Source organism: Rattus norvegicus, chromosome 4 (assembly GCF_036323735.1).
Source record: "Rattus norvegicus strain BN/NHsdMcwi chromosome 4, GRCr8, whole genome shotgun sequence".
Lineage (NCBI taxonomy): Eukaryota > Metazoa > Chordata > Mammalia > Rodentia > Muridae > Rattus > Rattus norvegicus.
This window is the reverse complement of record NC_086022.1, coordinates 2,518,055-2,590,143: the sequence shown is the minus strand read 5'-3', so window position 1 is coordinate 2,590,143 and position 72,089 is coordinate 2,518,055.

Sequence of the window (72,089 nt, the reverse complement as noted above, 5' to 3'; positions counted from 1 at the left end):
CCCTCTTGATCACTAGTTGAGATCACTGCCTTGCAGATCGGTCTCATGGAGACATTTCCTCAACTGAGTCTTCTTTCTCTGTGATAATTTCAGCTTGTGTCAAGTTGACACACAAACCAGCCAGTATAGTCACTTACCCCAGAATCCCCTAATGTACCTTAAAACAGGCCTGCAAGCTCATTGGTTGTCTCTCTGACTTGCTAATGAGGGACTTCAGCATGCTGGACTTCTGCAGAATAAAACACTCAATGTCTTTTCATACTATTTGAGTCCGAGTATCATTCTTTGGCGAGCCATGGGCCCTCATACTTGTGACTATTATGTAAAATGTTTGAGATGTTCTAACTTAGATCACAACAACCCTAAAGGTGCAAAGGTCATCTGACAGCATCTGAAACCTGTACCAGAGATTTCCCTTCTGTGGTATTAGCTAATTTAACCTAATTTCCTTATTAATTCACTTAGTAAATTAATTCAGGACTATTTTTTCTTTTATTATTATAAAAGATCATGGGACTACTCCTCTAGTGTCAGGTCCAAAAGAAACTCCAGTTCCCCGAATCCCAAGAGGCAGTCCAATGAGCTCAGCCTGTGGCAGTCAGGTAAGAGTCAGCATTCCTCTGGAACATGTGAAACTAGCTTCTGTTCCCCTTACCCAGCAGAAGGGACACATGGGTACCTGTGGTTCCCATTACCATGTGAGAGCTCCAGGCTTCTTCAATGTTATAGGTAATCAGGTACTAGTGCACATTTCAGAGTCCAAGCCAGCATCCCAGCCTCCTCAGTTCACAGGCTCCCTGACCCCAGCCAGTCAAATTCCTTACAACCCTGCGAGTCTCCCTGTTTTCTCTGTTCTCTATGCTCCTGCAGAGAGTCTGGCCCTGTCCAGAATGTTGACCATGTTCAGTTTACAGCTTTCTTTTTCTGCTCTGGACTCTTCTAAATGCCTCTGGCTGGTCTCTCTCTCTCTCTCTCTCTCTCTCTCTCTCTCTCTCTCATCATATATCCAGCAAATTGAATCCACATTTCTGGTCACAGTTATTTGACTCTTAGCCTGTTGGAAGCAAGTGCTTTGTTTTGTGCCAATAGCTGTATGTGTAAAATGCACATCAGAATACAGAGCTTAATATGAAATACATCAGTGTTAATGACATCATTAGTAAATGTCTTTATACTGATTATATGTTAAATGATAATGCATTGACTAGAACCATGATATATGACTCAAATTTCACTCATTTCTTTTGACCTATTATTTTTAAAATATAGGACTATTAGAAAATTTGAAATCACAAATGTGATTTGTATTTTATTTCCATTATGCGGGGCTGGTCTAATTTTTTTCTTTTGCCTAACCTTTAAAAAAATGCCTTTTCATACAAGAAAGTTATGTTTCTCCCCAGTGTCTTTCCATTGTGGAGGAAAGGGATCCATGAACCACTGGTGACATGGTTCCTTCCTCCAGTAGGCTTCTCTGCTTTACTAAGTGGCTCCCAAGCTTGTCCTGTTGCAGAGCCCTACTCATAAGGCTTTTTTGACTGGAGACTTAATCTAGGGCCACCAGATAGCTAGCACACTGAATTCCTGTCTCCATCTCCTGGCTCAGTGTTGCTGATGCATGCCATTTCTGGTGACTCTGGAGAGCAGAGCCTCCTGCTGGGCTCCCTGAAGGGACAATGAAGAGAGCCTTCCGAACCCTCCCTCAACTCCAACTGAAGAATGAAAAGAAAAAAATGTTCTAAGGAGCCCCTGGGAAGTGTGGGGGAGCCCTGCTGTTCTGTAAAAGGCAGTTTAAGGAAAAAACTTCACAGAAAACCAGTTATTACCTCTTAAGATCTTTCCTTTAACCTATATCACACTGTTCTGTTCTTTCTTTTTTCTTAGAGAGGAACAAAGCAGTGTGTGATAAATTGTATATTCTTCCTGTGTTGCCCTTGGAAGCAGCCCAATGAGTCCATGCAGTCTCAGACAGAATGATTGGCACGGAAATCCTTCCAGGGCAGAGTGGTGTGGGTTCAGGAAAATTGAAAGGAATGTGAAGGAAGGGCAGCTGAACCTACACACAAGAATCCTGTCAGTTTACAATGCTCCTGAAAGAGTTTCCTAGGCCATTTCTGATTCCTCCTGGCTTCAGACTTCTTTCTGTTTACCAGGGGAATCAAGACTGAGGTTTCCTGTGGACAGTGCACGTCTGCTAGTTCCTGGTTTTAGCCATTTTGTGCTGTCTGCCTCCTCCCATATTCCGTATCTTTGAGTGGAAAGTTTTATACACAGTGGTTAATTTTATCCCAGTATTCTGTATGGTTAAGAACATGGATTCTGGAAGCACACAAAGTCGGAGGTAACAACAAAGGCTGTACTGACCTAAACTGTTTTATTCAGGGTTACCACTGCCTTGCTGAAACCACAAGGAGAGCAATCTGCGGAGGAAAGGGATTTCACCTCATAGTGCATCAATGAAGGAAGCCAGGACAGGAACTCAACAGGGCAGGAACCTGGAAGAAGGAGCTGCTGCAGAGGCCATGGAGGGGTGCTGCTTACTGACTTACTCTTCATGACTTGCTCAGTGTGCTTCCTTTTGGCTCCCAGGCCCACCAGCTCTGGGATGGCCCCACCCACAATGGGCTGGGTCATCCCATATCAGTCATTGAGAAAATAACTTACAGTCAGATGTTATGGAGGTATTTTCTCAAATGAGTTTCCCTCCTTTCAGATAATACTAGCTTGTATTAAGTTGACACAGAACTAGCTAGCCAAGTCTCCCTTCCTCTGTAAGTGGGAGGACTGACCCTCTGCAGAGACTTTTGTTGTGAATGAGACTGTTAGTTTCAGTAATAGAAGTGGGCAAGGAATGGCTCAGAATTCAAGACGCTAAAGCTAGCTTAGGGTAAGGGAATTAGCTTCCTGGTTGGCAGCACCCCAAAGTCTCCACATGGCTGCAGTTTTACTCAGTCAATTATTCTCTGCAGAAATAGCTTCTTCTCTGGAGAAGGAAACACCCACGAACCACCAAACTTGACCATATGGCTAACGCTCACACAATCAGTTGCTCCTCTCCCTTGGGGAGACTGTTCCCACACCTAGGTACATTTTGCTCTCTTTTAGAAACCCACATTTGTACTCTCCTGTGTACTTTCTTCTGAGAGTGTCTCTTTCTGTTAAGTCTTATGATTAAGCCCATAATGAAATATGTTTAATAAAAGTCTCCAACCCTTCTTTATAAACTGTTTAAACCCAAAATTATTTTTATTATTGAAGCTGTGAATCCTGGTTTGTCCTTAGTCAAGGTTCCTAAAGTTCCCAGGGAACTCATCAAGTTACCAAGGTCAGCAGCATGGAGTTGTGTCTCTGTCCCCTCACTGCTGAGGTGTGCTGGCATTTGAGAAGCAGCTATCATTGAGAAGTTAGTTCATTTAGTATACCTGGGGAAAAGGACCAACCTCATCCTGGCAAACACAGGGACACAGAGGAGAAAACTACTTACTAAATTTGATGCAAGCCTTCTTAAATTCCCCAATTGGATCCCACTTATTCCTTTATCATCTGATCTAAGCTGACCTCATGCCTGTCCACTCTTTATCACAACCATGTCAACAAAACAAAACAAACAAAACAACAGCAGCAGCAGCAACAACAACAACAACACATTTGCTGCTCCATTGTGTCTTCATTTCTTTATGATCATTACTGGGAAATTCAGGCTGCCTTTCTGAGAGCTCCTCATCTCATAGATAAAAGAACTTAACAAACTCAAGAGGAAGCTGAAGGCCCATTTTATGGGGTTTGAGAGGACAGTATCAACAAGGCAGGCACCATAGAACTTCCTCAACTAGCAGGAGAGAAATGGGCAAAAGAAGAAAGAAACCCATGCTTTCAGGGTTAGATATAAAGAAAGCAAGCAGGCTCAACATGGAGACCTGCAGAATAATATTCAGGGGCATGGAAGACAAGGGGATGGGTGGGTAATGGGTAGGTAGTGGTAGGTGGTGGGTGGTGACTGGGGGAGGGGGACATGTCTTCCAAGTTAGAGACCAAGAAAGCAGGCAGGTTCAATATGGAAGCTTGCAAAATCAGATGCATTGTCTTGTGTGGGTGGGGGTGTCTTCAGAGAGAGTAGGAATGCTCCCAATATTATGGCCAACAGATTAGGAATGTTTTCAGTAGTTATAAGGGGTGATGTAGAGGGGTCAGGATGATAAAAATTACAGTTTTTTAGTTAGAACTTGCGAAGATGTCAGACTTAGTGAAGGTGAATTTTTGTCAGGATTTCTGTTGCTATGATAAACACAAGGACCAAAGCGAGGTGGAAGGGAGAGGTTTATTTCATTTTAAAGCTTGTCCTTCATCATTCATGGAAGACGGACAGAGCAGTAACTCAAGGCAGGAACCTGGAGGCAGGAACAGAAACAGAGGCTGGGGAGAAAAAGAAAGCTTATTGGCTTCTTGCTCATGGCTTGCTTCCTTATACTACACAATAACCCCTATCTAGGTGGCCTCACCCACAGTAGGTTGGGCTCTCCTGCATTAGTCCTTAATCAAGAAAATTCCTCCACAGACTTCTGTATAGGCCCGTTTAAGGGGAGAATTTTTCAAGAGAAGTTCCTTCTTTCCTGTTGATCCTGATTTTTGCCAAGGTGAACAAAAAGAAAAAATAAATCTAACCAGGACAATCTGTAAGCAGCTGCATCAAGGGAGGGGCTCCCTTGGTCATTGAAGGGATAGTTATCTCTTGTATCCTTTTAAGGTCTTTAGATGACTTATGTTTCAAGGTTATAGTTTTTGAAGTTTGTTTTCTGTCCATGTGATTGACAAGCCCATCTGAATTAATTTTATGAGAGGAGCCGAAGGTATGCATCTATATTACAAGTCTTGAATAATTCAGATTGTCATGTTTCCACTCAGAGAGAAATATATAATTCATATCTTATTCTTTGACCAAAAATCATGTAAGGGGCTGGAGCGATAGCTTAGTGGTTAAGAGGACCAGCTGCTCATCCACAGCACCCAAGTTCAAGTCTCAGCACCCAGTTCATGACTCATAATCTTTTGCAGGATATAAAAACACCTAAATGAAATGTAAAAAACAATGATATTGATCCTGGTAACACACATACCTAAATCACAGCATTTGGAAGGCAGAAGCCCAGAGATCTCTGTGAGTTCTAGGTCAGCCTAGTCTACATAGTGAGTTCTTGGATAGCCAGAGATGCACACTAAATTGTTCCAAATATATGCCTTTAAGAAGAAATGATATTGAAGCTGTAGCAAACAAAAGTGTCCAAATTCTCCAACAAGGAAAAGATGGGACAGATGCCCTGTTGAATTATATCAGATATTTTAAGACTTTGTGTGTGTGTGTGTGTGTGTGTGTGTGTGTGTGTGTGTGTGTGTGTGTGTGATGTACTTATTATGGAGAGAGTCCATTTATACCTTCGGGAGAGTGAGCTCATGTGTGTGCATGTGTGTAGAGCAGCATTTTGCAATTTGTGGATTGCAGCCCCTTTGTAATGTCATAGTTAGGGGTCACCACAACACAAGGACTCTATTAAAGGGCTACAGCTTTAGGAAGGGTGAGAAGCACTGATATACAGGCTAGACATCTATATTGAATGTCTTTCTTTTATTGTTAAGACTCTATTGAATAGCCAGAAGAATCCTGATCAAAACCACAAATGCTCCCTGTACCACATTACTTAATGTCAAAATTAGACAGAGTTGGGATAACAAAAGACAGGATTTTGTAGAAACACATACATTATGTGTCAATGGAATAGAACAGAGGACTGAGAAATAAGCCATGTAGTCACAGCCATCTGATTCCTACTTAATAAATGTGTGTTGGAGAAAAGGTATTCTTAAACAGGTGATGTCAGGCAAATTGAGTAGCTACACATTGAAGAGTAACACTAGATCCCCATCCCTCCTGCTCTATGAAAATCAACTCAAAATGGATCAAAGACTGTAACTTAAGCCCCCAAAGTATTCTTGAGAGGATATCTTTGCTCAATCATTCATCTAACCTAGAATAAATCTACATCCTATAAAGAAGTAAAGTAGAGAAGGACAGTGTGGCACATTCTAATCCTAACTCAAGTCACCATAAACAGGTAAAACTCTGTTAGGTCAGGCCATCCTCTTTACATAGCTTGTTTTAGACCATCTAGGGCTTTACAGTAAGATCTTATCTAAAAACAAAACTAAAATAAAACAATGATAGCTAATAAGCAATATAATTAGTAGATGAGCAAATGATCTGAATAGAAATTTCTGTCTGTCTATAAGTCTGTCAGTTTCTGTCTCTCTGTGTCTTTGTGACTATGTGTCTCATGCGTGAACATGTGTGTGTGTGTGTGTGTGTGTGTGTGTGTGTGTGTGTGTGTGTGTGTGTGTGTATTACTTGGGCCTGCACCCAGAACTGGATGCTGGGTAAATATTCTACCACTAAGCCACACTTCCAGCCCTCAACTGCTAAACAGATGTACAGAAAACCAATAAATGTGATTTTAGCAACCAAGGAAATACAATTAGAAACTCCACTGAAATTCCATGTCACCCCAGGGAAAATGATTATTCTGTATGTAAAGCAACTTAGATCCTGGCCTGATGACCCAGGTTCAATACTTAGAACCAATGTAAATGTGGGAGAAGGAACCAATTCATACAGACTCTCTCTGACCCTCAGCTCTGCCCTGTGGTACACATATTCCCTGATATAAATATCACTCACACATCCAAATACTATTTCTGTTTTTGGTTTTTAATACAGAAATAAATAGATATAGGTTTATATTGCTGATAGGAATGTAATGGCTGTAGAGAATAATATGGAGGTTACTGAAGGAACTAAAAACAGAACCACTATCATAATCCACATGTACTATTCCTGGTGGATACTCAAGGGAAAATATGAAGTCGGCCTCAGAGTTTATCAGTACATGGACAGGTGAAAAATTATTTTTTCCAGAAATGCCTGATGTCTAGAGTGTGCCTGTGACTGAGCCTCCAGCTTATGTGGGGCTCAGTTCTGGATCCAAACTCCCCATTCCTGCAGGACCAGAAAGTACATTTCAACCACATTTCCAGCCCAGTGGCCTTAGAGGTCAGTTCAGGGCCTGAGGATTGGTTCCAGTTTGCTCAGGGTTCCCTTGAAATACTGCAATTTTGCTTCCAGTGGTATCTGACATCCATGTGGGTATGAAATCCTGAAGTCTGAGGTGCCAAAGGTTACTGCCAGGCCTCAAGTGTTTCTTTCTATGGTTCTAGAGGTTACTTTGTGCCTGTAGCACTGTGTTCAGTCCCATGATTGTAGACAGACTATCTGGTCTGAAATTGAGTATCCAGACTCCAACAGGATTTTAGAAATCTGTGAGTCTAGTCTTTTTGAGTTCAAGGCCATACTGGTCAACAGATCGAGTTCCCAGAGAACAAGAGCTACACAGTGAAACCCTATATTAAAAAAGAAAGGAAGGAAGGAAGGGAGGAAGGAAGGAAGGAAAGGAGAAAAGAAAAGGAAAGAAAACTAAAAGAAATAATCCTAAAAGCAGCATGAAAGAAAACAATAGCTAACAAAGAACTGAATCTTGAAGCTGTGCTATACTCTGGGAGCTAGAGATCTGAGATTAATGTCTTACCTTCCATCTCATCTCCAGCAAGGAGTGGTTGGGAGCATAGTCCTTCATTTCAAAGCTCAGGCTTTCTCCTCTGGTCAGGCGGCTGCCTTGTTCCTGAGATTCATGCTAGGGGCTTCTGTATTTAATATTCCTGTAGCTCTTCCTCCTTGGTATTTCTGCAACTGGGTTTGAATAGGCAAAGGCCACCAAACCTTGTATTCCTCTTGAAGTATTCCTGGATTAGAAGTTAACTCAGAGCAAACCAGCAATTCGTAGTAATCAGCTCAGCTATTTACAGGTATGCATGTAGAGTCTCTCCTGAATTATGAAGTGCATGTGCGCTCTCAAATAGAGAATAGAGAAGTGGCCATCTGTCTTTCCACCCTGTCTTCCCCAATGGTTATCAGGATCCTGTGCAATCTGAGTATCCTGGCTTCTTAGATGTTCTCCTGACTCTAAAGTCTCCATTGTCTGGTGTTATTCCCATATTCTGGGAAGAACTCAACTGTGTTCTGAAGGATACACAGGGTTATTGAAAGGAGATGAACATGAATGAGCCTTCTAGACATAGAACAAGCTGGCACCTGGGAAGAAGCAGATTGGGCTGAAGAACAGTGTTTTTCAGGCATCCATCATGCCAGTGACATAAGGTGGTGGAAATTAGGAAGGTAACCTGAGCAAGGTTTCCATGTAGAGCCAGTGGGTTATCTAGGAGGCAGCTAGAAATTTTAACCCAGAGCTCAGGGAGTTGTTCTCAGTACATCCTCTCCGAACTCACTTTGTCATGCCTGCATTAGGTTTAAAATGGACCTAACTCATCCACTAGACAGCAACAATGATGCATAAAAAGGCATAGTCTACTTGAGTTCTCAAACTCAAAAGCACCCAACACAATTCCAGATCCAACCCAGATCACTTAAAAAGCAATTTTAAAAGGGAATGAATGCTGCCATTTATCAAGAACTTAAATGCAGGACAATTCCATTTATTACCCCTAGAAATTCATTTATTGTGTTTGGGTTCTCAAGATGGTGACTCCCTATGTAACTGACGAGACCGGCGGCAACTACATTGCCTCAACACAGAGACCCGATGGGACATAGCACAAGCAGCTGAGGGTCAAAGAAGGATACGTGCTCCAAGAATCCCAGTCTATGAAAACAAGTATGTGAAGTTTTTCAAGAGTAAACCAGAACTTCCCCCAGGGCAGAGCCTTGATGATACCACCCAGGTCACCCCATCCAGACCTGACAGTGGTGAAGCAGGCCTCTCCAAGACAGCCAAACACAACCTGAAGCAGAAGGAGAAGAGGAGGCAGCAGCAGGAGAAAGATGTAGAGGCCTTGAACAGGACTCTTTTTTTTCCTTTTCTTTTTTTCGGAGCTGGGGACCGAACCCAGAACAGGACTCTTGATAAGGTGTCTCTGAGAGACTCAGCCCAGACACCCAGTGCTCACCATGGCCCCCAAGCCACATCTCTAGCTACCTTCCATGCACCCGACTCTGTTGGCACCACAGAGAAAGCCAAGAAGATCGAGAACCTAAGGAAGAAACTGATAGGTGGAGGAGCTTCAGTAACACCTCCAGGCCGGGCAGTTCAGCAGAGAACAGCTGAAGAAGCTGACATGGCACAAGGTTCTGGAGGAGGAGCTGGAGAACTTGGAGTTGGGCTTGTGAGGCTTCAGGAATAGGGGAGTGGACTGAAGAACGAACCATGGGGTTCTCTGGGGTCCAGGGAGCATGGGCCACAGCAGTCGGGGGGCACCCCCATACTGGCTCACTTTCCCCTCCTATGGCCCGTCTCTGTCCTCTAGATCCTAGGATCTCTCTTCCTCATCCCTTCTCCTTCTCAGCTCCAATTTTTGAACTTTTCCCTTCCATCCCATTGTTCACAATCTGAGTGTTGACCCCAGGTACCTCTGCTGCTGATCTGGGTGTCTTGTTGAAAAGGAACCCCCGGAGGGTGGGAGTCTGTCAGGGATCTGTGGCTGAGTGTACGAGGAGTACCCAAGTTATGGAGTCTTGGTTCCTGTTCAGTGTTTATGAATAACTTCCCTGACCACCCGAACCACCATCACCTCCTCCTCATCTTCCTCATCTTCCTCCTCCTCCTCTCCTTCCTTCTCCCCCTCCTTTTCATCTTTTATTTAAGAAAGTATGAATAAATTCTTGTAGACACCAAAAAAATGTTCATTTATTGTTTGTAGCAAACCTATGCTCTGTTGAGATATAGTGGTTTCCATAGATTTATTTATTCGCTTGTATTTGTTTGTTTGTTTTTATGTCCACAGGTGTTTTGCTTGCATGTATATCTGTGCACTAGTGTGTGACTGGTGCTTAGAAAGATCAGAAGAGGGCATGAGATCCCTGGCACTAGAGTTAAGGAGTGTTGAGGGCTGCCACGTGGGTACTAGGGCTCCAACCCAGGTCCTCTGGAAGAGCAGCCACTGTACTTAACTGCTGATTCATTTTTCCAGCTCATTTCCATATTTCAAATACAGAAAAGTGAAAATCTTGGGATTAACCATCCAGGTAGACAAGGCCAAACAATGACCACACCCAGCTGTATAGGCTATGAACTTTCATTTTCTTTTGTTTGTCTCCCATGATCTGCAAAGGGACAACCTGTGTCTCATAAGATGAGAAGGGCCTGAATACATAGCCCTATTTTTATTGAAGCGGGGAATGTTGGGAGTTCCTCCCCTAGAAATCTATCAATGTGAACTTTTTCAAGATCTGATCAACTTGTGAGGAATTAACCCAGCACCATTGGTCACAAATTCATTTTTTTCAGTATTTTTTTCAATATTGAATTTTTTTTTTTATATTTCAAGTGTTATTTCCTTTACTTGTTTCCTGGACATAAGCCTTCTATGCCATCCCCCTTCCCTGCTTCTATATTGGTGTTCCCCATCCAATTTGTCACCCCCCATATACACCTACACTGGCGGATCCAGCCTTGGCAGAACCAAGTGCTTCTCCTTCCTTTGGTGCCCAACAAGGCCATCCTTTGCTACATATGCAGCTGGAGCCATGGATCAGTCTATGTATAGTCCTTGGGTAATGGTTTAGTCCCTGGGAGCTCTGGTTGGTTGGCATTGTTGTTCTTATGGGGTTGCAAACCCTTTCAGCTCTTCCAATACTTTCACTATTTCCTCCAATGGGAAGCCCAGTCTCAGTTCAATGTTTGCTGCTAGCATTCACCTCTCAAGAGGCAGGACCACTGAAATGCAGATGCTTCATTCCTTGTTAAAAGGGAGAACAAATATATTCATAGGTGGGGATATGGAGGCAAAAGTTTGGAGCAGAGACTGAATGAATGCCGATTCAGAGACTGCCCCACATATGTATATAGGCTCTATATATCTATATATCTCTATCTCTATCTCTATTTATCTATATCTATCTATATATGTGTGTATATGTGTGTGTGTGTGTGTGTGTGTGTGTGTGTGTGTATAACCAAAAGTAGATAAGATTGATGAAGCTAAGGAGTACATGAGGACAGGAGCCTGCTGTAGCGATCTACTGGAAGGCACAGACAAATCATGTCAATTACAGAGGCGAATGCTAGTAATAAATCATTGAGCTGAGAACTGAACCCAAGATGGACGAATTAAAGAAAGGGTTAAAAGAGCTAAAGGGACTTGCAACCCCATAAGAACAACAATGCCAACCAACCAGACCTCCCAGGGACTAAACCACTACCCAAGGACTATACATGGACTGACCCATGATCCAAATGCATATGTAGTAGAGCATGGTCTCATTGGGCACAAATAGAAGAAAAATTGGTCTTGTCTACCTTGGACCCTCAGTGAAGGGGAATGTCAGGGGTCAGGAAAGGGCGTCGATGGGAAAGGGAACACGTTATAGAAGAATGGGGGTGCGATGGTATGGGGGGGCGTCTAATTTCCAGGAAAACAGGAATAACCTTTGAAATGGAAATGAAAAAATATCCCAAAACAAAACAACAAAAAACCAAAACAAAACAAAACAAAATCTCACTTAGAGCTTTAAAAAAAAAAGACACAATCAGGAAACACAGAATATTATGCCTTTGGTTTTCTTCAAATATTCTCGGGACTCAGTTCAGTTCTGGGTCCAGGCTGGACCAAGTAGGTTCCTGTCACTGACTGCTCCCACATTCCTGTATCCGGAGGCACTGTGCAATTTCCCCTTGGGCCAGGGATGTGGGCAGAGGTGGGCAGAAGTGGCGGTCTGTCCTGTGGTCAGGATTGTCCAAATTTCTGGCTGTCCAGCTCTCTCCAAAACAAAATTTGGGTGCTGGCTTCCTGATTGCTTTTAATCTCCCTTATCCCATGTTTTTATTTCCTGGGAAATATTATAGAAAACCTGATGTATATCCCATTGATTTATTCAACACTCTCGTGCACAGAGGAGCATAATTAAGTGGTAGCTAAATATTTGACAACAAAGATAAAATGTGGGTAATCTTTGCATGATGAACTTGGTATTCACAGAGTTGGAAATACAGTCTACAGAGAGAATAATTGCCTTTGCATCTCAGTCTGACTGGGAAGCATTTATGATGCCCAGTTCCCACGAGAATGCACCTCAATAAAGAAGGTTCTTAAGAGTGAAGAGTTTGAGATCACTGTTTTATTTAAAATACATCCAATTTACTCAATAGTAACCAGATGCACATAGGCAATGTATACAGTCTATATCCTTATCAAAATAGTGAATCAACTGCAAGAATAAAACAAAAACAAATAAATAACAAACTTTCAAATGAATACAGAAACACCAAAGAAACAAAATAATCAAAACTCAAACCAAAATCTAAACAGAGGAATTATGCTAAACATTCTTTTGTTGCTCGTTTTGCAGAACAGACTTATAGCCTGTGGTTGACCTTGGAACATAGTAGACAAGCAGTTACTGATGGTAATAATCTTTTCAAGCGGAATGTAAGGAGGTCTCTTCTGTTGGAGAGGGGTATGAAGGACAAGGCCATCCAATACCGAGTATAAAATACATTACAGTCTTGGTCTTAATGTCTTTCCAATGTTCTGGATTGATCTCCTTGAAACTCTTCTGGATGACCCATCAGGACAAGTACAAAATTGGATGGGTAGACTCTTCCTAGATGCCCACCATCTCTTAATTGATGTGCATCAGCTCTTCTCAGAGTCCCTTCAAATGTGCACTCTTTCTGGGGAGAGGTGAGATGAAAGTACAGTCTATTCAGTCCAAAGAAATCAAACTAAAGGAGGAAAATGCAGGCCACTATTGCTATGGATAGTAGGGATGAGATGCAATAGTGGTGTATTTGCTGTGCACACTTAGTACTCCTCCTGTAGCACTTCTCTCCAAGGGAGAACTTGTCCTGGTCTGTACCATGTTTGAGTTCCTGCTGGAGAATTTCAGACCTAGCAGAGCAAGGGAAAAAAGGTTTACTGAGGGATTGTCGATTCAGCTCTCCCTCCAACACCAGCTCTATTGAGTTGGACAATCCAGCATGACCTGTCAGCTGAGGTCATTCCCCGCATCTCCAAGTGTTATAGAGTACCTGGGCTTGGATTTATATCTCAGCTTTTAAAAACTGCTAGAAACTGGACTGTGAACTACACACTGTACTAGTATTAAAAGAAAAATGAGCATATTTTTCAAAGGTCCAGGTATATTATATTGAATAATAACATTGTAACTATGTCTGAACCTGAGTTCAAGAGAGATATGACCAACCTAGAATACAGTTTGGATGCGTTAGAAAGAACCTGACCAGAATTGAAGTGAAGGTTATGATTATTTTGTTAGTGAAGGAACCTGCGAAGGTTCCATTTGTAACCGCTGTATCTGCAAACACACAGAAAAACCATCTCACATCAAATCCATGGGCACTGCATAGATCCTGTAATCACTGAGAATGTTCTCCATGCATATCTTTCCAGCCTACACATGGAACATTAAAGGTGATTGTGATGTAGAAATATAACAGCACCCCTGTAAGACTATGGTTATTTTAATGCAATTTGTGAGAGAACAGAAGAGAAAATATTCTCAGATCTTATCAGAGCATTCACAGGAAGAAAGAAGTACAAAATACAAAGAAATCCTGAGGATCATACATATTGTTTCATGGACAAAATTCACATAAACTGTACCAGAATAATACTCTGAGTAGTTCTTTAGCTTCCTGAGGCTGAAAACCATGACAGTGGTCAGCCACCCAAAAAGGGTAGTTAATTAGGGACAGGAAATCCAATTGGCTTCTGCCTGTGTTCCTACCTGATCTCAAAGATGTCAGAATGCTTCTGCATTGTTTCTCCCAAGTCACTTTCCTGGGTGATCAGTTTTCTGCTTCAGAGTGTCCTGCATTCTTTCCTCTAATTCTGGTCATCGGATGAGTGTACTGTCAATGGAAGCATGCATGCATGTGTGCACACACAAACACATGCACAGACACAGACACACTAATACAAACTTGCAAACACACAATACATTTGTGTTCACACTATATAAGCATAGTACATTGCAGTCAAGTGTTTACTTTCGCAGTTAATCCTTAATATAATGATTCCCCAGGATACTCTGGAGTCATAAAAACAAATGCTGAGTGAGATATGTACATAGTGGCCATAGCCTATACACAGCTCAGTCAGTGATGTACTGAACTCTCATAAAATGACATAGAATCCGGGTTCTTGCTTATTGCCCAGTCTGACTTATCAAGTTCTCAAGGCTGTGTAGAGTAGGCTTGTTTCCCAGCAAAGGATCATATATTGGTGGTGGACTAGACTCTTTTTCTTGTTCACTGTTTCAGACTTTCCCCAAAGTGTGCAGCCTCTTTTAAGGAGCTCTCTTTACCACAGTCTGACTGAATTCATGCTATGCCCCCAGGATCAAAGGAAGTCTCCATATCCAGAATCCAAATGAACAATTTTTCTCCCTATAATGTGATTGTGTCACAGATATTTGGATTAAGTAAGTAAATGCTTACCTGGAATAGCTCACACTGAGTCATAGTCCATTGAAGAGCTCCAACCTATGGTACATTTTCCCTCCTTGGCTGATGGAAATTTGGATGGTTTCTCCTTCAGGGCTACTCTGGGGACCACTACAACCCTGATGTGCCCTAGTTGCAAGGGCAACACCTACTCCTTGTTGTGGAATCTCTGTGTCAACTAAAACATCTGTTCCACTTTATGAACATGACTTTGCATAGGCCTACATGTTCTTACACTCCCAGACCCATCTGAAGGTCCTCATTTCTCCTAACCCCATTGAGGCTGAACTTTACTCAGAGAAAATGATTTTGATTAACAGCACTTGCAGAATGCTACACAGATAACATAGGGGAGTGCTTTAGATTATTTGTGTACCTAAAGGAGCTCCTGAAACTGCCCTGTTCTTGCACCACAGCATAGCTATGGGACTTGCTGGATGATGATACAACTCCAAGCAACTCAAATTCTCAATGAATAAAATTCAAGCCAAACTCCCAGAGGAAGTTGTACTGTGCCAAGTTAGCTAGAAAGAAATGGTAACAGGCAATGTGGAAAACAACCTTGGAGAAGACACAGTGAGTGACAAAACCTTCCAGTGACCTTTCACAATTAATGAAGAAGAGAGAAGGAATATAAACTCATGGATTTTATAGAGAAGCCTTGCCCTTACCTCCCTGTACTCCATTCCTTTGATGTGCTCCAAAGGATTTCAATGCAGATCAGCAGTTTTGCCCCTAATTACTTGCAAATCTAACTTTACAAGTATTTTTGTGCCTTTTTTGGGGGGGTAGCTTTCTAAAGGTCTTTATTGTCCTGCTTCTATACCATAATGAAAAGGGACCTTTAAGCTCTAGGACGGTACCATTTGTTACCACAGTGAAACATGACTCACTTGAACATATTTCCCACTCCTCCCCCAGATTTCACAAGAAATCTGTTTATTTCCGTTTTGAAAACGGAATAAATTACTAACTTAAGAATCCTTTTGCTGTACAGAGCTAGATGGAGATGCCAAATGATTGGGCAGCTGTATTTCATGTTTGTAGGATGTAAAGTGAACACTTAGAGTATTTTTCTCATGAAACTTGGAAATAGAGGGAAACATAGGTTCACTACTGAACAAACAAAAACACACGACACACAAACACACACACAGACACATACATACACACACACACACACATACACACACACGCGCGTGCGCGCAGATAAAACTTTGTTTTTATGCAGAACATTTCCTGTTGAGTGAGGAATTAGTGGGAGATGTGTTGTGTACAAGTCTTTTAGACTCAAGCACGCTGTGCTGCCCTGGCCTGTACTCATTTCCACTTCAGGAAACCTTTCTATGCAGTTACTTGCTGGTCCTACAAGTAAGATACATGTTCTACACAGATAGCCTAAAAAACAAAACATCAAATTCCCAAGAGAGGGTTTTCTAGAAAAAGACTCCATCAAGCTCTATGTTGACTCAGCATAGGCCCCTCACTTAAACTATGCTGTTTCCTTCATAGAAGACTTTGGAAGCATCAGAAGAAGACAGTGACTCATGGTCAGTTACCAGGAACTTTTTATCACATTAGGGTTCATGTGATATTAAAACAACCTCAGTGGCAGTCAGAAAAAGGCTAAAGAAATAACATACACTGACTTTTCTGAAATGCAGCACTGTGTACAACACTGAGAGGGAATCTATCCTGAAAGAATGCCATGCCCAAGATATAGTCAGGAAAATAATGTCAGCAGAGGGATGCACTGCAGGATTCCATGCATGATCATGGTGAAGCCAATAAGACAAACCAGAAATTTCCAGGGGGTACCTCTATTCAGGTAAAGTGAAGGAAGCTAATTCTTACTTTTAAGATAGCTGAATGGTTTAAGAATGGGTTGAGACATAGGGGAAATCCAGGACTCAATGATAAGTTCAAACCTAAGGACAATAGGTATCCTATTGAACTCCCAGCTCAAAAGACCAGTAAATATCTTCAACAAAATCATAGAAGAAAACTTCCCTAACCTAAAGAAAGAGATACCCATAAGCATACAAGAAGCCTACAGAACTCCAAATAGACTGGAACAGAAAAGAAACTCCTCCCGTCACATAATAGTCAAAACACCAAACGCACAAAATAAAGAAAGAATATTAAAAGCAGTAAGGGAAAAAGTCAAGTAACATACAAAGGCAGACCTATCAGAATCACCCCAGTATTTTCGCCAGAAACTATGAAGGCCAGAAGATCCTGGACAGATGTCATACAGACCCTAAGAGAACACAAATGCCAGCCCAGGATACTGTATCCTGCAAAACTCTCAATTAACATAGATGGAAATACCAAGATATTCCATGACAAAACCAAATTTGCACAATATCTTTCTACAAATCCAGCACTACAAAGGATAATAAATGGTAAAGCCCAACATAAGGAGGCAAGCTATACCCTAGAAGAAGCAAGAAACTAATCGTCTTGGCAAAAAAACAAAGAGAAGAAAAGCACACAAACATAACCTCATATCCAAATATGAATATAACAGGAAGAAATAATCACTATTCCTTAATATCTCTCAACATCAATGGCCTCAACTCCACAATAAAAGATTAACAAACTGGATACACAACAAGGGCCCTGCATTCTGCTGCCTACAAGAAACACACCTCAGACACAAAGAAAGACACTACCTCAGAGTGAAAGGCTGGAAAACAACTTTCCAAGCAAATGGTCTGAAGAAGCAAGCTGGAGTAGCCATTCTAATATCAAATAAAATCGATTTTCAACTAAAATTCATCAAAAAAGATAAGGAAGGAGACTTCATATTCATCAAAGGAAAATTCCACCAAGATGAACTCTCAATCCTAAATATCTATGCCCCAAATACAAGGTCACCTACATACGTAAAAGAAACCTCACTAAAGCTCAAAACACACATTGCACCACACACAGTAAAAGTAGGAGATTTCAACACCCCACTCTCATCAATGGACAGATCATGGAAACAGAAATTAAACAGAGACATAGACAGACTAAGAAGCCATGAGACAATTGGACTTAACAGATATTTATAGTTATATTTGAAGCATACATTATTACTTATTTATTCCTGTGTCACTTCTTTGCTGGATGAATTTGAAGTAGGATGAAATAAAAGTCATATATAATAAAGCTAATGCAACTGGAATGTATTTTAAAATTTCAGAATCAGATATATCTAATGACAAATAAAGAATGTCTAGGAATCCACATAATAGTTACCAGTGCTCCCTGGCACTCACATGTTGTTACTTCAAGTTTCTCATCATAGAAAATACAGCAGTCAGTCAAGCAAAAATGATTGCATTCTAGTGTGGAAGTGTATTGAATATAAGTTTGTTGTATAAAAACACTGATAGGGAGTATTGCAGATGATAATAACATAATGATAACCTATTTTTGACTTAATGTGTAATTGGTTTCCAGTTATTGAAATGTATTCTGATTAAGTCACTGAAGATATGTCTGTCAATATCAAGATATATTGCCCATATCTTATAGTGGATTTTCAGATCTTGAGGCTGAAAAACACATGCTTTTGATATGAATCTTGAAACATAATCACCATGAAAAGCTTAGTCAGAGAAAGGTGGTACATGCCTTTAATCCCAGGAGAGAGAGGAAATCAGATCTCTGATCAAGGTCAGCCTGAGACAGATTGAGTTTCAAGTAAAGAACACCATAGATCCAGATGTTGTGGTACACACTTTAATCTGGGAAGTATTTTCTGCTGGAGGCATACATAAGGTCAGTGAAAGAAGGAAAGTTTCCTTTTTCTATGCAACTGCTTGCAGTTACTTGCTAGCATTCTTTCCAAACTTCTTCACAGCAGAATTTAGGGTTGCAGAGACAACATTTAGTGGGCTACTAGGAGTGGTAGTGAATGCGCTTTTCCACCTCTTGATTCCTGGACCCATAGATCCTGTCTGTGGGAGAAACTGCACCATATCTAGGATGCTGATTCAAAGCATACACTGCCTTGTGAAGAAACTTGCCCCAGATTTTCATGCTGTTTCCATCTAATTGGAGTACAAAGAAGCTGTGTTCCAGAGATGTTCAAGGTTGTATCTCCTGCTGCAGCTGGACTTGTAATGTGTGAGAATCACCAAGGTAGTATTGGCTTTAAAGGTATGAAGGGGTCATGAGATCACATGAGGCTTGGCACTGTGAGAGTGAAGGATGGCCACTGTTTAAGGAACAGCCTTAGTAACAGTTGAGGTCTCAGGAATGAAGGGACCATGAAAAGAAGTGGACCTTAGCATCATGAAGAGAGTCTATGAGAGACTACTGGTGAAACCTGATTGTAGGTGAAGACCCCAGCATATTGGAGATTCCAGAACCGTGGGATGATCACCAAGAAAAGCATCAGGGAATTAGAGTCAATAAGAGCTTAGAGTGCTACAGAGGACAGAGCTAGAGAAGTGGCAAAACGCTTTGGAGGTGCCCAGAAAATAATGTGTGGATCCTAGACATTCGAACAAGATGCTGTAAAGGTTATGTTGTCTTGGATGCCACAAGATGTAAGAGATACCAGAGTTGTAGGCAAACTGCTGAGGAAAGTTTGCAACAGGGAATGGAAGAACAGAGAACGAAGAAGTTTCTTGTTGTTAAATGCAGGATCTGGCAATAGAAGTGAACAAGGATGAAAAGACTCAGAAATCTGGCGAACGCTTTGGCTTTGACACCAGACATGGAGATGCAGAGTCTGGAGTTTGCTCAGGTGGATTTTCATCTTGTTTCATCCAGTGTTTTCTTACCATGACATTTTGGAATGATAATGTATATCCTGCATGATATTGGGGGTATGTGGTCTTCTTTTGTTTTTGATTTTTAAGGGATTACAGTTTAGAGATTACCTAATCTCAGAAGAAACATTGAACTTTGAACTCCTAACATTGGAGAAACTCTTATACACTATGGGGACTGTAAAGTTGGAATAATGTATTTTACATTGTACTGTGCCTAGGTATGACCTCTACAGAGTCATGTATTTGAACTGTCCTATTGTAACCAGGGAGTAGAATGTGGTTGAGTATATTTGGCAAATTGGAAGTGGTACTATCATGAGATGTGGCCTTGTTGGAGGAAATGTGTTACTGTGGGCATGGGCTTTGAGACCCTCTTTCTAGCCAGGTAGGAACCAGTCATCTCCTGCTTCCCTTTGAAATAAGATATCACAATTTCAACTCCTCCAGGTCCATGCTTTCTGCTTTGATGATAATGGATTGAACCCCTGAACCTGTAAAGCAAGCCCCAATTAAATGTGGTCCTTTAAAATATTCACCCAGTTCATGGTGTCTCTTCACAGTAATGAAAACCCTAACTAAGACAATGTTGTAGTAAGTGCTGCTTTCACAAAGATTAGTTCTCAAAATGGAGCAACATGTTCCATTGGAGGCCTTCACAGGTTTGTAGTTCAAGACATTGGAACTACTCATTGGTTTGTTGAGCAGAAACGGATAGGAAAAAAAAAAAAACATGACGCATACTGCTATCACTGGAATTTCAAAACTCACTCACACATGTGACTTCATATGATTGAAGCTAAGATGGATATTGGCATTTCACTAACTTCAGTACTAAATATAGGGACTGACACTGACCTGAAGAAGACCCTTTTAATATCTTGTTTTACAGGGAACTAATACAAAATATTAAAAAGAATATTGAAAAAGTTCAAAATATTAAAAAGAAATACCCAAGAATCAAGTATGGAGAAAGTCTGGTAACAACAGATCCAGGAGACATGGGCTAAATGTTTCTTTATCTCTTTAACTCTTCATAAAAACAGTTCACTATGAGCTGTTGGCTCCTGGAGAAGACTGGTGAGGATAGTCAGCAAAACTGACTCTATTGGATGCTTTACCATAGAACATGGGGACTTCAGTTCAATAAATGATTTATGCCATTGATGTAGTTCTCTGTGTTTTCCTTTACACACAAGAGATATTAACAAAATAACATGATTTAGGCATGGAAAAGTAATTCAGTATGGAAAAGTTCTTGCTGTTTCACCAAAAAGATCTTATATAATCCCTAGCAACAATTTAAAAAGCCAAGCATGAGAGTTGGGGCACAGACAAAAGAGGATCACTGGCCTTGCTAACTGCCAGCTTAGCTCCAAGTTCAATGAGTGACATTGTCTCAAGGAAATAAGGTGGCAAGTAACACAGCTGGATGCGTGATGTCAACATCTGTGTTCCTTGTAAACCCCTGTCCAAAGGCATAGTATATGCAGATTCCGAAAAAAGGCAAAATTGGATAATTTGTTATTTCTAACAAACTACCACTTGAGGCACACTGACGAAAAAAAATTCATCATGGAAAATAGTTGTTAATGAATAAAATGAGTCTCTGGGCTCATATTTCCAATTACAGCAGTAGAATGATTGAGGGGACAAAGCTCCAGAAAGAGATGTCTGGGAGCACTCCCCAATCAAATAGGAGCCTGAGAAACAAGGCTACAGATCTGCTCCAGGCAGCCATTTATCCCTATTAACTCAGACAATTAATATTAATATATTCTGGAAGAGAAAGCCAGGGGCCCACTCTTTTATCTTGCTGTGCAGAAACTGTATATTGAATGACCTTGAATAAATGGAGTGTTATTGATGCCATTTTTGTCTCAAAAGAAGGAAAACCAGGGAGCCATCCCTAATCTCTCTCTTTTGTTTGGTTTGAGTTTTAGTCTCAAAGGAACCTAAGCAAAAACTCAAAGTACCAGGCTATAAAGACAAGTGTAATTTTAGATAGTGTGGCCTGTGAAGAGCTCATATTTTCTCTATCTGTTAGGAAGACTAGATTCTCTGAACTCGACAGAGAAGGAGCATATTCCCTTTCACTGCCAATTGAAGATGATTTAAGAATGAGAAGACCCAATCCGAAAATTTGTGCTCTCTAAGGAAAATTAGGCACATAATGAGAAAAGACTGCCAGGATTCATTAGTGGTGCAGTTCCACATTTTATTAAATGCTGTGGGCCTGGTTTATTTCATGAAAAGGTCTGAGTGCATAAAGGACAAGATCTTAAAGACAATAAAGAAAAGCAGTTTCACTACGTAAAGGTGCTGTGTGTCTAAAGCATACAAACTCCCCAGCAATCACAATCATGAGGTTTGAAAATGGCTAACACCATCTTTAGTATTTGTTGTTTGATATTTTGTTTTAATGATTTTTTTCTTCATTTGGAGATGTTTTAGAACATCTTATTATTAATAAGCTTATTCTTTGACAATTATTTACATAAATATAATGCTGTTTGATTACACTCTCTCTTCCTGTGAAACTAAAAACAGGAACAATATACATTACAAGTTAATGAGAAAACAAAACAATAAAAATATACCTTGCAGGTTGAGGGTTTTGTTTGTAGTGAAGATTAAGTTCCAGTTTTTATAATGTTAAATCTGTGAAATACTTACAGAATAAGTTTGTTTGTCCTGTATTAAGACCTTGCAAGTTAAGATTTCTATTTGTAATTAAAAATACATTTATTTCTACTCTGACATAAAAGGCAAAATCTGTTTTGAGGTATTTACTCATTTACTTATTTATTTATTTATTTATTTATTTATTTTTTAAGACTGGGTATAACTAGCTCCGGCTGCCCTGGAAATAGCCCTATATTTTTAAGTTATGATGTTATAGCATATAGTATTGGTGTTCTGTTCAGAATGTTGTCTCATATGCCAAAGTGTTAATGTGTATTTTCTCATTTCTCCTCTATCGAGTTCAGTGTTTCTGGTTTTATGGTAAGGTCGTTGATCTACTTGTACTTGAGATTTGAGCAGGATAATAAATATGGCATCATTTGCTTCCTTCCACCTGGAGACACCCAGTTTGACAAAATCTATTTTTTGAAGATTTTTCTTTACAGATGATAATTTCTGGCTTCTCTGTCCTTAGGTGTGAATTTATGTCTGGGCCTACAATTCAATTCTGTTTGTTGTTATATCTGTTTTTATGCCAATACCTTGTGGGTTTTATCACTGTAGCTTTATAGTATGACTTGAAAATTAGCAAAAGTAATACCTCCAACATTTTTTGTTCTTTTTGTTGTTGTTCTTTTTGTTTTGTTTTTCATATTCAGGATAGTTCTAGATATCCTGGGTTCTTGGATTTTGGTTTTCTCTATGAAGTTGAGAATTGTCATTTCCTGGTCTGTAAAGAATTGTGTTGGAATTCTGATGGGGATTGCATTCAGTCGGTAGACTTTTTTGATAAAAACGACCATTTTTACTGTTAATCCTATCAATCCATGAGGATCGAGATCTTTCCATTTTCTGGTATCTTCTTCAATTTTTCCTTCAAAAATTATAAGCTTATAAGCATAGAAATCTTTCACTGACTTGGAGAGACATTATCTACATCTTGAGGCTCATCTGAAGAGTGATTGTTTCCTCATTTTTTACCTCAGTCTGTTTATCATTTCTATATAGAAAGGCTACTGAGTATTTACAGTTAATCTTGTATGCAACTACTGTGCTAAAAGTGTTTATCAACTGTCACAGATGCGTAGTATAATTTTTAGGGTCACTAATGTACTCTCATTTCATCCAAAGATAATGATACTTTCAATTCTTCCTTTCCAATTCGTGTCCCCTTGATCTCATTTGGCTGTCTTATTGTATAGATAAAAGGTCAAGTGGTATGTTGAATAGTATGAGCAGAGTAGAATGTCTTGTTCCTTATTTTAGTGGAATTAGTTTGCATTTCTCTCCATTCAATTTGGTGTTAGCTATCGACTTGAAGTAAATCAAGATATGTTCCTTTTCCACTAATCTTGTGAATACTTTTACCATGAAGGGGTGGTGGAATTTATTAAAGACTTTTCACATATCACTATCTGCAGATGATATGATAGCATATTTAAGTGATCCCAAAAGCTCCACCAGGGAACTAATAAACCTGATAAACACCTTCAACAAAGTGGCTGGGTATAAAATTAACTCAAATAAATCAGTAGCCTTCCTCTACACAAAAGAGAAACAAGTCTAGAAAGAAATTAGGGAAATGACACCCTTCATAATAGTCCCAAATAATATAAAGTACCTCAGTGTGACTTTAACCAAGCAAGTGAAAGATCTGTATGAAAATAACTTCATGCCTCTGAAGAAAGAATTTGAAGAAGATCTCAGAAGATGGAAAGATCTCCCATGTTCATGGATTGGCAGTATTAATGTATTAAAAATGACCATTTTACCAAAAGCGATCTACAGATTCAATGCAATCCCCATCAAAATACCAATCCAATTCTTCAGAGGGTTAGACAGAACAATTTGCAAATTCATCTGGAATAACAAAAAACCCAAGATAGCTAAAACTATCCTCAACAATAAAAGGACTTCTGAGGGAATCACTATCCCTGAAGTCAAGCAGTATTACAGAGCAATAGTGATAAAAACTGCATGATATCGGTACAGAGACAGAAGGATAGACCAGTGGAATACAATCGATGACTTAGAAATGAACCCACACACCTATGGTCACTTGATTTTTGACAAAGGAGCCTAAACCATCCAATGGAAAAAAGAGGATTTTCAGCAAATGGTGCTGGTTCAACTGGAGGTCAACATGTAGAAGAATGCAGATCGATCCATGCTTATCACCCGGTACAAAGCTTAAGTCCAAGTGGCTCAAGGACCTCCACATCAAACCAGATACACTCAAACTAAAAGAAGAAAAAGTGGGGAAACATCTGGAACACATAGGCACTGAAGAAAATTTCCTGAATAAAACACCAATGGTTTCTGCTCTAAGATCAAGAATCGACAAAGGGGATCTCAAAAAACTGCAAAGCTTCTTTCAGGCAAAGGACACCGTTGTTAGGAGAAAACGGCAACCAAATGATTGGGAAAAGATCTTTACCAATCCTACAACTGATAGAGGGCTTATATCCAAAGTATACAAAGAACACAAGAAATTAGACCGCAGGGAGACAAATAACCCTATTAAAAAATGGGGTTCAGAGCTAAACAAAGAATTCCCAGCTGAGGAATACCAAATGGCTGAGAAACACCTAAACATCTTTAGTCATAAGGGAAATGCGAATCAAAACATCCCTGAGATTTCATCTCACACCAGTGAGAATGGCTAAGATCAAAAACTCAGGTGACAGCAAATGCTGGCAAGTATGTGAAAGAAGAGGAACACTCCTCCATTGTTGGTGGGATTGCAGACTGTTACAACCATTCTTGAAATCTGTCTGGAGGTTCCTCTGAAAATTGGACATTGAACTATCTGTGGACCCAGCTATACCTCTCTTGGGCATATACCCAAAAGATGTCCCAATGTATAACAAAGACACGTGCTCCACTATGTTCATAGCAGCCTTATTTATAATAGCCGGGAGCTAGAAAAAACCCAGATGCCCTTCAGCAGAGGAATGGATGCAGAAAATGTGGTACATCTACACAATGGAATATTACTCAGCTATCAAGAGCAATGACTTTATGAAATTCATAGGCAAATGTATGGAACTGGAAAGTATCATCCTGAGTGAGGTATCATACTCACAGAAAAACACACATGGTATGCACTCATTGATAAGTGTTCATTAGCCCAAATGCTTGATTTACCCTAGATGCACAGAACAATGAAACTCAAGAAGGATGACCAAAATGCGAATGCTTCACTCCTTCTTCAAAAGTGGAACAAGAGTACCCTTGGGAGGGAATAGGGAGGCAAAGTTTAGAACAGAGGCAAAAGGAATACCCATTCAGAGCCTGCCCCACATGTGGCCCATACATATACAGCCAAACAATTAGAAAAGATGGATGAAGCAATGAAATGCAGGCCTATGGGAACCTGATGTAGATCTCTCCTGAGAGACACACCCAGAATATAGCAAATACATAGGCGAATGCCAACAGCAAACCACTGAACTGAGAACAGGACCCCAGTTGAAGGAATCAGAGAAAGGACTGGAAGAGCTTGAAGGGGCTCAAGACAGCATATGAACAACAGTGTCAACCAACCAGAGCTTCCAGGGAGTAATCCATTACCAAAGACTATATATGGAGTGACCCTGTGCTCCAACCGCATAGGTAGCAATGAATAGACTAGTAAGAGCACCAGTGGAAGGGGAAGCCCTTGTTCCTGCCAAGATTGAACCCCCAGTGAAAGTGATGGTTGGGGGCAGGTCGGTAATGGGGGGAGGATCCGGAGGGGAACACCTATAGAGAAGGGGAAGGGGCGGGGTAGGGGGATGTTTGCCAGGAAACCGTGCTGGGGAATAACAATGGAAATGTAAATAAGAAATACTCAAGTTAATAAAGATGAAAAAATTAAAAAAAAAGACTTCACTATCTAATGAAATGATCCTTAGATTTTTTTTCTTTTTTTTTTTCATAATGCATTACTTTACTGTTTTTCTTATGTTCAACAATCCTTACATCTCTGGGATGAAGCCTATCTGTTCATGGTGAGTGATCTCTTGGATGTATTCTTGCATTTGATTGGCAAAAATTTTATTGAGTATTTTTCATCTGTGTTCCCAAGGTAAACTGTTCGGTTTTCTCTTCCTGTTTGCTCATTATGTAGTTTTTACATCAACTACAAATATGTAATGTGTGTCCTCATAAAATCAACACTTATCTATATGTGCTACTTCAGCGTAATACCCCAGCTTCCCGTGCTACATTCCTTCCATGCTTCCCTAGATGATGAACTATAACCTGGATGTATGAGATGGAATCCACACGTTCCTCATGAAGTTGGTTTTGGTAAGTGTTTTGTTAGGGCAACAGAAAACAAATTAGAGCATCTGACTTTTATGTAAGTTTCGGGCATTCAAACTCAAGTCCTCATGTTTTCACGTTAAAACCTTACCCACCCATCTCCCAGTTCATTTCCAATTCCTGTGAAATGATCACATTCTCGTTGTAGAATGTCAGATTCCCCAAACTTGAACATGCACTGTAGGAGGGAAGAAACATCACATATCTTGAAAGGTGGAAACTTGACTCAGTCTAGACACTCCCCACCCCACAAGCTTTAGGGAAGCTAAGAGGGAGGCAATGATGACCAAGAAGCAGTGACAGGAGATAAATCTTTGGACTTGTAGAGTTTCATTCAACTTGTGTTGTTTTTGTGAGTCACCTTCTATGTTGAAGTGGGGTATTTTGGTAAGGCAGCTGCTTTTGTGTCAGCAATGCTCTAAAGTACTCTCCAGTCAAACCCCTGTTTCTCATCCCCCCAAAACTCATTAAATCACCAAGTTGGACTTTGATACAGTTGTCACTTTGGTCTGACATGGATTTTTTCATAAGTCATCTAGTCCTCTCTTCTCTCTTCTCTCATTTCACTCTATCCCTCACTCTTCTGTATGTGTGTACTTATTGCCTTTCCCCAAGAAAAGACCATTACAAAATAAGTAGGAATAATTAATATATGCAGTATTCGTGTTACTTAAGGATTAGAACTATATATTTTATTAAATTTCATTTACTCAAAAACCCAACAAAATGTAAGGGTGTTTTAGGCCTAAATTAAAATGATAATGTTCAAAATTATACACAAAACTGCTACTAGATATTCTGCTTTTGTTCTATTGATATCATTATATATCAAAATAAATTGGGTAGACACATGTGCATACATGCACACACCAGCACTTAAAGAGAGTTTTTTTCTATTTTCCTTTCTTTTGTTGGATATTTTCTTTATTTACATTTCAAATGTTATCCACGTTCCTTCTTTCCCTCTAAGGAACCCCTATCTTATCCTCCATCCCCCTCCTTCAATTAGGGTGCCCCCCACCTACCCATCTGCGCCCTCCTGCCTCCCCTCCCTGGCAGCCTGCAATACTGGGGCATCAAGCCTTCAGAAGACCTAGGGCCTCTTCTCCCATTGATGCTCGACAAGGCCCTTCTTTGCTACAGATGTGGCTGGAGCCAGGAGTCACTCCATGGGTACTCTTTGATTGGTGGGAGCTCTGGGATGTCTGGTTAGTTGATATTTTTGTTCTTCCCATGGGGTTGCAAACATCTTGAGCTCCTTCAGTCCAAGGTGTGCAACCACCATGATCTGTAACTCATTAAGTTTTCACTGGAGATTAAACATCACAGAAAGAAAGATTTAATCAAACCACTGCAGTACCCAACGAAGGCATGAGAAATTGTAATGTCATATACTGTAACATTTAGCCTATTAAGGCAGAAAATGAAGACATGTTAAAAATCTACTAAAATTTTATTTTGGTTCTTTAATTCTACATATCATCAACTTCTTTCTCTTCCCTACATAGCACTTTCTCCTTGTCCCTTTCCTAGATACCTTATGATAAATGTGATAAAAGTATCCTGAACAAATAGCTTAGGGGAGAAAAAGTTCATTTTGTCCATTATTTCAGAAGGATATGATATATCAAACTGGGAACTGCCTGGCAGCAGACATAGAAGAGAATGCAGCAAGAGTAAGAAGTAGTTGGTCACAATGTATCTATATTCAGGAATCCAAGAACAAAAAATGAAAAGTAAGCCTGATTACAAAGCCTCGAGGCCCTTTCCTAGTGACCCACTTCCAACAATGCTCCACCTCCCAGAAATACCACAAGCATCCGTATAGCATCAATAGTTGTGGTACATTTGTTCAAATAGGTAAGCCTATGAGGGAGTTACCATTTAAACCACACAACCTGTTTGCTCCTTTTCCACTCTATCTCTAGAGCTGATAGGGTCTTTATGAGTTGAACCCTGCCAATTGTCAATGCTGTCTCTCACTGGTTCATCCACTCATCCTGTCAAGTCACACTCCTTTTCACTTCCCAATGAACTTTTGAATCTCTGATAATTATTTCAAAGCAAACAAAAGGCCACACAAAATGAACCATTTCTTTGTTGTCTTTTTAATTTGCTAAATGACTTGTTTCATACTATTAACACACTTTAGACATATCCTCCCTTCTGTAGATATCTGTATGTCCCAGCTCAAGTAAGTGTTCCCTCCTACTGTCTCATAGTCAAATGTTCTGTTCTATTTTGCAACACCATGTGTTGGAATAAGTGGATATACGTGTAATAATTATGAAGAATCATGCTACTGTGCTCTTAAAATATTGCTTGACTTTTATCATTGTGTCCAGTTCAGTTCCCTCTGTATACTCTTGTATCTTCGGTTCTCCAAAGTACAAAAGTGGAACATCCTCTCTCAAGTTGGCAGCCATTTTCTTATCATCTCCATTACACTTTTTTTGTAGCTTTATCCATCAACTTGACATTAGCATGTAGCTTATTTGCTATGTACTTACAATCATGAAGATACTTTACAGGCTGGATTTCAGAAAAGACTCACTTTACTGGTTTGCCCATACTTGTGTCATCAATACTCATGGAAGTCAAGGCAGTCTTTCAGTTAACACAGAAATGAGAATGGAATATACATAGTTTACTCAACAGATACTGAAGTATAACAAAGCACAAGATGTGTCCAAGCAAGGCCTTACATGGCCATCACTGGAAACCAAATTCACAAGTGTGAACAGAAAGTAGGCTGAGTATGTCAAGTAGTAGCACCAATATCACATCAAACTTCTTACAAAAAACTGGAGGGTGATCTACAGTAGGGAAACACTTCTTTGTCCCTAATGAACACAGATAAATCATAATCATGTAAACCAATAGATACAATATAGCTAAGATAGGAGATGCATTTGAGAGATGGTAGGAGAGAAATCAACATGATTTAGTGTCATGGAAAATATTGGGAATTCTACTATAGCATGTCTCATTGATCACATGGGATGATAAGTCAATGATACAGACAAGACCATCAGTCATCAGTCTTAGAATAGTGAATGTCATAAGTTATAATCTTTCAAGAAATTGAAATTAACCACAAGAGATCAAATCTGCTTTCTGACCATGGTGCTTTCTAGCAGCATGTATAGAAGTGGGGATAGGAACATGGACTATAAATGAGAGTCTTAGCTCTGATAGTTGAAAATGGAAAAAAAAAGACTGCCCTACAATATTTTTAAAGATTTTTATTATTACATATTGAGTCAAAAAATAATAGATTTCATCATCTTACATTTCATACATGCTAATAATTTGATCCCATCCATTCCCCTTCCTCTCCATTCTTCCTGTCACACTCTTTCTCTCTCTCCACCTTTCCTTTTATTCTGCTTCTACTTTTCTGTCATTTTCTGGGGGGGTTAATTATTTTAATTAGGGTTTCTCACAGGAACATGTGCAACTTACCTGTAGCAAACCATTGAGGAAAATCTCTCCCTCCTCTAGCCACTATAATTGCCTATAGACTACTCTCAGAGAGAGCCAGAAAACAGCATTATTATTTAAAAATCATCAGATCAGACATGGGTGAAATGATCATTTTGGGCAATCCACTACGGAGACTAAAAACATAGGAAGGAACTTCAACTTTTGATATGTAATGGGACACAGCATACAATGGATGCTCTGTAGTTGCCAGTCCAGTAACTTCTGAGATCAGGACAAACTCTTTTGGTTATCCCATGGACAGAGAATGCTGACAACTGACCTAGTGATGTTACTTTTAATCCATGCTTTGTTGTTGTTGTTGTTGTTGTTGTTGTTGTTGTTGTTGTTGTTGTTCTTGCGGCATCATCATCTTCTTCCTCCTCTTTCTCCTCCTCTTCATCCTCCTCCTCCTCCTCTCGTTTGGATATTTCTGAGATGTAAGACTGCAAAGAGGATGATTTAGTCTTTAAACAATCTCATTCACTCATAAAGGGCGATGGAAGATATTCAGAACAAAAAGAGAAGAGTCTCATGAGCCTAGGCCTCTTCCGTGGGGTTGATAGGCAGCTAACAATTCCTAGATATAGAAAAACTCATGAGGCCCATCATTGTCTGTGGGTTATGGGTTTGGGAATTTCAGTGATATCTCCCCTGGAATGATCATTGTTTCTTTTTCTGAAATGAAATCCCCCAAAGTTCAGAATCTCCAGCAACTTGAAAATGAGAGAAAATCTTCCATAGGTATCTGTTATTCTACGGGAATGTTTGCAGTGATAATAATGGATTGATTTGCATTCATCTACATGCTGACCTCCAGTTGAAGTAGAAAGATTCATTGAAAATGTTCTTTTTTCCACTGGAAGGAAAATACCCTTTGTCAAATATCATGTGACAATAGGTGTGTGGGTTCATTTCTGGTTCTTCAATTCTATTCTATTGATCTACCTACCTGTCTCTGTACCAATACTATACTTTTTTTTATTAATATTGCTCTGTAATACAGCTTTAGATTAGGGATGCTCATTCCTCCAGAAGGTCTTTTATTATTGAGGATAGCTTTCGGTATCCTGGGTTTTTTCTTATTCCAAATGATTTACAAAATGCTCTTTCAAATTCCATGAAGAATTGAGTTGGAATTTTGATGTGTATTTCATTGCCTCTGTAGATAGATTTTGGCAAAATGGAAATTTTAAAATATTAATCCTGTTAATCCATGAGCATTGGGAGGTCTTTCCATCTTCTGAGATCTTCAATTTCTTCTTCAGAGACTTGAAATTTTTATCACATAAATAATTCACTTGCTTGGTTAGAGTCACACTGAAATATTTTATTTTATTTGTGACTATTCTGAATGGTGCCATTTCCATAATTTCTTTCCCAGATTTTGAATAGAGGAAGGCTACTGATTTTGTTTGAGTTAGTTTTATACACCCATATTGCTGAATTTCTTTATCAGGCTTAGAAGTTCTCTGGTGGCACTTTTGGGGTCACTTAATTATACAATCATATCATCTGCAAATAGAGATATTTTTACTTCTTCATTTCCAATTTGGATTCCTTTGACCATCTTTTGTTTTCTTATTGCTCTGGCTAAAACTTTGAATACTACATTGAATAAGTAAGGAGAGAGTACGCAGCCTTGTCTAGTCCCTGATTTTAGAGGGATTGCTTCAAGTTTTTCTCCATCTAGTTTGATGGAGCTACTGGATTCTTGGATATTGCTTTTATTATATTTAGGCATGGGCTGTGAATTTTTTTTAGACTTTTAATATGGAGGAGTTTCAAATTTTGTCAAATTGTTTCTCAGCATCTAATGAGATTATCAGGTTCTTTATGTTTGTTTGTTTTTTGGGGGGGGTTGTTTTTGTTTTTGCTTTTATCTATTTGGTTGATTTTAGCCCTGAGTTTGATTATTTCCTGCCATCTATCCTTCTTGGGGTTATTTGCTTTTTTTGTTCTAGAACTTTTAGGTGTGCTGTCAAGCTGCTAATATATGTTCTGTGCAGTTTCTTTTTGGAGGCACTCAGAGCTGTGAGTTTTCCTCTTAGCACTGTTTTCATTGTGTCCCATAAGATTGGGTGTGCTCTGCCCTCATTTTCATTAAATTCTAAAATGTCTTTAATTTCTTTCTTCACTTTTTCCTTGGTCACGTTATCATTGAGTAGAACATTGTTGAACTTCCATGTGTATGGACTTTCTGTCATATTTTTTTCTTTTTTGTTATTGAAGAACAGCCTTATTTCATGGTGATATGATAGGATGCATGAGGATTATTTCAAATTTCCTCTATCTGTTGAGGTCTGTTTTGGAGAAGATACCATGAGTGTTGAGAAGAAGGTATTTTTTTAGGATCAAATGTTCTATAAATATCTGTTAAATTGATTTGGTTCATAACTTCTGTTAGTTTCTCTATGTCTCTGTTTAGTCTCTTTCCATGATCTGTCCATTGATGAGAATGGAGTGTTGAAATCTTCCACTATTATTGTGGGAGGTTCAATGTGTGCTTTGAGCTTCAGAAAGGTTTCTTTTATGAATGTAGGTTCCCTTGCACCTGGAGCATAGATATTGAGGATTGAGAGTTCACCTTAGTGTATTTTTCTTTGATGAATATGAATTGTCCTTGCTTAACACTTTTGAAAACTTTTGGTTGGTAGTCAATTTTATTGGATATTGGAGTATATACTCCAGCTTGTTTCTTGGGACCATTTGCTTGGGAAATTGTTTTCAGGCTTTTACTCTGAGGTAATCTTTATCTTTTTACTGACTTCTGTTTCCTGTATGCAGCAAAATGCTGGGTCCTCTTTACGTATCCAGTCTGTTAGTCTATGGCTTTTTATTGGGGAATTGAGTCCAATGATATTAAGAGATATTAAGCAGTCGTGATTATTGTTTCCTTTAATTTTTGTTGTTAGAGGAGTAATCACATTTATTTGGCTCTATTCTTTCAGGTTTATAGCAAGAACATTACTTTCGTGCATTGTTTAGGATGCAGTTTCTCTCCTTGTGTTGGAGTTTTCCATCTATTATCCTTTTTAGGGGTGGATTTGGGGAATATATTGTAAAAATTTGGCTTTGTCATAGAATATCTTGGTTTCTCCATTTATGTTAATTGAGAGTTTTGCTGGATATAGCAGCCTGGGCTGGCATTTGTGATCTCTGAAGGTCTATATGACATCTACCCAGTATCATCTGGTTTCTGTTGCTTAGGTTTCTGCTCTTGCCTCTCACCATCAGGTTGTCTCTGGTTTCAGCTGGCCTTGCTATCTCTGACAGTGGCTTGACCCTCCTATAAGCCTGTGTGTCCCACACAGACCTGTTTTCTCCCAGCGGGATCTGGGTACAGAGAACCGTAGGTCCTGGTCAGGTCTGGGTTCGGGCAGAAACTGGAAGATCCTTTCCCAGACTCTTCCTCGATTCCTTTGTCCTGAGGGTTCCAGGCGTCTCTCTTGGAGCAGAAGTGGTGGTCTTACCTTTGCTCTCAAGTGTGTCAGCATGCTTGGTGACTGGCTTTCAGATCTAGGTGCAGGCAAAGCCAGGAAGGATCCTTTCCCCGGCTGCTCCTAACTTCCTGTGTCTAGAAGGCTCTACACAGGTTCCTCTTGTCCAGATTATGAGCAGAAGTGGTGGTCTCCCCTGACCTCTCAGGACTGTCTGCCTTTCTGAGAGTCCAGCTCTCTCCCCTATGGAATCTGGGTACAGAGAACTGTGGGACAGACTCATCTCTGGTGGCATGCAGAAACTGGAAGTGGTGTTTAATACTTTAATTATATAAATCAAATAGAAATAAGAGAGGCTGAGTTTGAAGTCTCCTGGAGAAACTACTACTGTTACATCCCCCAAAACCTTCTATTATACCTCGGAACATACTCTGGAGAGTGCATATGCACGGTTCCTTTTCTGTAGGGATGTTTGCATTCCTCTGCTCCTGGGAGCATCTTTACATAGTTATTGCCATTGCGTCTTGTAAATATATATTTTAATCAACCAGAATATATATTCAACATCTTTTAAATTTTTTATTAGTTATATTTCTTTACTTAAATTTCAAACCTTATTCCCCTTCCTGGTTTCCTGTACATAGGTCCTCATTCCCTCCCCTCTCCCTCCCCCGTACAGCTATTCCCCTATACATCCCCCTTATTGCCCCCCCCATATTCCCCTGCGCTGGGGGTCCAACCTTGGCAGGATCAAGGTCTTCCCGATCCCCTGGTGCCCCAATAAGGCTATTCTCTACTACATAAGCAGTTGGACCCTTGGTCAGTCCATGTGTAGTCTTTCCGTCATATTCAACATTTTAATCAAAACTTGTTATAGATCTACTCAGTCAAGACATATCCATTCATCATAATTTGATAATATCATGAAAATTCTGTACAATTTTTTCATAAATAAATTATTTGAAAGCTCAGATAGACCTAATAATATACCTAATGAAAGAATTTGTGCTATATCACCTATACTTTTGTTTTTGTAATAAAATATTTGAATTTGCTCTGTTTAAAATAAAGTTTTAACAAAGATTTTTTAACAAAGTTTTTAAAATTCTTTTTTAAGTTTTTCCTTCTGTACATTTTTTTCAGGTGCTCAGAGATCTAAAACAGGCCTCAAATTTTTCGGGAAGTGGGCTGTGTACAGCTAGGAACCAACATAGCTGGTGACCTAACTCTGGGCTTTTTTAACACAAGTGCTTTTTAGTGCTGAGACATATCACCAGTTCTGAAAAAAATGTGTTTAAACAAACTTAAGGGCAGGAGTGGAGATAGCACAATGGAGAGCAATGATTTTAAAAGAAAATTATGTATTAGTATATAAAGTATCAAATAAGGCCATGGGAAATTAATGTAAAAGGGAAAAGAAAAAATATTGTCTTAAAGGAATTCCTTAGAAAAGCAAAACACAAAATGCAATAGTGTAGGGAATACAGGTAGAAATTCAAGGAACAGGGGCAGACTGTCCTCTGCCTGTGCTAGAGCTCAGTGGGAATTCAAGGAGCTGACAGGATTAGAAGAAACACTCTGTTGCCATCCCCATCCCCTCAACATTTAGCCTGAACTTGGAAGATGATAGTGTGTAGGGTATTTGGAGAGAAGTGGAACTGTTCACTCCCCTGTGCTTGCTTTACAGGTGACAGGGGCTCCATTCAATTTCACACTTTTATTTTAAAAATTAAAACAGAGAGATTCCTTGATAAAGATCTAATTATACTTTTAAAATTTACAAGAAGGCATTGCCAGTTTGTTTTTTGGTTTTGATTATATGTTCATTAAATGCCTATATTTGTCAACTCAAAGGCTGACTCAGCAGTTAAGAGCACTGCTGCAGGAATCATTCCACTTCTTTAGCCTCTGCAGACATCTGTACTCATTTGGCAGACTCAAATACACATATGTACAAGCAGTCACACACAAAAAAATAAAAATAAGTCTTTTATTTTTAACTCTGCATTTGTCATTTTCACTTAAAACTTTATTCCAAATGCCTGGTGGAGAACTTCTTTACATTTATGAAGTATTAATATAAGTTAATTTAATTAAAAAATTCGGCACCACTTTTGGTACTACATGTAGAAGGTGATATTGATAAGACTAAAAACCTAGGGAATAAACATGTTCAATTCCCCAAAAAGTATACTGGGTTCCTTAGAGAGGGACACTGACAATAGGTCTTTAGTCTGTGAAAGCCCTGACTTAGGCACCGTAATTCTGGAGCTGTGTCAGCTCCTGGGACACCTAGCTAGAAGAGATAACAAGTCCAAAACTTAGCTGGTTTCTAAAATTCTTCAAGGTCTCACCAAATAAAATGAAACTAACATAGCAGCCACTCAAAATTGTACTAGTGTGACTACTTTGTCCTTACCAATTATATTAGAAGTTATCTAACCCTTATGGAAAATTCCCTAACCCTGCATTAAAAAGGGTCTGACACGTCAGTCAAGTTCTTGTCATTTTGAATGGTTAACCCAATATGCTGGTCATTTCTACAGAAATGCTAACTCCAGGAGCATCAGACATCTTTCTCTTTTATGTGCCCATTCCACACATAAAAAGAAGTCAAAATGAAAATTTGAGATTCATGAAAGTTCCTTCTCTCTGATAATGCTCTGGTAGTCATGTTGTGAAGAAGCTTGCAAACACTTTAGTCACAGGGCTAGAAAGAGACTGAGGTGAGTTCAGAGTCAAAATCTGCCTAACAATATCTCCCTTTAGTCCTCTTTGATTCTGGAACTATGTCAGCCCAGTCCCTGTAATTGGAAGGAGGCCAGTGACAAAATCAAATAAGACTTTCTCTTTACTGAAAGAATAAAAAATACAGCCAAAAAGTCAGAAGTTAACAAATGCTATTTCAACCATAAGAATCCCTAAATACCTCAAATTCCAGACCCTGCTCTCCACCTGTAATAGGTAGAAGGTCACATTTCTTGAGCCTGCTCTCCCAGAACCTAGATAAAGTGGCTGAAAGATGAGGCCCTTAGATCCTGACCTAGTAAGGGTCTCCTTACTTGAGTGAGGGTCTCCTCACTCTGCGTGTCTTTCGTACTCAGTGGCTGACAATTAGATTGTCTCTGTCAGAGCTGACTCTCCAACTCAATTAAGCTAGTACCACATGATTTGTTTGTTTAAAAACCCATTCTCTCAGTCCAGTGTTCATGATTGCCACATTTGAAATTTAAAATCAATCAACATTCCAGATCTGGTAAATTGTATAAACAACACTTCATATGAATTAGTTTTCAGAATTTTAAGTCTCATAAAGTTAAGTTTGGAAAGAGAAGGCCATCTTAAAATGTCAAGGTTTAAACAATTAAAATATTTTTAGACGTTTTAAAAGTATATGAACACTTTGAATTTCACCTGGAGCCTTAGATTTTTTGAAATGTAACAGTAATAAGAGCCTACATTCAGTAGAAGTTAAATCAAACAAAATTTCTTCGTTTATATTAACAAGGAATTGATTTTCTGTTAATCCATTTCTAAGCTCTTATCTATCTAATTTGTCATAATAAAGTATATCAAAACATTTAAAAAAGAATGTTATGACTATTCTAACTCCTGCACTAAATTTTTATATTCAAATACAAGTTCTTAAATGTTGTAGGACTCATTTTCTTTTCTCTGGTGGCCCAAACATCTATGGTACAGTGTATAGGGATCAGTTAACTAACTCATTCATACCCATCAAGATGCTCACCAACAATAGTTAATTTCTTTTCATCTATTTCTAGTTTTACTGTATTTTCTTATTTTATTAGATCTGCCCTTTTCTTTTTTCTTGAAAGTATTCGTGTGTGTGTGTGTGTGTGTGTGTGTGTGTGTGTGTGTTTGTGTGTGTGTGTGTGTGTTTCTGTTGTATGGGAGACCCTCACTCATGTCTCGGGATGACACGACCCCCCAAGAACTCGCAGAAGACTGTCTTTGCTTCAATCACATGAGGCTTATCAATAGTAACCAGTGCATTGGGGTCGAGACTCATATCCCACGCAGGGGCACAGGAGTTCGACCCCCAGTAGCTGGGAGAAGGGTTATTTAAAGGAAGAAGTTACAACCCAAGGGGGCAGGGATGGTGTCATTGGAAAATGTGGAGAATACCAGTGAAAAATCACGAGGAGAAGCTTCCTGTCTCTCAAGATTGCTTTTGAGATTGTAATCTAACTTTATGGTCAGCTAGTTCCTGGAATAAGCCTCCTCTTCTCCTAGATAGGATCACCTATCTAAGGGCCTTAAGCCCTTTTATCTGGATCTTGGGAGAGCAGGCTCAAGAAATGTGACCTCTTACTTACAGGCAGAGAGCTGGAATTTGAGGTATTTATGGCTCCTTAGGGGTGAGGTAGCATTTTTAAGCTTCTGACATTTTGGCTGCATTTTTTATTCTTTCACATGCATGCAAGTGTACGTGTTGAGATAACAGAATGACCTCAGATGTGGACACTGATTTCTTTGGTATTTGAGGCAGATATACTACAGGCCAGCTAATCAGTAAACTTGAAATTAGATTCTCTTCTCTCTACCTCCTATTTATGTTAGCATTATTGTTATAGGCATGAGTATGATGGTGTCTGATTTAATGTGGGCTTTGAACTCAAGTTTTCATCTTGTCTAGCAAAGAAACACAGGACACCTGCCCCCATCTCTGCTCATCAAATCCTGTACTCTCCTGTCCCTGAACAGAGTCAAAGCAGTTAGTATTCTCTTCCTCCACCCCACGACCCCCTGTGTGGAGCCAGAGCAATGCCTCTGCTTTTGAAGAGGGCAGACAAAAGGAAGCCCATCTTAATTACTATATAATGACATTCAATTTACAGCAATTAGAACCCAAGCTTAAGGCAGGGGGTAGGATGAGGTTGGGGCAGGTGTCAGGTTAGCTGGAAAAGAAGCCTATTCTATTTAAAAAAGAAGTAAAAGTGGCCAAAGCCTGAGGGCACAATAGCTACAACTTCTCCCAGCATGTTTGAAAATGTGCTGAAGAGAGTTTGTCCTGTAGCCATGAAGCCTAGGCAGATCAGAAACGTTGAGGGTTGAAAAGGCTTGGCCAGGTCTGCCATTACAAAACTACTGCTGGGATAAAAACAACACAATACACAAAATAAAAGCCATAGGCAGCTAAACTTATGGGGCATTAAACTTAAAATTGGTAAAACAAAGTCCTTTGAGAGATGTTTTGAGATTAAAGACAAAAAATGTTTTCTATATTTGGGATGAGGGAAAGCGCAATGACACAGGGTATCTGGATTTCATATGATCTTGCTTTGTTTATAAGCATGCAAATGGCTACATTTCAATCATTATAGTTCTCTATGTCCTCTTTGGGAGAAATCAGAATAAGGAAGATGTGGGAGATTGAGAAATTACATACTAGATTAAAGATCATAAAACAGAGGTTGAAAGCATCTTTAAATCAAAACAGGAAACCCTCAGAAGAATACAATCTGTAATTTACTATAGTAAAATCAAAAAATGTAGTTCCAGTTAGAATGGTTCCACAGGAGCTTGAGAAATTAGGATGGCAGCTCATAGGCATATAATATATTGAAATAAGAATACAGATTCTGCTTATTAATCCTAAATAAAAGTAATGCCATACAATAGGTTGTGTTTTAATTTTATTTGGAAAATTTGATACAGTGTAACATTGGTAAATGTTACAATGGATTTCTGCCTTGGGTTGTGAGGAGGATAATGCTGAGATTATACATTTATTAGAAATGAAGGCTATCTTAGATATACTTTTACAGATTAAAACTGATGATGCTTAGCAATATAGGTTCATTAAAATAGAAGTTCATGGGCATTATGGCATGAAGCCTATTCCAGATAAAGTTTACAATCCTACAGGTTAAGCCTTGTTTTTAATAGCTGAGTAGTATTCCATTGTGTAGATATCCCACATTTTCTATATCCATTCCTCTGTTGACGGGCATCTGGGTTCTTTCCAGCTTCTGGCTATAATAAATAAGGCTGCTATGAACATTTGTGGAGCAAATGTCTTTGTTATATGTTGAGGCATCTTTTGGTTACATGCCAAGAGAGGTATAGTTGGGTCCTCAGGTAGTTTCCAATTTTCTGAGGAACCTCCAGACTGATCTCCAAAATGGTTTTTCCAGTCTGCAATCCCACCAACAATGGAGGAGTGTTCCTCTTCCTCCACATCCTTGCCAGCATCTGCTGTCACTTGAATTTTTGATCTTCGCCCTTCTCACTGGTGTGAGGTAGAATCTCTGGGTTGTTTTGATTTGCATTTCCCTTATGACTAGAGATGTTGAACATTACTTTAGGTGTTTTTCAGTCATTCGGCATTCCTCAGCTGTGAATTCTTTGTTTAGCTCTGAACCCCATTTTTTAATAGGTTTATTTGTCTCCCTGCGTTCTAATTTCTTCAGTTCTTTATATGCTTTGGATATAAGCCCTCTAGCGGTTTTAGGATTGGTATACATATTTTGTCCTTACAACACTGTCCTTGGCCTTACAGAAGCCTTGCAGTTTTATTAGATCCCATTTGTCGATTCTTGATCTTAGAGCATAAGCCATTGGTGTTTTATTCAGGAAATTTTCTCCAGTGCCCATGTGTTCAAGATTCTTCCCCACTTTTTCTTCTATTAGTTTGAGTGTATCTGGTTTGATGTGGAGGTCCTTGATCCACTTGGACTTAAGCTTTGTACAGGGTGATAAGAATGGATCAAGTGCAGCCATTTGTTAAGAATGAGAATCTTTAAAGCTGTACCTTGCTTAGACCCTAGACGTTAGACAATAGACCAGAAAGTACAGAAAGCACATTCCCACCCACTCTCTTGGAAGGTACCCAATCATAAAACAGATGGTATAGATCGTACTTACTGCAGGGCAATTACAAGGCAAGAAACATCTCTGGGAAACTGACTGTCCACTATAGATTGTGCTGCAGGATGAAAAACATATATCAAGTTACATGTCCTTGGTACTGGCATAGCTGTGCTGACATAGCTATAGCCTTGTCCTGGGAACACCAGGAGAGAAACATCTGCCAAATCAGATATCCTTGGTCTTTGTCCTGGGAACCCCGGGATGGAAAATCATATATCAAGTCAGACATCCTTGGTACTGAAATGGCTGTATTGATATGGTTGCAACCTTTTCTCAGAAACTCCAGAACAAGAATATGTGCCTAGTCAGATATCCTTGGCACCAAAATAGCTGAGCAAATGAAACTGTAACCTTAAATGATTGTATAAGCTGTATATTTCTGCTGGTCTGGGCTCTTCACATTCCTCCTGCGTGAGGACCATGTCAAGCCCCAGTGCATTGGTATCCCAAAGTAAACCTCTTGTTTTTCCATCAAGACTGAGTCCCACATATTTATGGGGTGGTGGGTGTCCTCAGGATTGGAGCGAGAGTCTCCTCGGTCTGAGGGTCTTTCAAAACATATCAGATTGCAGCTGTACCTCATGGAACTTAGAAGAAGAAGATGATGAGCTCCAAAGAAACTCCATTTAGAGCTGTCTTCATTTGTCGCAAGCTAGGCTCTGGGCACAGAAAGTGCCCTAACTTAATTGGCAGACAGAATGCCATCCAGAAAAGAAAAGAAATCAAAATGAAAACAAATGCATGGAACTTGATTGCCAAGCTTTGCCAATACAGGGTAATCAAATACTTGGTAATTCCTGCTTCACATAAGGTTTGTCAGATACTTTGAACAAGAGAGCTGAAGACAGGCAGCAGCACTCTGCTCCCAGACCCGGTGAGAGAGGGACCCAACTGCCTGGTCAGGTGGGCACTCCTGAGGCTGCAGAACGGAAGAGACCACCAACACTGCTCACCCCTGCCCACATCCCTGGCCCAAGAGGAAACTGTATAAGGCCTCTGGGCTCCCGTGGGGGAGGGCCCAGGAGCAGCAGGACACCTGCCAGAGACACCGCCGGACCCTGAAGGAAACAGACCGGATAAACAGTTCTCTGCACCCAAATCCCGTGGGAGGGAGAGCTGAACCTTCAGAGAGGCAGACAAGCCTGGGAAACCAGAGGAGACTGCTCCCTGCACACACATCTCGGACGCCAGAGGAAAAAGCCAAAGACCATCTGGAACCCTGGTGCACTGAGGTTCCCGGAGGGGGCGGCGCAGGTCTTCCTGGTTGCTGCCGCTGCGGAGAGCCCGTGGGCAGCACCCCACGAGCGAACCTGAGCCTCGGGACCACAGGTAAGACCAAATTTTCTGCTGCAAGAAAGCTGCCTGGTGAGCTTGGGACACACGGAAGCAGAATTTCTCTAGGACCAGGCACATTCTGTGTTTACCGGAAGTCCCACACCCGCGGATCCCGGCCCGCAGCAGCTCTCTGCTCCCAGACCCGGTGAGGGAGAGACCCAACTGCCTGGTCGGGTGGGCACTCCTGAGGCTGCAGAGCGGAGGAGACCACCAACACTGCTCACCCCTGCCCACATCCCTGGCCCAAGAGGAAACTGTATAGGGCCTCTGGGCTCCCGTGGGGGAGGGCCCAGGAGTGGCAGGACACCTGCCAGGGACACCGCCGGACCCTGAGGGAGGCAGACCGGATGGACAGTTCTCTGCGCCCAAATCCCGTGGGAGGGAGAGCTGGACCTTCGGAGAGGCGGACAGGCCTGGGAAACCAGAAGAGACTGCTCCCTGCACGCACATCTCGGACGCCAGGGGAAAGAGCCAAGGACCATCTGGAACCCTGGTGCGCTGGAGCTCCCGGAAGGGGCGGCACAGGTCTTCCTGGTTGCTGCCGCTGCAGAGAGCCCCTGGGCAGCACCCCACGAGCGAACCTGGGCCTCGGGACCACAGGTAAGACCAAATTTTCTGCTGCAAGATGGCTGCCTGGTGAACTCAGGACACGGGCCCACGGGAACAGCTGAAGACCTGTAGAGAGGAAAGACTACACGCCCGAAAGCAGAACACTCTGTCCCCATGACTGACTGAGAGAGAGGAGAACAGGTCTGCAGCACTCCTGACACACAGGCTTATAGGACAGTCTAGCCACTGTCAGAAATAGCAGAACAAAGTAACCCTGGAGATGGTCTGGTGGCGAGAGGCAAGCGCAGGAACCCAAGCAACAGAAACCAAGACTACATGCCATCATCGCAGCCCAATTCTCCCACCAAAACAAACATGGAATATCCAAACACACCAGAAAAGCAAGATCTAGTTTCAAAATCATATTTGATCATGATGCTGGAGGACTTCAAGAAAGACCTGAACACACTTAGGGAAGCACAGGAAAACATTAATAAACAAGTAAAAGCCTACAGAGAGGAATCGCAAAAATCCCTGAAAGAATTCCAGGAAAACACAATCAAACAGTTGAAGGAATTAAAAATGGAAATAGAAGCAATCAAGAAAGAACACATGGAAACAACCCTGGATATAGAAAACCAAAGGAAGAGACAAGGAGCTGTAGATACAAGCTTCACAAACAGAATACAAGAGATGGAAGAGAGAATCTCAGGAGCAGAAGATTCCATAGAAATCATTGACTCAACTGTCAAAGATAATGTAAAGCGGAAAAAGCTACTGGTCCAAAACATACAGGAAATCCAGGACTCGGTGGGAAGATCAAACCTAGGGATAGTGGGTATAGAAGAGAGTGAAGACTACCAGCTCAAAGGACCAGTAAATATCTTCAACAAAATCATAGAAGAAAACTTCCCTAACCTAAAAAAAGAGATACCCATAGACATACAAGAAGCCTACAGAACTCCAAACAGATTGGACCAGAAAGGAAACACCTCCCGTCACATAATTGTCAAAACACCAAACGCACAAAATAAAGAAAGAATATTAAAAGCAGTAAGGGAAAAAGGTCAAGTAATATATAAAGGGAGACCTATCAGAATCACACCAGACTTCTCGCCAGAAACTATGAAGGCCAGAAGATCCTGGACTGATGTTATACAGACCCTAAGAGAACACAAATGCCAGCCCAGGTTACTGTATCCAGCAAAACTCTCAATTAACATTGATGGAGAAACCAAGATATTCCATGACAAAACCAAATTTACACAATATCTTTCTACAAATCCAGCACTACAAAGGATAATAAATGGTAAAGCCCAACATAAGGAGGCAAGCTATACCCTAGAAGAAGCAAGAAACTAATCGTCTTGGCAACAAAACAAAGAGAATGAAAGCACACAAACATAACCTCACATCCAAATATGAATATAACGGGAAGCAATAATCACTATTCCTTAATATCTCTCAATATCAATGGCCTCAACTCCCCAATAAAAAGACATAGATTAACAAACTGGATACGCAACGAGGACCCTGCATTCTGCTGCCTACAGGAAACACACCTCAGAGACAAAGACAGACACTACCTCAGAGTGAAAGGCTGGAAAACAACTTTCCAAGCAAATGGTCAGAAGAAGCAAGCTGGAGTAGCCACTCTAATATCAAATAAAATCAATTTCCAACTAAAAGTCATCAAAAAAGATAAGGAAGGACACTTCATATTCATCAAAGGAAAAATCAACCAAGATGAACTCTCAATCCTAAATATCTATGCCCCAAATACAAGGGCACCTACATACGTAAAAGAAACCTTACTAAAGCTCAAAACACACATTGCACCTCACACAATAATAGTGGGAGATTTCAACACCCCACTCTCATCAATGGACAGATCATGGAAACAGAAATTAAACAGTGATGTAGACAGTCTAAGAGAAGTCATGAGCCAAATGGACTTAACGGATATTTATAGAACATTCTATCCTAAAGCAAAAGGATATACCTTCTTCTCAGCTCCTCATGGTACTTTCTCCAAAATTGACAATATAATTGGTCAAAAAACGGGCCTCAACAGGTACAGAAAGATAGAAATAATCCCATGCGTGCTATCGGACAACCATGGCCTAAAACTGGTCTTCAATAACAATAAGGGAAGAATGCCCACATATACGTGGAAATTGAACAATGCTCTACTCAATGATAACCTGGTCAAGGAAGAAATAAAGAAAGAAATTAAAAACTTTTTAGAATTTAATGAAAATGAAGATACAACATACTCAAACTTATGGGACACAATGAAAGCTGTGCTAAGAGGAAAACACATAGCGCTGAGTGCCTGCAGAAAGAAACAGGAAAGAGCATATGTCAGCAGCTTGACAGCACACCTAAAAGCTCTAGAACAAAAAGAAGCAAATACACCCAGGGGGAGTAGAAGGCAGGAAATAATCAAACTCAGAGCTGAAATCAACCAAGTAGAAACAAAAAGGACCATAGAAAGAATCAACAGAACCAAAAGTTGGTTCTTTGAGAAAATCAACAAGATAGATAAACCCTTAGCCAGACTAACGAGAGGACACAGAGAGTGTGTCCAAATTAACAAAATCAGAAATGAAAAGGGAGACATGAGTACAGATTCGGAGGAAATTCAAAAAATCATCAGATCTTACTATAAAAACCTATATTCAACAAAATTTGAAAATCTTCAGGAAATGGACAATTTCCTAGACAGATACCAGGTATCGAGGTTAAATCAGGAACAGATAAACCAGTTAAACAACCCCATAACTCCTAAGGAAATAGAAGCAGTCATTAAAGGTCTCCCAACCAAAAAGAGCCCAGGTCCAGACGGGTTTAGGGCAGAATTCTATCAAACCTTCATAGAAGACCTCATACCAATATTATCCAAACTATTCCACAAAATTGAAACAGATGGAGCCCTACCGAATTCCTTCTACGAAGCCACAATTACTCTTATACCTAAACCACACAAAGACACAACAAAGAAAGAGAACTTCAGACCAATTTCCCTTATGAATATCGACGCAAAAATACTCAATAAAATTCTGGCAAACCGAATTCAAGAGCACATCAAAACAATCATCCACCATGATCAAGTAGGCTTCATCCCATGCATGCAGGGATGGTTTAATATACGGAAAACCATCAACGTGATCCATCATATAAACAAACTGAAAGAACAGAACCACATGATCATTTCATTAGATGCTGAGAAAGCATTTGACAAAATTCAACACCCCTTCATGATAAAAGTCCTGGAAAGAATAGGAATTCAAGGCCCATACCTAAACATAGTAAAAGCCATATACAGCAAACCAGTTGCTAACATTAAACTAAATGGAGAGAAACTTGAAGCAATCCCACTAAAATCAGGTACTAGACAAGGCTGCCCACTCTCTCCCTACTTATTCAATATAGTTCTTGAAGTTCTAGCCAGAGCAATCAGACAACAAAAGGAGATCAAAGGGATACAGATCGGAAAAGAAGAAGTCAAAATATCACTATTTGCAGATGACATGATAGTATATTTAAGTGATCCCAAAAGTTCCACCAGAGAACTACTAAAGCTGATAAACAACTTCAGCAAAGTGGCTGGGTATAAAATTAACTCAAATAAATCAGTTGCCTTCCTCTATACAAAAGAGAAACCAGCCGAGAAAGAAATTAGGGAAACGACACCCTTCATAATAGACCCAAATAATATAAAGTACCTCGGTGTGACTTTAACCAAGCAAGTAAAAGATCTGTACAATAAGAACTTCAAGACACTGAGGAAAGAAATTGAAGAAGACCTCAGAAGATGGAAAGACCTCCCATGCTCATGGATTGGCAGGATTAATATAGTAAAAATGGCTATTTTACCAAAAGCAATCTACAGATTCAATGCAATCCCCAGTAAAATACCAATCCAATTCTTCAAAGAGTTAGACAGAACAATTTGCAAATTCATCTGGAATAACAAAAAACCCAGGATAGCTAAAGCTATCCTCAACAATAAAAGAACTTCAGGGGGAATCACTATCCCTGAACTCAAGCAGTATTACAGAGCAATAGTGATAAAAACTGCATGGTATTGGTACAGAGACAGACAGATAGACCAATGGAATAGAATTGAAGACCCAGAAATGAACCCACACACCTATGGTCACTTGATTTTTGACAAAGGAGCCAAAACCATCCAATGGAAAAAAGATAGCATTTTCAGCAAATGGTGCTGGTTCAACTGGAGGGCAACATGTAGAAGAATGCAGATCGATCCATGCTTATCACCCTGTACAAAGCTTAAGTCCAAGTGGATCAAGGACCTCCACATCAAACCAGACACACTCAAACTAATAGAAGAAAAACTAGGGAAGCATCTGGAACACATGGGCACTGGAAAAAATTTCCTGAACAAAACACCAATGGCTCATGCTCTAAGATCAAGAATCGACAAATGGGATCTCATAAAACTGCAAAGCTTCTGTAAGGCAAAGGACACTGTGGTTAGGACAAAACGGCAACCAACAGATTGGGAAAAGATCTTTACCAATCCTACAACAGATAGAGGCCTTATATCCAAAATATACAAAGAACTCAAGAAGTTAGACCGCAGGGAAACAAATAACCCTATTAAAAAATGGGGTTCAGAGGTAAACAAAGAATTCACAGCTGAGGAATGCCGAATGGCTGAGAAACACCTAAAGAAATGTTCAACATCTTTAGTCATAAGGGAAATGCAAATCAAAACAACCCTGAGATTTCACCTCACACCAGTGCGATTGGCTAAGATCAAAAACTCAGGTGACAGCAGATGCTGGCGAGGATGTGGAGAAAGAGGAACACTCCTCCATTGTTGGTGGGATTGCAGACTGGTAAAACCATTCTGGAAATCAGTCTGGAGGTTCCTCAGAAAATTGGACATTGAACTGCCTGAGGATCCAGCTATACCTCTCTTGGGCATATACCCAAAAGATGCCTCAACATATAAAAACGACACGTGCTCCACTATGTTCATCGCAGCCTTATTTATAATAGCCAGAAAATGGAAAGAACCCAGATGCCCTTCAACAGAGGAATGGATACAGAAAATGTGGTACATCTACACAATGGAATATTACTCAGCTATCAAAAACAACGAGTTTATGAAATTCGTAGGCAAATGGTTGGAACTGGAAAATATCATCCTGAGTGAGCTAACCCAATCACAGAAAGACATACATGGTATGCACTCATTGATAAGTGGCTATTAGCCCAAATGCTTGAATTACCCTAGATCCCTAGAACAAACGAAACTCAAGACAGATGATCAAAATGTGAATGCTTCACTCCTTCTTTAAATGAGGAAAAAGAATACCCTTGGCAGGGAAGGGAGAGGCAAAGATTAAAACAGAGACTGAAGGAACACCCATTCAGAGCCTGCCCCACATGTGGCCCATACATATACAGCCACCCAATTAGACAAGATGGATGAAGCAAAGAAGTGCAGACCGACAGGAGCCGGATGTAGATCGCTCCTGAGAGACACAGCCAGAATACAGCAAATATAGAGGCGAATGCCATCAGCAAACCACTGAACTGAGAATAGGTCCCCTATTGAAGGAATCAGAGAACGAACTGGAAGAGCTTGAAGGGGCTCGAGACCCCAAAAGTACAACAATGCCAAGCAACCAGAGCTTCCAGGGACTAAGCCACTACCTAAAGACTATACATGGACTGACCCTGGACTCTGACCCCATAGGTAGCAATGAATATCCTAGTAAGAGCACCAGTGGAAGGGGAAGCCCTGGGTCCTGCTAAGACTGAACCCCCAGTGAACTAGTCTATGGGGGGAGGGCGGCAATGGGGGGAGGGTTGGGAGGGGAACACCCATAAGGAAGGGGAGGGGGGAGGGGGATGTTTGCCCGGAAACCGGGAAAGGGAATAACACTCGAAATGTATATAAGAAATACTCAAGTTAATAAAAAAAAAAAAAAGAACAACAATATCAACCACCAGACCTCCCAGGGACTAAACCACCATTCAAAAAGTACACTGGACAGACATATGTAGCAGAGCATGGCCTTGTTGGGAACCAATTAGAGGAGAAGCTCTTGGTCCTGCCAAGGCTCAATCTCCCCCCCCCCCCCCAGTGTAGGGAAATGTCAGGGTGGGGAGGCTGGAAGGGGAGGACAGGTGGGGAAATACCCTTATAGAAGAAGAGGGAGGGGTAATTGATAGGGGGCTTATGGACAAGAAACGGGGAAAGGAGATAACATTTGAAATGTAAATAAGTAAATAAAAATATCCAATAAAAAAAAAAAAGAGAGAGCTGAAGACAGTGCTTCAATGTCTTAGAATACTTTGAAGTGTTCTTAACAGCCAACTGACTGCCATTTTTAAAACTTTGAAAGTGTTTTTCTGCACTTCTTACTTAATCAGGAATTATTTTTTCTTAGTTGTCTTTTGGGGTTGAATACAAGATAATCATAGTTTCAATAAAAGCTTAAGTTGTTATATTTAAGAAGATATATTAGACCTAAAAAGATGGTTTTAGGTTGTTAATGCAAGTTAGGATAAAATATGATTTAGAACCAGAACTCTGAACTCACCAGGACAGGATAGATAATAGGATATTTTTCTTAATTACCACATACTGTGGACTTGACATTGTAAATATATATATCACACCTTATAACTATTATAATTTTTATAATTTTATTCAATTTATATTTGAAAAAGAGACATTTATTGTACTTCAAAAGGGGATTATTGAGAGAATATCTAATATCGATATGACTATGGCACTTGTTAATAATAAATCTGACGGCTTATTACTTAGGTGGTAAATAAGAAGTGGGAAATCTGGGAGAAATCATAATTCTGAAATACAATGCTGCAGGAGATTCACCTTGGAAGACGTGAGGAGAGAGACACATAGTACCTGAACTTGGTTAAGTGGGCATGTTACAGAATGTAGGTTAAAATAAGTCAGTTATTCTAAATTGTGATCTAGTTAGAGAAGAGCCTCACTATATAGTCAAGGTATTTGTAAATATATCTTGAGTCTGAGTCTTAGTTCTCGGCGCATGGCGCTGTGTGGAAGAACTGGATCAAACTGCTAAATTATATTGTTCATGAGTTTTAAGCCAAGGTAAGTTTACAGGGGATAGTGTCTAAGCACATACTCAAATAATATATTGTAGATGCCATACGTTGTCAAAAGTTAAGATATTTGTAGTAGATTCATCCCTCATATTTGAGTTGAGGTCTTGCAGTTGATTTGGTAGACTAACCTGAAATTGACTAAATGAATGTATTTGATTTTAATTTATAAATTATTGATATTTATGTCCATGGAAATGGTTGAAGGGATAACTTTGTATGGTAAACTGTAGAAAAACACAGAATACATGTCATTACAGTGGATTTAAACTTTTTTTCCCAGATTTCAAGTTGTATTAAAAAGCTTACAGTAATAAAAATAAGCATATTATTGAAATAATAGACACATTGGTCAATGTATAGAATTGAAGACTCAAATCCAGATGTAATTCCATACAGGTAAAAACACCTTGTTTTTCACAAAACAAACAAAATTACACACTGGGGAAAAGGTCAGCATCTTGACAGACAGATGGTGTGAATAGCAGCATACAGAGAAATGAAAATAGATCCATGTCACTCACCCTGAACACAACTCAACTCCAAAGGGATCAAGGAACGCACTCAAATCACTGAAAGACCAAAAGCCCTGAACCTGACCTCTTTTCTTCTTTTTTCCATTTCTTTTCTTTTCTTTTTTCTTTTTTTTTTGACTCCGATTTGTGAATCCAAAATTCAGTTTAACAGACTGGATGTTTTCCTATCCTGAGTCTCACTGGTCACAGAGCTTCCCACAATGCCTTCTCCCAACACCTCCCACCAGCAGCTGCACAGATGTTGTCTGACCTGATTCGTGGTCATCAGAATACATCCTCAATTTTTCTCCCTGCTCATCAAAATGTGAAAGTTCACGGTCTGTAGCTTTCTTGCCATAGATGTCCAAGTGGAAAGACATTTCTCCCATCCTGTCAGGATGCTAGAGGAGTTGTGAGTGCCTATGCGGCTCATTTGTTTGTTTTCTGTGATTTCCCTTTGCGTGTTTGCTTTCTGAGATAAGGTGTTACAAAGCTCAGCCTGGCCTCAAATACAATGATGTAGCCAAAAATGGCCTTGAGCACTTTGCTCCTCTTGCTTCCACCCTCCAATAGCTAGGAATATAAGAATACAATGAATCCTTGCTCTTTGCTTTGGAGACTATGGAGATGGCCCAGATTGGGATCCTTCTCACTTAAGTGTTCTTAGCTCACCTGCCCAAGGATGGAGTTTGCCAGACAGTTGCTCCTGCAACCTCAGAGTCAGTCTGCTCACCAGGAGGCTGCATTAGATAACTTGATAACTTTTCTTTCATCAGGGTTGTTATTAGTTCTTTAAAATCTATTTGAGTCTCAGCCTTATTGTTCTCCTGTGAGCTGACTTTTTAAAACATCAAAAAACAAAAGCAACACAATACAAACAAACAAAAACCTTAGAGTTTTACATTTCTCTGGGCCTTAAATGAGTATCCCCAAATACCAGCACTTTCCTAGCTCTTAATCTCATCAGAGTCCTCATGAGCTCTCAGCTTTCTCTGCAGTTGAAGGCAGACTGGAAGAACCAGGGAGTAGTCTGAATGAATGTCACAGAGTCACTGTATGCAATGCTCTCCACTCTGCAGAAGGTTAGCTGCCACTTCTAGGGAAATCATTGGAATGCACTGGGTGGCACATAAATAATTAAGGGGTGACTTTTAATTAAGGTTTTGTAGTGAAAACAGCTTTGTGAAACATTAAGAGCTTTTGAGTAACTAACTTTGTTGCTCTCTTTTCAACCTGAACTTGTCATCCCTGGAAACTGCACAAATAGTGACTTTTAACAGCTTTGGTCTTTTGATGATTCCAGAGACTCACTTCTTTCTTGTGAATGAATGCTTTGTGAAAAGTCAGGAATCTGTTGAGGTGGCCAGCACTTCTTGTTTCAGGGAGATGATGGTATTCGTTATTCTTCTCATTGCTGTGACAACATATTCGACTAAATCATCCTATCCATGGTTTGTTTGTAGAGGCCAGGTAGGAAACCGGACTCATGGAGGAGGGGAAGGCAGGGCAGTCAGAGCAGCTCTGGCTATGGTGACACGAGCCTGAGGCAGTTTATTTCTGGTTCTCTCTGACTGCTCTGGATTTCTTTTACAAGATGTGATCTTGCAGCTTTTCGTCCTGCTTTGATACTTCCTAGCCATGATGAAGTCTTCTCCCTCTGGAACTAGATAAGACAAATTGTCCTGTAATTATCCATCCCTTACAAGATATTCACAGTTACCTGTGGGCTATTTAAAGCCACTCAGAATCTGGATCATCTTTGTCTTCCTCCATCTTCCTTCCTTCCTCTGTGAATTTAAACTTTTACAATCAATGGTTGCACTCAATGGTCTCAACACAACATTGATTGAATGTATAAGGGAGAGAAACAGAGTCTGTGTGTGTGTGTGTGTGTGTGTGTGTGTGTGTGTGTGTGTGTGTGCGTGCGCATGAGCGCGCACGTGCGTGGTGTTTAAGCTCTTTCTTGTGTTGTTTCTTTTCAGCTATTTTGGGGACTGTGTAAACGTTAATAGCTTTTCTCACACATTTTGTCAAAAACATATTTAAGCAAAGATTCCTCTGGTAAGAAAAATGCTCATGCTATTTTCAGTCAGACATTTAATAATGCCTCAGGTCACAATTGAAAGTATACTATATAAGAAATGGAGAGATCACTTGGTAGTTTACAGTGCTTGCAGCTTTTCACTGGCCTCTAGTTCAGTTTGTAGCAAACACACTTAGTGGATAGCAACAGTTTGTAACTTCAACTGTGAAAAATCCAAGGCCAACTTTTGAACTTTTTGAGCAACTGCTCTCATCTGTCCACATCCATATATATGTATCCATAAATGTAAAAAAAATAAAACGTTTTAAAACTTGTTTCATACAAATATTAAATAAATTAAACTTACTTTTGTCTCTGGTACATATCCTGAGTACTCTGAAATCTCAAATATTATAGTATTTGGGTTAGTTGCTGAAATTGGCTTAATGATCATTAGCTCACTAACAACACTGATGTCAGATAGGATCTCCAAAAGAAACCAACACATTTTTCAGTAGCGAATTCTCCCAGATACACAACTAACATGTATGTAAACTATTTGATAAGTAAGTTCAAACTGTAACTATAAGAGTTTCAGGAAAGCCAATTTATTTGACTGTGCTTATACAATATAATAATCAGCTCTATATAATCCAGTGGTGTCTTCTTACAGAAAAATCAGAACTTTGTCTCTTTATTATCAAGTCGTGTGTGTGTGTGTGTGTGTGTTTGTGTGTGTGTGTGTGTTCAAATGCCATAATTCCCTTGTCTTGTGTTCGTTCCTCAGAAAACTGCTAATGATGAGATTTTTAGTAGGGTAATTGTCCTATAAAGTTATTAATAGTTTTCTTCTAAATTTATTAAACATGTATTCCTGAAAAATCCTACCATTTATAAAACAGATGAGTGTACATTTGTGGACATAGAGGAAGTATACGACCTCCCTAGCCTTGTCAATTTGACATGACCTAGATTCATCCAAAAAAGAAATCTCAATGAAATAATCTGTCTTCAACATCCTGTCTGTAAGAGACTGCTTTGCTAATTGATTTAGAAAGACTCAGTCTATTATTGGTGGCACCAATCCCTCTGAAGGTTCACTCATGATGTATTATAATGTTAGTTATGTATGAGCCTGAGCAAACCAGATTGAGTCCCCAAGCAGCCTGCCTCCATTGTTACTGTTTTAAGAGCCCACTTCAACCTTTCCCTAAATGATGGGGTTTGACTTAAATGTGTAAGCTAAATATACTCTTTCTTTCCCAAGTTGCTTTTAGTTTTAATGTTTTTCATAGCACGTAAAGAAAACTAGAAGAGAAATTGAGACCAAAAGTTGTGGTATGAACATTTTTTAATATGAATTTCTGTCAAGACATACCAAAACATGTAAAAGACATAGAAAAAAATGAATGCTCATCAAAACAAATAAATAATGTATATTTTCCTTACTGATATTATAGCTAGATTTGTTTTTTACACACTCTTTATAGTATAGCTGATGGAACAAGGTACACATGTTAAGCCATATTTTGAAAAACCTTACTATGTCCATTAGACTATTCACATGCTTTGGAGGTTATGAGTTATTGTAGCCATGTAGCTTTAAAAATGATCCCATGCTTAAGTCAGCTATGTATTGGCATTGGCGGTGTCTGTTCCTATCCTGGTACAGAGTCTGAGATCCATGACTGTGTGTTTTTCCTAGCCAACGCCTCTCTCACAAATGCCAGCTCTACCTCTCCTGATCTCCAAGATCACTCTTTTGCCAATTCACCACCACATAGTCAGTTCTGGGGACATTCTTGCCAGCCTGGGCTCTCCAGTGGTTTCCTCTCCTCTGGAGCTTGGACTTTTGTACAGTCTTTCCATTCAAAACCCTAGCTGAATGCCACCTGGCTATGTTCTATCCCTCATGCTCATCTAGGTCACTTAGAATGGAAAACACCAGTACTCTTTGTTTAAAATAAACAGATGACACAACCACTAGGTGTGGAATCTATCCTTCTAAACTCACCAATTATTCTATGTTAGTAATCTTCTTGTGGTGGTTTCTGCTACCAGGGCTAACAGTTCCCAGTCTATATCCTCCCTCCTCTCGCTCTTGCCTCCATGTTTAAAGCCTGTTTCTTCTTCCTTAGTCCCCTTTTCCTTTATACAACCTGGAAGACTCACCTCCTCCTTCTCATTCAATGATTAGCTTCTTTTCATCTTTATTAGCCAATCAATTAGTTAAGGGAAATTCCCGTACAAATAATGTGTTCAAATTGAGTAGCTATGGAAAAAGATTTATTAATATGTCTATAAAAGTTGGGACAGCGTATCCCTATATCATGGGAAAAAGAAAGAGTGGTAGAGAAAGATGCAATATGTGTTCCTCTGTCTTCTGTCAGCAAACATACCCAGACATTATCTTGTATATCACACAAACACAAACACGCACACACACACACACAAACACACACACACACACACACACAATAAGAGCAGTATGTGTTCACTCCTTCTTTAAAAGGGAAATAAGAATACCCTTGGCAGGGAATAGGGAGACAAAGTTTAGAACAGAGGCAGAAGGAACACCCATTCACAGCCTGCCCCACATGAGGCCCATACATATACAGCCACCAAACTAGATAAGATGGATGAAGCAAAGAAGTGCAGGCTGACAGGAACCAGATGTAGATCTCTCCTGAGAGACACACCCAGATTCAGCAAATACATAGGTGAATGCCAGCAGCAAACCACTGAACTGAGAACAGGACCCCCGTTGAAGGAATCAGAGAAAGGACCGGAAGAGCTTGAAGGGGCTCGTGGCCCCATATGAACAACAATGCCAACCAACCAGAACTTCCAGGGACTAAGCCATTACCCTAAGACTATACATGAATTGTCCCTGGGCTCCCACCTCATAGGTAGCAACAAATAGACTTGTAAGAGCACCAGTGGAAGGGGAAGCCCTTGGTCCTCCCAAGACTGAATACCTAGTGAACATGATTGTGGGGGGAGGGTGGTACTGGGGGGAGGATGGGGAGGGAATCCCATATATAGGTGGTGGGGAGGGGTTAAGGGGATTTGAACCCAGAAACCGGCAAGGGGAATAACAATCGAAATGTAAATAAGAAGTACTCAAGTTAATGAAGATAAAAAAGGGAGACACCACCGGAACCTGAGGGAAACAGACCAGATAAACAGTTCTCTGCACCCAAATCCCGTGGGAGGGAGAGCTAAACCTTCAGAGAGGCAGACACGCCTGGGAAACCAGATAAGACTGCACTCTGCACACACATCTTGGACGCCAGAGGAAAACACCAAACACCATCTGGAACCCTGGTGCACTGAAGCTCCCAGAAACGAAGGCACAGATCTTCCTGGTTGCTGCCACCGTGGAGAGCAAATGGGCAGCACCACTCGAGCAAACTTGAGCCTCGGGACCACAGGTAAGACCAACTTTTCTGCTGCAAGAGACCTGCCTGGTGATCTCGGGACACACAGAGGCAGAATTCCTCTAGGACCGGGCACCTCCTGTGTTTACCGGGAGTCCCACAACCGCGGATCCCGGCCCACAGCAGCTCTCTGCTCCCAGACCCCGTGGGAGAGAGACCGCATCGCCTGGTCAGGTGGGCACTCCTGAGGCTGCAGAGCAGAAGAGACCACCAACACTGCCCACCCCTGCCCACATCCCTGGCTCAAGAGGAAACTGTATTAGGCCTCTGGGTTCCCGTGGGGGAGGGCCCAGGAGCGGCAGGAGCGCTGCTTCTGAGACACCACCAGAACCTGAAAGAAACAGACTGGATAAACAGTTCTCTGCACCCAAATCCCGTGGGAGGGAGAGCTAAACCTTCAGAGAGGCAGAAACGCCTGGGATACCAGAAGCGACTGCACTCTGCACACACATCTCGGACGCCAGAGGAAAACACCAAACGCCATCTGGAACCCTGGTGCACTGAAGCTCCTGGAAACGATGGCGCAGATCTTCCTGGTAGCTGCCGCCACAGAGAGCTAGTGGGCAGCACACCCCGAGCGAACTTGAGCCTCGGGACCACAGGTAAGACAAACTTTTCTGCTGCAAGAGACCTGCCTGGTGAACTCAAGACACAGGCCCACAGGAACAGCTGAAGACCTGTAGAGAGGAAAAACTACACGCCCGAAAGCAGAACACTCTGTCCCCATAACAGGCTGAAAGAAAACAGGAAAACAGGTCTACAGCACTCCTGACACACAGGCATATAGGGCAGTCTAGCCACTGTCAGAAATAGCAAAACAAAGTAACACTAGAGATAATCTGATGGTGAGAGGCAAGCGCAGGAACCCAGGCAACAGAAACCATGACTACATGGCACCATTGGAGCCCAATTCTCCCATCAAAACAAACATGGAATATCCAAACACACCAGAAAAGCAAGATCTAGTTTCAAAATCATATTTGATCATGATGCTGGAGGACTTCAAGAAAGACGTGAAGAACTCCGTTAGAGAAACACAGGAAAACATTAATAAACAAGTAGAAGCCTAAAGAGAAGAATCGCAAAATTGCCTGAAAGAATTCCAGGAAAACATAAATAAACAAGTAGAAGCCCATAGAGAGGAGACACAAAAATCCCTGAAAGAATTCCAGGAAAACACAATCAAACAGTTGAAGGAATTAAAAATGGAAATAGAAGCAATCAAGAAAGAATACATGGAAACAACCCTGGATATAGAAAACCAAAAGAAGAGACAAGGAGCTGTAGATACAAGCTTCACAAACAGAATACAAGAGATGGAAGAGAGAATCTCAGGAGCAGAAAATTCCATAGAAATCATTGTCTCAACTGTCAAAGATAATGTAAAGCAGAAAAAGCTACTGGTCCAAAACATAGAGGAAATCCAGGACTCAATGAGAAGAACAAACCTAAGGATAATAGGTATAGAAGAGAGTGAAGACTCCCAGCTCAAAGGAGCAGGAAATATCTTCAACAAAATCTTAGAAGAAAACTTCCCTAACCTAAAAAAAGAGATACCCACAGGCATACAAGAAGCCTACAGAACTCCAAATAGATTGGACCAGAAAAGAAACATCTCCCATCACATAATAGTGAAAACACCAAACGCACAAAATAAAGAAAGAATATTAAAAGCAGTAAGGGAAAAAGGTCACGTAACATATAAAGGCAGACCTATCAGAATCACACCAGACTTTTCGTCAGAAACTATGAAGGCCAGAAGATCCTGGACTGATGTCATACAGACCCTAAGAGAACACAAATGCCAGCCCAGGTTACTGTATCCTGCAAAACTCTCAATTAACATAGATGGAGAAACCAAGATATTCCATGACAAAACCAAATTTACACAATATCTTTCTACAAATCCAGCACTACAAAGGATAATAAATGGTAAAGCCCAACATAAGGAGGCAAGCTATACCCTAGAAGAAGCAAGAAACTAATCGTCTTGGCAACAAAGAGAAGAAAAGCACACAAACAACTACACATCCAAATATGAATATAACAAAAGGAATAATCACTATTGCTTAATATCTCTCAACATCAAAGGCCTCAACTCCCCAATAAAAAGACATAGATTAACAAACTGGATACGCAACGAGGACCCTGCATTCTGTTGCCTACAGGAAACACACCTAGAGACAAAGACAGACACTACCTCAGAGTGAAAGGCTGGAAAACAATTTTCCAAGCAAATGGTCGGAAGAAGCAAGCTGGAGTAGCCATTCTAATATCAGATAAAATCAATTTTCAACTAAAAGTCATCAAAAAAGATAAGGAAGGACACTTCATATTCATCAAAGGAAAAATCCACCAAGATGAACTCTCAATCCTAAATATCTATGCCCCAAATACAAGGGCACCTACATATGTAAAAGAAACCTTACTAAAGCTCAAAACACACATTGCACCTCACACAATAATAGTAGGAGATTTCAACACCCCACTCTCATCAATGGACAGATCATGGAAACAGAAATTAAACAGAGATGTAGACAGACTAAGAGAAGTCATGAGCCAAATGGACTTAACGGATATTTATAGAACATTCTATCCTAAAGCAAAAGGGTATACCTTCTTCTCAGCTCCTCATGGTAGTTTCTCCAAAACTGACCATATAATTGGTCAAAAACGGGCCTCAACAGGTACAGAAAGATAGAAATAATCCCATGCATGATATCGGACCACCACGGCCTAAAACTGGTCTTCAATAACAATAAGGGAAGAATGCCCACATATATGTGGAAATTGAACAATGCTCTACTCAATGATAACCTGGTCAAGGAAGAAATATAGAAAGAAATTAAAGACTTTTTAGAATTTAATGAAAATGGAGGTACAACATACCCAAACTTATGGGACACAATGAAAGCTGTGCTAAGAGGAAAATTGATAGCGCTGAGTGCCTGCAGAAAGAAAGAGTAAAGAGCATATGTCAGTAGCTTGACAGCACACCTAAAAGCTCTAGAACAAAAAGAAGCATATACACCCAAGAGGAGTAGAAGGCAGGAAATAATCAAACTCAGAGCTGAAATCAACCATATAGAAACAAAAAGGACTATAGAAAGAATCAACAGAACCAAAAGTTGGTTCTTTGAGAAAATCAACAAGATATACAAACCCTTACCCAGACTAATGAGAGGACACAGAGAGTGTGTCCAAATTAACAAAATCAGAAATGAAAAGGGAGACATAACTACAGATTCAGAGAAAATTCTAAAAAATCATCAGATCTTACTATAAAAGCCTATATTCAACAAAACTTGAAACTCTTCAGGAAATGGACAATTTCCTAGACAGATACCAGGTACCTAAGTTAAATCAGAAACAGATAAACCAGTTAAACAACCCCATAACTCCTAAGGAAATAGAAGCAGTCCTTAAAGGTCTCCCAAAAGATCCCAGGTCCAGATGGGTTTAGTGCAGAATTTTATCAGACCTTCATAGAAGACCTCATATCAATATTATCCAAACTATTCCACAAAATTGAAACAGATGGAGCACTACCGAATTCGTTCTATGAAGCCACAATTACTCTTATATCTAAACCACACAACGACAACAAAGAAAGAGAACTTCAGACCAATTTCCCTTATGAATATCGACGTAAAAATACTCTATAAAATTCTGGCAAACCGAATCCAAGAGCACATCAAAACAATCATCCACCATGATCAAGTAGGCTTCATCCCAGGTATGCAGGGTTGGTTTAATAAACGGAAAAATATCAATGTGATCCATTATATAAACAAACTGAAAGAACAAAACCACATGATCATTTCATTAGATGCTGAGAAAGCATTTGACAAAATTCAACACCCCTTCATGATAAAAGTACTGGAAAGAATAGGAATTCAAGGCCCATACCTAAACATAGTAAAAGCCATATAGAACAAACCAGTTGCTAACATTAAAATAATGGAGAGAAACTTGAAGCAATCCCACTAAAATCAGGTACTAGACAAGGCTGCCCACTCTCTCCCTACTTATTCAATATAGTTCTTGAAGTTCTAGCCAGAGCAATCAGACAACAAAAGGAGGTCAAAGGGATACAGATCGGAAAAGAAGAGGTCAAAATATCACTATTTGCAGATGACATGATAGTATATTTAAGTGATCCCAAAAGTTCCACCAGAGAACTACTAACACTGATAAGCAACTTCAGCAAAGTGGCTGGATATAAAATTAACTCAAATAAATCAGTAGCCTTCCTCTACACAAAAGAGAAAGAAGCCGAGAAAGAAATTAGGGAAACGACACCCTCCAAAATAGACCCAAATAATATAAAGTACCTCGGTGTGACTTTAACCAAGCAAGTAAAAGATCTGTACAATAAGAACTTCAAGACACTGAAGAAAGAAATTGAAGAAGACCTCAGAAAATGGAAAGATCTCCCATGCTCATGGATTGGCAGGATTAATATAGTAAATATGGACATTTTACCAAAAGCGATCTACAGATTCAATGCAATCCCCATCAAAATACCAATCCAGTTCTTCAAAGAGTTAGACAGAACAATCCTCAAATTCATCTGGAATAACAAATAACCCAGGATAGCTAAAACTATCCTCAACAATAAAAGAACTTCAGGGGGAATCACTATCCCTGAACTCAAGCAGTATTACAGAGCAATAGTAATAAAAACTGCATTGTATTGGTACAGAGACAGACAGATAGACCAATGGAACAGAATTGAAGACCCAGAAATGAACCCACACACCTATGGTCACTTGAATTTTGACAAAGGAGCCAAAACCATCCAATGGAAAAAAGATAGCATTTTCAGCAAATGGTGCTGGTTCAACTGGAGGTCAATATGTAGAAGAATGCAGATCGATCCATGCTTATCACCCTGTACAAAGCTTAAGTCCAAGTGGATCAAGGACCTCCATATCAAACCAGACACACTCAAACTAATACAAGAAAAACTAGGGACTCATCTGGAACACATGGGCACTGGAAAAAATTTCCTGAACAAAACACCAATGGCTTATGCTCTAAGATCAAGAATCGACAAATGGGATCTCATAAAACTGCAAAGCTTCTGTAAGGCAAAGGACACTGTGGTTAGGACAAAACGGCAACCAACAGATTGGGAAAAGATCTTTACCAATCCTACAACAGATAGAGGCCTTATATCCAAAATATACAAAGAACTCAAGAAGTTAGACCGCAGGGAGACAAATAACCCTATTAAAAAATGGGGTTCAGAGCTAAACAAACAATTCACAGCTGAGGAATGCCGAATGGCTGAGAAACACCAAAGAAATGTTCAACATCTTTATTCATAAGGGAAATGCAAATCAAAACACCCTTAGATTTCACCTCACACCAGTGAGAATGGCTAAGATCAAAAACTCAGGTGACAGCAGATGCTGGCAAGGATGCAGAGAAAGAGGAACACTCCTCCATTGTTGGTGGGATTGCAGACTGGTAAAACCATTCTGGAAATCAGTCTGGAGGTTCCTCAGAAAATTGGACATTGAACTGCGTGAGGATCCAGCTATCCCTCTCTTGGGCATATACCCAATACATGCCCCAACATATAAAAAAGGCACGTGCTCCACTATGTTCATCGCAGCCTTATTTATAATAGCCCAAAGCTGGAAAGAACCCAGATGCCCTTCAACAGAGGAATGGATACAGAAAATGTGGTACTTCTACACAATGGAATATTACTCAGCTATCAAATACAACGACTTTATGAAATTCGTAGGCAAATGGTTGGAACTGGAAAATATCATCCTGAGTGAGCTAACCCAATCACAGAAAGACATACATGGTATGCACTCATTGATAAGTGGCTTTTAGCCCAAATGCTTGAATTACCCTAGATGCCTAGAACAAATGAAACTCAAGACCGATGATCAAAATGTGAATATTTCACGCCTTCATTAAAAGGGGAACAAGAATACCCTTGGCAGGGAATAGAGATGCAAAGATTAAAACAGAGACTGAAGAAACACCCATTCAGAGCCTGCCCCACATGTTGCCCATACATATACAGCCACCCAATTAGACAAGATGGATGAAGCAAAGAAGTGCAGACTGACAGGAGCCGGATGTAGATCGCTCCTGAGAGACACAGCCAGAATACAGCAAATACAGAGGCGAATGCCATCAGCAAACCACTGAACTGAGAATAGAACCCCCGTTGAAGGAATCAGAGAAAGAACTGGAAGAGCTTGAAGGGGATTGAAACACCATATGTACAACAATGCCAAGCAACCAGAGCTTCCAGGGACTAAGCCACTACCTAAAGACTATACATGGACTGACCCTGGACTCTGACCTTATAGGTAGCAATGAATATCCTAGTAAGAGCACCAGTGGAAGGGGAAGCTCTGGGTACTGCTAAGACTGAACCCCCAGTGAACTAGGCTGTTGGGGGGAGGGCGGCAATGGGGGGAGGGTTGGGAGTGGAACACCCATAAGGAAGGAGAGTGGGGAGGTGGATGTTTGCCCGGAAACCGGGAAAGGGAATAACACTTGAAATGTATATAAGAAATACTTAAGTTAATGAATAAAATAAAATAAAATAAAATAAAGATAAAAAAGAAGAGCAGTATGTGTTATCATAAAGCTAGGTTCTTCTATTTAAAGATTCTACCACATAAAGAGGAAACATATATTCAGACATATTTATGCCATACTTTACACAGAAGATAAATCGAAAGGCAAGAAATACGTGTATGTAAACTTATCTTTGGGTCCAATATAGTTTTTAATATCAAATATAATCTAGAAATAGATTAAAGATAGTTTTTACCTTAGGGCCAAGGAATATTTGTTGAGACCAAATTGGGATTATCTAAGGATCCAGCTTGCCACTATCCTTGGACATGAGGATAAAGGACCCTGTTTATTCCTAACATCCTACCTGTATAATTATGACGAATTACACATGAAATATCTTTTTTCCTTTTCCTGTTCTTATGCCAAAATATCTGAAAAAAACTACTTAACAAATAAATGGCTTATTTGAGATTAGATTTCATGATACAGTGCACAGGAGAAGTAATAATATACAGCTAGTACCTACCCTCTATTGTCAGCAAAAGGTGAATATTGATGTTCCTATACATAGGTGACATCTTTCCCCATTAATCAATTAAATTCAGAACCCACATTACAGATATTTCCTGAAGTTTGTCTCCTAGGTGATTTTAGATCCTGTCAAGTTGACATCAAAATTAATCACCGTGATGAGTATAAATACCCATGAAAAGAATAAAATAAGAATTTGTTCTTCCAGTATTAAGACCATGCTGCAGATAGACGTGTTTCTTAAAATAAATTCTTTTCTAAAACCAAAAAAGTCCTGAAAGCTCAAACCTTTTATGCCTTCCAACTTTTCTAAAAACATACAAGATTAAACTATCATATTTTAAGTAAATTTTTATTGCAATACAATGATACTTTCTCCATGTTACTTGATAAACCCTAATTTTTTTCTATTTTGCTGAGTGTAGTTTTTTTTTTTTTTTTTATTAACTTGAGTATTTCTTATATACATTTCGAGTGTTATTCCCTTTCCCGGTTTCCGGGCAAACATCCCCCTCCCCCCTCCCCTTCCTTATGGGTGTTCCCCTCCCAACCCTCCCCCCATTGCTGCCCTCCCCCCATAGACTAGTTCACTGGGGGTTCAGTCTTGGCAGGACCCAGGGCTTCCCCTTCCACTGGTGCTCTTACTAGGATATTCATTGCTACCTATGGGGTCAGAGACCAGGGTCAGTCCATGTATAGTATTTAGGTAGTGGCTTAGTCCCTGGAAGCTCTGGTTGCTTGGCATTGTTGTACTTTTGGGGTCTCGAGCCCCTTCAAGCTCTTCCACTTCTTTCTCTGATTCCTTCAATAGGGGACCTATTCTCAGTTCAGTGGTTTGCTGATGGCATTCGCCTCTATATTTGCTGTATTCTGGCTGTGTCTCTCAGGAGCGATCTACATCCGGCTCCTGTCAGTCTGCACTTCTTTGTTTCATCCATCTTGTCTAATTGGGTGGCTGTATATGTATGGGCCACATGTGGGGCAGGCTCTGAATGGGTGTTCCTTCAGTCTCTGTTTTAATCTTTGCCTCTCCCTTCCCTGCCAAGGGTATTCTTTTTCCTCATTTAAAGAAGGAGTGAAGCATTCACATTTTGATCATCCGTCTTGAGTTTCGTTTGTTCTAGGGATCTAGGGTAATTCAAGCATTTGGGCTAATAGCCACTTATCAATGAGTGCATACCATGTATGTCTTTCTGTGATTGGGTTAGCTCACTCAGGATGATATTTTCCAGTTCCAACCATTTGCCTACGAATTTCATAAACTCGTTGTTTTTGATAGCTGAGTAATATTCCATTGTGTAGATGTACCACATTTTCTGTATCCATTCCTCTGTTGAAGGGCATCTGGGTTCTTTCCATTTTCTGGCTATTATAAATAAGGCTGCGATGAACATAGTGGAGCACGTGTCTCTTTTATAAGTTGAGGCATCTTTTGGGTATATGCCCAAGAGAGGTATAGCTGGATCCTCAGGCAGTTCAATGTCCAGTTTTCTGAGGAACCTCCAGACTGATTTCCAGAATGGTTTTACCAGTCTGCAATCCCACCAATAATGGAGGAGTGTTCCTCTTTCTCTGCATCCTCGCCAGCATCTGCTGTCACCTGAGTTTTTGATCTTAGCCAATCGCACTGGTGTGAGGTGAAATCTCAGGGTTGTTTTGATTTGCATTTCCCTTATGACTAAAGATGTTGAACATTTCTTTAGGTGTTTCTCAGCCATTCGGCTTTCCTCAGCTGTGAATTGTTTGTTTAGCTCTGAACCCCATTTTTTAATAGGGTTATTTGACTCCCTGCGGTCTAACTTCTTGAGTTCTTTGTATATTTTGGATATAAGGCCTCTATCTGTTGTAGGATTGGTAAAGATCTTTTCCCAATCTGTTGGTTGCCGTTTTGTCCTAACCACCGTGTCCTTTGCCTTACAGAAGCTTTGCAGTTTTATGAGATCCCATTTGTCGATTCTTGATCTTAGAGCATAAGCCATTGGTGTTTTGTTCAGGAAATTTTTTCCAGTGCCCATGTGTTCCAGATGCTTCCCTAGTTTTTCTTCTATTAGTTTGAGTGTGTCTGGTTTGATGTGGAGGTCCTTGATCCACTTAGTTTTTTTATTATCCACTGTTATTTGTAGAAATTTAGTGTTTACTTAGTGTGCATTCCTTTTGGTATAGGTGACTGTAGAAACTAGAGGTTGCCATACAAAGTCTTCTTCATTTCTTTCCTACCTTATTTGTTATTTATCTATTTAAAGTTTTACTTCTTTAATTAAAAAATAAAATTACAGAAAACACATTTTGGTTATATTTTTCTTCTCATTGAAATCTACACAAATACTCCAAACCTATCTACAAATCTGTGTTTATGCTTTTTCTAGAACTCAGTCTTTCCCTTTTTTAAGATTATAAAGCCTACATAAAAATCAACTAAAAATAAACACAAAAGTAATAAGACAAAATAATACCCAAACAAACAAAATAAGTCAAGGTATACACAGAGACACACAAAGAATTGTAGAGTCAACAATGTGCTGCCCAACACTCCAGGGCATGTTTTTTTTTTCCTTTCTAGTGAGTGAAGTTGTTATACCATGATACTCCTTTGGAGAAAATTGGTTTTCAGTTTTTCAGCAAGTTTCAATCACCAAGAGCTTCTTGCCTGGGGATGAGACTTTGTATATATGTTTCCTTCTCAGTGCTAGCTTTTTAATCTGGTTTGAGCTTGCATAGAACTTGTGCAGGCTGTCAGAGTTCCTATGACTTCATATGTTTATCTGTATGATTGTGTTTTGAAAATACGGTTTCTTTGAAGTCATCACCTACCTCTGGCTCTTTCATTCTTTTTGCCTCCTCTTCCATACAGATGCCTGATATTTTAGGTAAGGGGTATGATAAATAAAATCTCACTTATGATAGAGAGCTCAAAATTCCATCACTATCCGAACTCTATATTAGTTCCCTTCAACTGAAAGAAAGCTTCTCTTACGAAGGCAGAACATGCCACAGATCTACACCTATAACAACAGTACATTAGCAGGAGCCATTTATTTTATTGCTATGTTCCTTTAGAATAATAAAATTATTGCTTTTCTCTAAATGTATGTGAAAATACACACACAAACACACTCATATATACTTATGTATATATATATATATATATATATATATATATATATATATATATATATATACAGGTTTGTGGCTACTTTATCAGCGTCAGATATGAATTCTGTCTCACAGAGTGGGGCTCAAATACAATGTAAAAGAAAAGAGGTTGTTTATTCACACATTTATACCACTATTAAGTGAGTACATTTTTTAACCAACTGACTGTTATAGATTATAGGGCTTATATCTAAATATTTTTCCCTTCCAGCATCATAAACACTAGTCAATAGGAATGAAACATTTATCTGGGTTCTGGCTCTACTTCTCCATGTTTGACATTGTATGTTATCCTCAGCACTATACATTTATTATCATGTTATAGAGAGTAAATAATACCCAGAAGAATGGCCTGTGATGGGAGGGGTGATCTATGGTATCGTCTTTCATCAATGATTTAACAATATGTAAGGCATTCCGGCCGAACGTTTTACATGTTGACATATGATATCTATTTAGAACTTCATCTTTGATGACTCCATCTATCTTCCTTTCATATAATGTGTGTGTGTGTGTGTGTGTGTGTGTGTGTGTGTGTGTGTGTGTAGCTTAGGAAGGTTCTACAGTGGTAGTGTCCCAAATGTATATTCAAGGGGTGTTTATAGCTACTTGTCTGTCACAGTATTCCATATAATACCCTACCACCTCATCCCTGTCCCCCTTTAATCCTCTTATTAAGGTTCCTCTTTATCTCCTCTAAATATCTTCTTCTTGAGATAAGTTTTCATAACAGAGGCTGTATCTTGAAAGTTGGTTAAACTGACTATTCCTAGCACACAAGAGCTATTTCTGCTTAACTTCCTTATTTTCTCACTGGTAGAATTAGAAATTTTTTAGTTGTCCTCCTTTTTACACTGCATACTGCTTGACTACTTTCTTTTGTGAACTTGAAACAAACTAGGGTCATTTGGGAAGAGGAATCTTCAACTGAAAAAAAATGTGCCCATTGCCAACTTTGGCAGGATCTTCATTCTTGTCAGTTTTTCATAAGGCACAGAAGGAGAAGAGCATCGGGAGAGGATACGACTTTTCCTTACAAGAAACAGGGATAAGACTTTGTCTTATGAGATATTTAGGGTTGCTGTGTAATAATAAAAAAAATTACTTATCTAGACTAAATTACCTTGCTACTGTAGCTGAACTGCCTAGAAACTGCAAGTTTCTGGCACTTAACACCTCTTCCTAAAACAGCAAGGGATTAAGTAAGTAGACTTTGTGCTATCTCAGCAGGAACTGCACAGATCGAACTTTCCACCAGCTAGTCAGTAGTTACAGTAAAAGGGGGGTACTTTGAGAAGTGATTATAATATTTATTACTAAGTTGTAAAACATTTCTTATGAAAGCTATCTAAGGGGAAAAGCAGAAAGATCCTGAATGGGAAAAGGGAAAAATTCTCTTTCGCATCTTTTTGTCCTAAGTACTTATACAACTTTCAGAATACATGATCACATGTTAAAAATTTCATCACATATTCACACATGAAAGCAAATCATAAATGACATAGAAGTTTACAACTGAGAGTGTTTACATGCATAGCCATTAGGAGTAATTATCTAGTTAAACATCCACCACCTGTCACATCTTTACAGGTTCATGGAGAGTTGAAAACCATAACTAAGCTAGTAGTGAAGTTTTGTATAGATTTACCCAGACGATATTTTATCTTCTTTTACCTATAATATATTGTTAGTTCCCTTTCCGTGACCTTAGTTAATTGTATTGACAATCTCTTGGAATGTGTTCTGAGTAATAGAATGTATGGTTACTGTCTTAGAATCAATTACTTGGTGACACATGGGAGACTGACAGAATTCTCATTGCAATTTTGACTATCAGAAAGGGATCTACTAGCAGTACTACTATTAAGAGAGCTTAATAATCACTGATATTTCAGTAATTCTTCTAGGATCATCCTTAAGAATTAAGAAGCCATCTATTTGTCTATATAGCATCACTGCAAGAGTACATCTTCATAGATCTGCAGCTATCTGCTGAAAAGGGTTGGGCTAGTACCTAATGATTGCTATATATGTTTAACATAACAAGAAACATATACTAATATCAGGAAACTTTCCTAAAATGAATTCTCTTGGGCTTTGCCTATAAAGCAAAACTGTTGCTGATTATAATCTGAAGCATATCTCCTACTATGGCTTCTGACAAAAATGTTCCAAAAAGACTGGTTCGTGGCCCTTTTCCTTGTAAAGAATGAGTATTGGAGTTAGGAATATTGTGGGGCCTCACCTTGACAGTTTGTTTTGGGTTGTAGAAGATAGCAGGCTGAGAATGCCATGGATAACAAACAATTAAGCAGTGTTTCTTCGTGTTGAACTAGCAAAATTTCTGACTTTTTAGTTTATTTTTCCATAGGAAACTTTGTAACCATGTCAGTTAGAGAAATGCTTGTTGGCTGCTTAAGCTTTAGCTGTGTAGATACAGTATGTCTAAACTTCTATTTCTGCTTGAACTTACTATTTCCAGAAGCCCAAATCATGTCATGATACAAAAAAAAAAAAAAAAAAAGAAATGAATTAACAATTTGAAGTAACATTTTAAATCAGTTGGAAACATTCTAAATTATGATTATCAAAACACATTGATTTCTGTTTAGGAGGAGACATTTGAAATTATGAAAAGTAAATAGCAATTGCCACTTTCTAAAAGCTCTTAGTCGACATGGGGTAGGTTTTATTATCAGACCTTAGAAATTTCAAATCCTGACTGTAAATATAATTTACCAAGTTTACAGAGAGTGAAAACAGCAGTCTTCAGAATTACTCAGAAGTGATGATAAGAGATAACCTAGTGTGCGAAAGAATTTGCTGCAGAAAGAAGAGAATTCAAGTTTCTGTGCCCACACTTTAAAACAGTCATGGTTGTATACAGCTATAACCCCAGTGCTATGATGACAGGCAAAGAATTTCTGGAGCTTGTGCACAGCAAGATAGCATCAGCATAAGTGAAAGGCTTTGAATTGGGAAAATTGTGTAGAAAGTTATAAAAGAGGATACTATTTACTTTCTCTGTCTTCTGCTTGAACACATAGGCATGAAGACATAGACAGAAAGACAGACAGACACACACACACACACATACACACACACACACACACACACACACACACACACACACATGCACAAACGCACACCATATCACACACACTAATTCTTGGTGGTAGTGTACTGAGGAATATTAAATTAAAAATTTATAACCATGAACTCATGAAAATGTCCACTTGACCTTTATAATTGCCATTGATCATGAATACTATTTTGTGAACCATGAATCCACATATGTAAAATAAATCAGTTGTCAGAATAAAGAAAGGACATGACATATTAATATTAGAAAATTTAAAAAAACATTAGTTTATTATTTTTGGGGGTGTGTGTGTGTGTGTCCTGCATGTGTGTGTGTTCACATAGGTCTTCTGATTCCACAGCATGTTTATAGGCCGGATGGCCAATTTAAGTAATGGGTCATTATCTATGGATTCCTATGTTTAAAGTGAGGTTGTTAAGCTTGTTCTTCAAGTCCTTTTTCCCTCTTGCTGGCCCAACATAATTGTCAAAATTTAAATGAATTTCTTATAAGCAATTGATGAAGGTTATTTACTCATCATGAAGTTAGAAGTTCATATTGAAGCTCAGCAAGCCTCTGGAGTGACAATTCCATTTTATGTCAGCATAGGAGACTTGGCTATCATTTGATAAGGGCTTATGACTAGTTATATTAATATTCATAGAATGACCAAATTGTTTGATCCTTGAAGAAGTTACCATTAAATTGGAAGACAAAGAACAAGAGCCAAATAAGTCCAGCAGCTACTGAGATGCAGTCACTGACTGAGCTGAGTCTGAGCAAACATCAAAGAAACAGTGAGCTGTACTGTAGCCTAAGTAACGATACAAGCAAAAGCACTAAAATTCCTTGAATGAGGCATATAGGTATGGGAAAAGCACTTCAACCTGAGACTTCACTTGACTTAGGCTGCATAAAAATCTACCTTCCAGAAATATACCTAACAATGAAGTTGCTCACCTCATCTCACCTGCATGAAGCTGTATACATATCAAACAATGGACTAAGACTCCCTGCACATAACATTGTTTATGAACTTCTCTTTCATGATCAACTTCCATTCAAAAGTATTCAGGAGCATATCCACATACTGGAGGGAGAAATCTGTTTCAACTGGCCTGAGACAGTTTAGAATATACACTCAGTAAGTTGTATTGAATCCTCTGGAACAACTTTCAAGGGAAACATCCTGTTTAATGTCATATACCTAGTGATAATGAATATGCATTTGATTAAATCAAATGCATCATGGAAACTGATGTTCACAGTTAATTAAGGCTTGCCTAATCAAAAAAAGTCAATCCAAACAGAAATATCCACACTGAACTCTGAGTAAACAATTCCTCCTTCTCGAGAGGTCCACAAATTAAAGCTACACTGAATACCAGTGTTTCTCACTTTGTTTTTGAATAAAGTTTCTTTGTCACCTTGCTCTCTGTGACTTCTTGTAATAAGATGAAAACATCCTGGAAATACCTCACCTAGAGAGTAACCTCAGATAAAACTGATAAGCATCTTCTTCAAATAATGACACGAATTATGGAAGCTCCAAAAGAATTCTCCTGTAACTTTCTTGTAAGAACTTCTAAGAATGACACAAGCCATGTCTAATCTCATGCCTATTCAATGAAATCAGAAGTTATAAAAAAATTCATCCTAGTGTTGTTTTTTGTACAAATTTCAACTTTAAGATATTAAGTACAATCACATCGGAATTCCTTTTTTCTCAGAAGTTTTGATAATGTCACCTACAATTAAGCAAGAGGAGAATCCTTAATGAATTTCTCTAAAATACATTTGCATGACAGATAAAAAATTACCTCTAGAATGAGAATATTAGAAAAATGCTTGTTTCTGTGTTACTGCATTGAAAATGTAATTTATACCCCTTTGTCATTTTCAAAATGCAGATGTTCATAGTATACATATTAGATTATGTGGACTATTAATAATAATAAAAGTTTCTAAAAATAATTGAAGAACAGAGCCAGTACTTTTAGACCATAATGCTTCTGTCACCTTTAATGTATATAGTTTTTGCTATAGGGGCACAATGATTTCTACATATGAAAGTCTAAATGCTCTACAGCTCATGCTTTCTGGTTTCAAGAAGTGAAAACTTCAGTAATAGCTTTTAACTTCAAAATCAAAATGAAAACAAAATGCATGAACAGAAAGAACAGAAGGAAAATAAAAGAAGGGAAGGAAGAAAGCATGGAAGGAAGGAACGAAGGAAGAAACAATGGAAGGAAGTAAGCAAGGGAACAAGAAGAATCAGGAAGAGATTTGGTAAGTTGCTATTTTGACAGGCTACATGCCAGTATGGAAGACACCCTTGGATTAGTTCCAAAACTGTACAAGATCAGGCATGGTTGTTCGCATCTATAATTTTTTTTTATTAACTTGAGTATTTCTTATATACATTTCAAGTGTTATTCCCTTTCCCGGTTTCCGGGCAAACATCCCCCTCCCCCCTCCCCTTCCTTATGGGTGTTCCCCTCCCAACCCTCCCCCCATTGCCGGCCTCCCCCCATAGTCTAGTTCACTGGGGGTTCAGTCTTAGCAGGACCCAGGGCTTCCCCTTCCACTGGTGCTCTTACTAGGATATTCATTGCTACCTATGGGGTCAGAGTCCAGGGTCAGTCCATGTATAGTATTTAGGTAGTGGCTTAATCCCTGGAAGCTCTGGTTGCTTGGCATTGTTGTACTTTTGGGGTCTCGAGCCCCTTCAAGCTCTTCCAGTTCTTTCTCTGATTCCTACAACGGGGGACCTATTCTCAGTTCAGTGGTTTGCTGATGGCATTCGCCTCTGTATTTGCTGTATTCTGGCTGTGTCTCTCAGGAGCGATCTACATCCGGCTCCTGTCAGTCTGCACTTCTTTGCTTCATCCATCTTGTCTAATTGGGTGGCTGTATATGTATGGGCCACATGTGGGGCAGGCTCTGAATGGGTGTTCCTTCAGTCTCTGTTTTAATCTTTGCCTCTCCCTTCCCTGCCAAGGGTATTCTTTTTCCTCATTTAAAGAAGGAGTGAAGCATTCACATTTTGATCATCCGTCTTGAGTTTCGTTTGTTCTAGGGATCTAGGGTAATTCAAGCATTTGGGCTAAAAGCCACTTATCAATGAGTGCATACCATGTATGTCTTTCTGTGATTGGGTTAGCTCACTCAGGATGAAATTTTCCAGTTCCAACCACTTGCCTACGAATTTCATAAACTCGTTGTTTTTGATAGCTGAGTAATATTCCATTGTGTAGATGTACCACATTTTCTGTATCCATTCCTCTGTTGAAGGGCATCTGGGTTCTTTCCATTTTCTGGCTATTATAAATAAGGCTGCGATGAACATAGTGGAGCACGTGTCTCTTTTATATGTTGAGGCATCTTTTGGGTATATACCCAAGAGAGGTATAGCTGGATCCTCAGGCAGTTCAATGTCCAATTTTCTGAGGAACCTCCAGACTGATTTCCAGAATGGTTTTACCAGTCTGCAATCCCACCAACAATGGAGGAGTGTTCCTCTTTCTCCACATCCTTGCCAGCATCTGCTGTCACCTGAGTTTTTAATCTTAGCCATTCTCACTGGTGTGAGGTGAAAT